Source organism: Herpailurus yagouaroundi, unplaced genomic scaffold, assembly GCF_014898765.1.
Source record: "Herpailurus yagouaroundi ecotype Mexico unplaced genomic scaffold, PumYag 160, whole genome shotgun sequence".
Classification (NCBI taxonomy): domain Eukaryota; kingdom Metazoa; phylum Chordata; class Mammalia; order Carnivora; family Felidae; genus Herpailurus; species Herpailurus yagouaroundi.
This window is the reverse complement of record NW_024412401.1, coordinates 49,972,155-50,040,214: the sequence shown is the minus strand read 5'-3', so window position 1 is coordinate 50,040,214 and position 68,060 is coordinate 49,972,155. Positions and strand designations below refer to the sequence as shown.

Genomic DNA, 68,060 nt, shown 5'->3' with positions numbered 1-68,060 from the left:
CACGGGAGGTCAGGCAGGAACGGAAAGCCCTCTGCAAACTGTTAAGTGCCGTGCTGTGTGCAGGCACAGCCATTGGGGGGGGGGGGGGAATGCGCGGCGGGGGGGCGCCGGGCTTGCCTTGGGGGCCCATCGGGGGGCCCCCCGGGCCGGGCCCCCCCCCCCCCCCCGGGGGGGGGGGGGGGGGGGAATGCGCGGCGGGGAGGCGCCGGCCTTGCTCTGGCTTCCCATCGGGGCTCACCCCGGTCCGGCCCCCCACCCCCCTCCCGGTCCGCTCTCCCTCCCTCCTTCCCCCCTCCCTGCCCTCGCGGAGCGCTGGCTCCCGGCATGCTGCGCGCTGCTGACAGCCTTATAAATAGTCGCCTTTGCGGGCGGCCGGCGAGGACGGGCAGGGCACCACTGGCCCCGGCGCCCGCCGCACCCCTCCCCCAGGTCAGTGTGTGCCCGTGTGCATGTCTGGGCGCGCGGGGGGCGCCTCTGCGGGGCGTGGGGAAGCCGCGCGCGCCCGGGGGGGGGGGCGCCAGCCTGTGTGTGTCGGGGCATCCTTGGGGTTTGTGCGGCTGTGTGTTTGTGTCGGTGGTTATGATCTGTGTGTATTTTGGCCTGTCTGTTCTCCCCAGGCTCTGCTCTGGGTGTTTGTGCCACCCTGCGTGTGCCCCTGCGGGGGGATGTGTGTTGCCGTCCTTCCTAGCCTCCTAGACAGTCGCCCCTTTGTCCCGGCTGGCACTCCTGGGGCTGGGGCTCCAGGTCCCTGCCCTTGGCACGTCCCAGCTGGGGCCCGGGGAAGGGGGCTGTGGCCTGACTCCCTGCCCCGGAGGACCTGGCAGGGGCAGCCTTTGTGATTGGAGGAGCTGTCCTGCCATGTCATTTTGAGCGCTGGGGGGGGGGGGGGCCGGGAAGACCCCCGGATGATTGGTGAGGGCTCTAAGGGAGCCCTAGGGCCACCTTTTCTGAGCACTGCTCAGATACCCACTCAGGACTCTCCAGCAGGAGCAGGTCACGGCCTGGGGATACAGGCCCAGAGAGGGGACACCAGGTGCCCAAGGTCACACAGCTGAGCGATGAGCCCTTAGGTCGCTGTCCCCCCAGGCCCCTGTTCCCCAGGCCCCTCAGCAGACCACCCAGTCATGAGAGGAGTTGCTGCAGCCTGGATCGGGGGCCTTATAAGGTCTGGGTGCTGAGCCTGTAACCCAATTCCGTCCTGGACCCCTGGCCTCTGTGATGCCTCCTCACGACTCAAGTTATTTTGGACGAAGGAAGTGGCAGGTGCCAGCAGGACAGAGGGGCTTAGGTTACTGGGAAGAGGCAGGGCAAGGTGGGTTGGAGGCCACTCCTCAGGGTCACTGCAGGCTCTCCCTGGCCTGGGGACCCTCCTCCTCCCTTGCCAGCTGCTGCGGGCCATTGGCAGCGTCTGCCCTTCCCTAAGCACACTCAGCAGGAAAAAGGCTATAACTCATGGCCCATGAGTGGTAGGACGGCCAATAAACCTGCTGAAAGACCTACTGGGTGCCAGGCCTAAAGCAGCAGAAAATGCAACCCTGAGTTTGACCCCAGCCTGGCTCTGGAGCAAGTTTCTCCTTCTCTCCGAGCCTCAAATCCATTCCAAGACAGCTGGGAGGTGGAGTGAGGCCCCCAGCCCTATGCTCAGCCTGGGGCCAGGGCCGGTCTGGTGGGGCACACAGGCCTGCAGTTCCACAGAGAGGTCCGATACCGTGTGGTATGTGCTACGCTGGGGGCATTCAAAGGAGGCACCTGCCAGTGTGGGAGCGGAGGACGGAGTCCAGGAAGACTCCCTGAAGGAGGTGACACCTGAACTGGGTCCTAAACAATAGCACCTGGGGAGAGGCATCCAGGCATCAGGTGCAACAGTAGCTGGGCCTGGAGGTGGGACGCAGTCATGGTGGGTGAGGAAGCTCCAAGCGGTTCAAGCGGTGGCTGTGAAGGCTGCAGAGGGTGGGGGTGGGGTGGGGGCCAGGTTACTGAGTCCTGTCAGCCATGTTAGGGGCCCAGGCTTTATCTTTGGAGCCAAGGAGCCACAAGTGGAAGGGTTTTAAGCAGGTGAGCGATGTGGTCTGATGCTTATCACAGAAAATCCTGCGGACTGCCTCGTGGGATACGGGGAGACCCACGGGAGGCTGGGGCAGTGGCCAGGTGCCCTGCTTGGAACAAGGAAATGGTGTTGAGGACACAGACTGCAGAGAGGATCGGGAGCAAGAGGGTTGGGATGTGGGTGTGCAGGGTGGAAGTCGGGTGTGAGAGAAGACAGGGCCTCTGGCTGGGTAATAGGGCACGGAGCTGGGGACGTGGGAAGGTCTTGGGGCCTGTCCAGGGGCTGTAGACTCACAGGGCTGGGGAGGGAGGCCGGGGCTGCCTCGGCAGAGGCAGGGGTCCTGGGAACCTGGAGCCAAAGTGAGAGCGAGGAGTAAAGGGCCTGGGGTTGCGGGCATGCCAGGCGGGAGGAATGCTGTGGCAGGCGTCAAAGGTCAAGGCAAGAGTGGCTGTGATGGTAGCTGGTAGCCTTGGAGAGGGCCGGCGGGGGGGTGGGGTGGGGAACGGAGGCCAGAGGTGTGTAGGTGGTAACTGTAGGTGGGAGGGGACGTTGAAGCAGAGTGGGGTCCCCAGAGGGGTCGGGGTGGACTCACATGCTGAGGAACACGGTCCTCGAGGGGGTGAGGGGGCAGGGGCCATGTGGGGGGTGGTGAGAGCCGGGGATCCCCCATGACAGCTGTACAGGGCTGTGTCCCCCATGAGCAGCTCCTACAGCTTCCTCCCCCTCGGGCCTCCGTGATGTCCCTTTGAGCGTCCTTGTCCAAACCCCACCCCAGGTGAGATGTATTGCAGCTCAAGTCCCCCCTCTCTGGCCTCCACAAGTCTTTCCTCCTGGCCCCGGGGGAGCATCACCAAGGTGTTGGGCAGACGCCTGTTTTCTGGGACTCACAAAGGGAGCGGCCCAGCAGGTGCTGATGTCACTGTTTCCGTCCCTCAGCACCGCCCTCACCACCCGGCTCCTCCAGCGGGAAAAGGTGGACAGGAGGGGGCTGCCGCCCTTTTGTTACAGGTGAGGCAGCGGACACACACGGAGGAAAGGTGACTTTCCCGAGGTCACCCAACCTGCCGGGGGCCTTCGCTGCCCGGTGCCGCTGGGAGCATCAGGGCCTGGGGCACACCGTGGGGCTGGGCAGGAGCAGAGGCAGGATGGAGGAGAGCCCCCCTCACCGGCCCCACCTGTGCCCTTGTCTTGCAGAGCGCTGACTCGGCTCCCCAGACCTCAGCAGGATGGAAGGTAGTGAGTCTCTTCTTTGCTGCTCATTGCCTGGGCCTCAGTGTGCCCATCTGTTAAGGGGGCGTGCTTTCAGGAGACATTCTGGGAAGGGTTGGGGGAGGTTCTGGGGCTGCCAGAGGGGCCCGTCTGGGAGCCTCCGACATCCTCCTCAGGCATCTCACGGGATGCGCCAGCTCCAGGATTAATTTCAGAAGCGATGAGGCCTCCTTGAGGCTCCTGAGGGCCCCACAGCTCACCTCCTACACTGGTATTTATAGAGCTGAATCCCTGCCTCTTTCTAGAAAGGGTGGGCGCTAGCAAGGGGAGGCTAGCCCTGGGGAGAGGCCCCAGGTGTGTAAATGCCAAGCCTAACAAGGACGAGGCAGCGCCCAACGCCTCTGTGGGACTCAGTCTCCCCGTTGTCCAGAGAGGGTGGGTCTTGAGGATGTCTGGGGCCCTCCCGGCTGCTATGGGCTGGGACCTGGAGGGAGACATGGGGCCAGCAGGGAGCCTGGCAGGCCCGCCTCCTGGCGGCATCATGGCCCCATCCTTGGCGTTGTGCCTCAGCCTGGGTGGCCCTTAAAGGAGCCCGCTGCTGCCGCCCGAGCCGGCGGTCACCCTGCCACCCCTCGGGCTCCGAACAGCAGCTGCCGCCGGGCTGTGGCCTCCCCCACCTCCAGGTGGTAGCCGGCCCACGGCAGGCAGCTGATGGGAGCCCTCGGGAGAAGTTGTTCTACAGATAACTCCTCTGGGTTTCCAGCCTCGGGGCCAGAGGGCCCCTGGGAGCTGCCAGGCCTTCGTCAGTGGGGAGGGACAGAGAGCCAGAGAGGGCCGGGGACTCCTTTCCTAAGGTTACGCAGTGAGGACCTTCTTCTCCCCTGAGAAGAGGGGAAGGCCGGGCCGCCTGGGAAGAGGGCCCAGCTTCCGGTTCTGGGTCTGGCGCCCTTGGAGCAGGCCTCAGTTTCCCTCCGTCTGGTGAGGCTGTGGTCCTGCTGAGTTCTAAGGGCAGGGCTGAGGCGGGAGCATCAGCGCACCTCCCACTCTGGGCAAGGGTTCTTTGTGCCCAACGCAGCCGGCTTCCCTGGCAACCGTCTCCGGGGCAACGTATGTTGTGGTTGCCGACTCCACGTTTGAACCGCCCAGGCCCAGGGAAGGCGGGCGATGGGCAGGCCTGGGGTCTGGGAGGCAAAGGGTAGGGGACACAGCAGAACGGGAACCATGGGGGCCTGCTGCGTGAGAAACCTCCACAACACGGAAGACTGTAAGGCCAGAGGTGACCCGCCCTTGCCCAGCCGCCCACAGGGAGGGGCTGCGAGGGTGGGCGTCCGAGCCCCTCAGAGGCTCCAGGCTTTAGAGGGCCGGGCCCAGGCCTGTCCCTCCCGAGGTGCTGTTTGCCAAGCGAGTGACTGAACTCTGCTCCCCTCTTCTCCCCCACAGAGAAGCTGAAGAAAACCAAGATCATCTTTGTGGTGGGTGAGTCCAAGGCAGGCGGGGAAGGCGGCCAGCAGGGAGGCTCTTTGCAGGCGTCGGTGGGAGCCTGGGCCTGGGGTGGCACCCCGGGGCGCTGCCCCTTCTCTGCGGGGTGACCCTATCCCTGCGGCGGCCCCATTTCCTGGGGCTTCTGAACGGGTGGGCGCTTGCAGGAGGGCCCGGCTCGGGGAAGGGCACCCAGTGTGAGAAGATTGTCCAGAAGTACGGCTACACCCACCTCTCCACCGGGGACCTCCTGCGGGCCGAGGTCAGCTCGGGCTCGGCCAGGGGCAAGATGCTGTCGGAAATCATGGAGAAGGGGCAGCTGGTGCCACTGGTGAGTGGGCCCGGTGGGGTGGGGGGTGACGGTGGCCCTGAGTGGGCTCCAGCCAGCAGAGCCCATGACACTCTGCCTTGACCTTCCCTGGCTCCAAACACTCCTGGCTTTGGTCCTCATGGCCCTCAGCAGAAAATTCCTTCTAGAAGCTCCCAGAGCCTCTAGGACCCTGCCCTGCTGACCCCTTTAGCCTCACTCCACCCACTCAACCCCCCTCTCCCCAGCTCTCCGCCCTCCAGCTGCCCTGGCCTTTCTGTCCCGTCCAACTCATTATATTCCTTCCTGCCTGGAATGTTCTTTCCTCCTCAGCTTTCAGACCCTCCTGGCTCCACAGATTTGGGCTCAGACCCCCTAATTTTATCACTCCTTCTCTGCCCATTCAACCTGTGCCATGTTTGGAAATTGGTGAACCGGCCTCACCACACTGAGCTTCTTGAGAAAGGCCTGCTTTGTTCACAGTGGTGTCCTCAGAGCCCTGGACGGGAGCTGGCGGGGAACAGGGGCTCCATCGATATTATTGAATGAATGAACGAATGGGTGAATGAATGATTTAATCAGCCAGTCAAGCCTTCACATTCAAAGGAAGCTTCCTGGAGAGAGAGGCTTGTTGGGAACTTCTTTATTAGGGCAGAGGCCTAGAAGAAGGCGGAGGGAGAGGGGCTCATGACCCCTCCATCTTTTCCGGTGCCCCCAGGAGACAGTGTTGGACATGCTCCGAGATGCCATGGTGGCCAAGGTAGATACTTCCAAAGGCTTCCTGATCGATGGCTACCCTCGGGAAGTACAGCAGGGAGAGGAGTTTGAGCGGAAGGTAAGTGCAACTTGGTGGGTGCACTTGGGAGCTGTGATGTGTGCAAAATGGGAAGACACAGTTGGCAGCTGCCTTAAGGAGCAGAATGGAGATTAGAGAGAATGTACCCTCCAAAAGTGGGGCTTGGCACCTTAGGAACACAGAGGGCCAGGGAGTGGGAGGGACAGGGCTGGAAGGCTCCAGCTGGCATGGGGAGAAGAGAATCTACGGGGCAGGGCAACCAGGATGATGTGGGAGAGGCGATTCAGGCCTGGCTGGAGGCCTCCAGTGCCAGGGAGGGGAGTCCAGTCTCCTTCCGTGGGCCGCGGGGAGTCTGTGCAAGGCCTAGAAAAAGTAGGCCTTGAGGATGACGGCCCCGAGTTGCCTGAACAGCTTCCCACCAGGAAAACAGGGTGGGGGCACCTCTCCCAGACATACGCACACAGGCCCCAAGCACATGCACGTGTGCGTGCACATACACAGCACAAAGCCACAGGCACATACACACATGCACACAGGCACGCATATGTGTGCACACACGTCTGGCAACGCACATACATGTACGTACATGGACACAGCTCACTGATACACAGGGATATACACATACGCACACACGTGGGCACACACACATACACCCACGCCTCCGGTGTCACAGGTCATACTAGGGAAACAGGGCTGCAAGCAAGTGCAAGGGTGGGGGCTGGGCTCAAGGAGGTTTTCTTGGCAGAGGGACTCCTCCCTGGCCTTGTGGGGAGGACCAGGCATCCCGACAGGCTGGGGCAGGACCAGACCCCCAACCCCCACTTCCCAAGCCTGTGATGCTGGGGCCACCTTTGGGCTTCCATAACTTTGAGCCTCCTCCAGTGGAAGGAGATTGGATTTCCTGACCTTGAAGTGCCCGCAGGACCTCAAGAAAGTGTCTACCCTGCTCTGGGCCTCGGTTGCCCTGTCTTTGAAATGGAAGCGGGCTGGGCTTCCTTCAGACTGGGAGGCCATGGACCCTGTGGTCAGGTGCTAGGCAGCCTCAAGGCACGTCCTGTCATGACCCACCCATACCAGCTGTGTGACGTCACCTCTGACCCTCAGGGCCACATCTAGAAAATGAGATTACTAAAAGTCTCCTTCCTTCCTGGGGCTGTTGGGGGCGCCACTGTGGGTGGTGGGCTCAGCGCAAGGGCCCAGCCCTGCCATGGGCTCCGGGGGTCCTGGCAACACGTCTTCTCGGATCTGGACACCAGGGGGCATCAGGGCCTCACCGAAGGAGGACAGGTCGGCCTCCTTCCTTGCCCTTCCCAGCTTATTCCAACAACAGTGACGTTATTCAGAACCCCCCCCCCCCCCCGAGCTCGGCAGCCCGTCACCCCTCAGTCAAGTCCTGTCCAGCCCTGCTGTGTCAGACAGATGCCTTGATGTCCTTAGGGGCTCCTGGACTGGCAGGGGAGAGGGACACTGAGTGAATCACCAGAGGCCTGCTGAGACGTTCTGGGCAGAGAAGTAAAGGGGACTCCAGGGTGTGCCCCAGAGGGCTGGGGACGGTGGGCGGGGTGGGGGGGCGTGGGTCGCATCTGGGCAGACTGCCCCAGAGGAAGGAGATTTTAGCTCAAATCTGAAGACAAGTACTTGGGATTGAGGATGAGGGTTCTTGGCATGAGCGAAGGCCTGGCTTGGGAGGAGGTTGACGGGAGCCTAGACTTCAGAGAATCGGTGTGACTGAAGCCAGGAGGGCAAGGGAGTGGGAAACACAAGGTGAGGAAGGCGGGAGGCCCTCTCTGAGGGCACTGGAGAGCTATGGGAGAGGTTGGAGCAGAGGAGTAGTTTTAGGAAGGTCCTTTAGGCTGCCCTGGGGAAGGGCTTGATGGTCTGATCTGAGTGGGTCTCAGGTGAGGCCTCGGGCATGGGAGGATGGGGAGGAGATGGCCCCGGGGACGGGAATGGGGCCCCTGTGACTACCGCCCCACCCGCAGATCGGACAGCCCACGCTGCTGCTGTATGTGGACGCAGGCCCTGAGACCATGACCCAGCGGCTCCTGAAGCGCGGAGAGACCAGCGGGCGTGTGGATGACAATGAGGAGACCATCAAGAAGCGACTAGAGACCTACTACAAGGCCACGGAACCTGTCATCGCCTTTTATGAGAAACGTGGCATCGTACGCAAGGTGCGCCCCCTGCAGGCCGCGGGTAGCCCCAGGAATCTGGAGTTTTGCCTGGGTTGGCCAAAATCCCCGTGACCCTGGGCCAGCCCTCCATTCCGGGCCTTGGTTTCCCCGCTGGCTCCGTGATGGGCTGCTGTCCCCTGTGGCTGGGCTCAGAGAGTCAGGCCACACCTCTGGGGGAAGTGAGCCCCTGCCCCAATGAGGCCCGCATGGTCCTCCCCAGCATCTCTGCCCTCCCGGCCGTCTCCCTGCAGGTCAATGCCGAAGGCTCCGTGGACAATGTCTTCTCCCAAGTCTGCACCCACCTGGATGCCCTCAAGTAGCAGCACTGGAGCCCCTTCCCCTGCTGCCCGCCGCCCCCCCACCCCCACCCCGTGCTGACCTGAGGCTGTCCTGGCCTGAGCTCAACGCCTCCACCCTGCCCGGCTGGAGCACAGACAGAGGAAGCCACTTTATCCTGTTTTCATGGACAGCCAAGCACTAAAGGAATTTCCAAGGACATTCGGTTTTATTCCTTTTTCTTTGCTTTCACTGGAGTTGATCCACGTGATGTGGCCTCCAGCAGCCCCTCACCCTCCCAGTCCTCCTCAAGCCCCTCCCCCCGCCTCTGCCAGCTGCCCTCCCCTAGTACCAGGGGAAGGAAGACCCAGGGCCCTTCCTCACCCAGGGCATGCTGGGTCTGGGGGTCCTGGGTGACTGAGGCAGGATCCTTGCTCTCAGGGACTTGTGGTCAGGCAGAGCTGGGCCTTGGACTGCGTTCCTCTGAACCCTTGCTGTGCGGCCTTGGCCCTGACCCCTCATGTCTCTGAGCATGTTTTCTATGCTGAACCCCACTGGGGCCTGTGTGCAGTAGGCAGTGAGGTTATAGGCTGTGGGGGGCTTCCTGGGCAGTGGGGGTGGCACATGTCAGCTGGCTGGGGGGGCAGTAATTGGCCTCCTGCGTGTAAGAAGTTCTGAGCGTCCGGAAAGGGCATCGAGATGGAAGGGTCCGCGGCACCTCCCTGAGGAGGCGAGACACGGAGGGCCTCCCACCGGTGCCTCCCCGGACGGGTCACAGCCTGCCCTTTCTGAGCCCGTTTCCAAATCTGAGTTAGGGTCCGTGCCCCCTGCACCCCTCCCCTCCCAAGGGTAGGACGAGAACACGCTGAACGGGGGTGTGGGAGAGAGTCACCGGGGCCTGCGGGAGCCGAGACCAGAGCGGCCTTGGGGATGGTGCAGGGCTGGGGTGCTTCGGGGACGCCCCAGAAATCCCTGGGGGAGAAGCACCTTCCCTTTTCTGTTCTTTCACTCTGTGACCTCCTCACCGAGGAAGGCTCAACTTGGTGCTCACGTGTCCTTAACACCTGTCCTCGTCCCCGCCGACTCCCTTTAGAGCCAAGAGAACCTTCAGCGGGCCACACCTGGCTGGACCGAAACGCGACGTGGGGCTGACTGGGCCCAAGGTGTGTCCCCTTTTATTTATGGCAAGCGTGGCTGGTCTCCCTTCTGCATTAGTTATTTAAACTTTCCTTCAAAATAAACATATTTAAGTTACGAAAGGTGAGTCTATTGAAAGAGTAACAGCACAAGTAGAGCCAGCACAGGGGAGGTAGGAGAAGGCAGGCGTCGTGGGGGGATGAGCCTTCTGGCCCCGGGTGGGTGCGGGAGGGCAGGTCTCTGCTGCTGGCCTCTGTTCCCCGTGCCAGCTGGGGTGTGCGGGGGGGCCTCGATCTCTCTGTGACCTCCCACCTCCGGCAGCGGGCACATCCGTCCAAGCGGGCTAACACGCGCCCACGCACCTAGCGCAGGGCTGCGGGGATCAACGGGGGAGAGATGCGGAGACAACACGCCGAAAACGAGCGGCGAAACACACGCCAAAGATGACGAGGCGCTACGGAGATCACCTGACAGAAGCCTCTTCGTCATCTGTGTTTTTTTCTAGTTACTGCACTGTCACTCCAGGTGTGTCCCAGGTGAATGGCAATCTAGGCTGACCCCAACTACTGTTCACCGCGGAATCACTTTATGCGCTTAAAACAAGAAGCGGCTTGAAAAAACACGGAAATGTAAAAGCTCCAGTGACCGTCACCCGGTCCCTGCTACCACAGACACTCCCTTTGAGGGTGTCCTCTGTGCGTGTTTTCCAGAGCACCGGGCTGTGCTGGCAAGACAGGCTCATAAGCCGCCACCTGCTGGGATGTGCCCCCCCCCCCCCCCGCCACCTCCAGCGCCAGGAGGGGGCCCGTGCTCACAAAACTGAGATCAGTTTTCAGCAGCTGAGTGCACAGGGGTCCTCTGGTGGCAGCGGGTTCCTTGAGCTGGAGCTCTGGAGCGGGGCCTTGAACATTCCTAGGAGCTCTCTTCACTGTAAGAGAGGGCACGGAAGGGTAGAGGGAACAGCTCTGCCGAGTCACAGAGGCCTGTTGGATGGAATACGGGTGAGAAGGGGGTACAGTAGCAAGAGACAAGCCCGGAGGGGCCAGATTTGCAGGGCCTTGAATGCCGACCCAAACATCTAGTCTCTCCTCTAGGGGCAATGGGAGTCTCAGAAAGAGGATTTTTGTTTTGTTTTGTTTTGTTTTCAATGTTTATTTCTGAGAGAGAGAGAGCGTGAGCAGGAGAGGGGCAGAGAGAGAGGGAGACACAGAATCGGAAGCAGGCTCCAGGCTCTGAGCTGTCAGCACAGAGCCCGACGCGAGGCTCGAACCCACAAACCGTGAGATCATGACCTGAGCCGAAGTCAGACACTCAACCGACTGAGTCACCCGGGGGGGGCCCCATTAGTGAAAAATTGTAAACAAATTGAAAATTGGAGGAAATAATACAGTGAACACCAACGTACAGTAATTGTTATCATTTCCCTATATTTCCTCATTACTGTTTTACTTTTGACAACGTATTTACAGTAAATTACAAATGAGAAAAATTCTACCCCTAAAGTATGACTCTAAAAAGCAAGGACATCTTCCTACCTGACCACAACTCAGAGCTTCAATAACACTAAGTTAACACTAATATCATAATATATAATAGTCCACATGCAACTTGCCCCAAAGGTCCCCAAAACGCATCTTTGTTGAAATCAGGGTGCAACCCAGGACCCCACGCCGCATTCGGGTGCGATATTTGTCAGGCCTCTGTCAACCAGGATGGCCCTGCTCTGGTGATGACACAGGCCTGTGGCGGGACCAGTTGTCCTGCAGAAAACTCCTTCCAGATTCACCCTTTGCTTCCTTCTGGTGTCGTCTCACCTTCCCTATCCCCTAAATTTCTTGGAAATTGGAAGTTAGTTGTAAAGGCCTCATAGATTCAGGCTCAGCCTCGGAGACAAGAACACCTAAGGGATGAGGCCCAGGAAGGACTTTAACCCCGGGGAGGGGAGGGGAGGGGATGGTGGGGGCGCCTGGCTGGCTCCGTCGGCTAAGCGTCTCTTGATTTGGGCTCAGGTCATGACCTCGTGGTTCATGAGATCGGGCCCCATGTCGGGCTCTGTGCTGACAGGGGCAGAGCCCGCTGGGGATTCTCTCTCTCCCTCTCCCTCAAAATAAATAAACAAACACTAAAAACAACAACAACAGGCAGGGGACCAGAACTGCGTGCACCCAGGCTTCCTGTGCAAGCAAATCTCCCGGGTCTGGTTAAAAAGCTGATTCTGCTTCAGCAGGGCAGGTCTGGGCAGCGAGGCTCAGCTCCTGGTCCGTGGCCCACACTTTGGGTAGCTCAGGGAGAACCTGCTCAGCGGAGGCCTGGACCCTGGGGGTGGGGAGGAGAGAGAGTCTCTGGGGTCAGGGAGCACGAGTGCTCATCCACTAGCGTGGGCTGGGAGGTGGGTGTGGCACTGGATCCAGACAGGAGACAGTCCCGCTGTCACACTCTTCACGTCTCTAGGGACGCTCCAGGCAACAGCTTTGTCCCAAAGTGCCGGAACATTATGACCAGCCAGAGACCTCAGGGTCTCAGAGAGAGAGTGCTCTGCGGGGGTGGTGGCCTCAGATGCCCCCCCCGGCTGGACTGCGCCCCTAAGTCTTGGCCTCAAGGGCCCTGAGGGCCTGGCCGGAGGCGCTGAAGTGGAGAGGAAGGAAGCGGGGAGCAGAGGAGGCCAAGGCTGCGGCCTCCCAGTCTCGAGAGGGGCCTCGAGTAAACAGGAAGGCCTGGCGGCTCCACAGTGGGGGGGCTTTGCAGGGGTGGGAGGCCAGAGCCCTACTGCACATGTGCAGCCTGTGACCACGGGGCTTCCTCGTTGGGGAAGCTGACCCAGAGAGGCGGTGTGACTTGTCCCAAGCCACACAGCAAAGCAGAGGCACAGGGCTAGACCCTCACCTGCCCCTCCTGCTTCTTCCCTCTTCCTAGGGTTCTGGTTCAGGGTCTCCTGCCTGTGGTGCCCTCCATGGTTCATGGGGTGCTGGGTGAGTCTCTCCCCTTCGTGGGCCTCAGCTTCTCTTTCTATGAACCCTGAGCCCTATAACTTAGAGGTTCTAGGATCCTGGCCCGGTAGAATTCTTTCGCCTCCTAGGTGGTCCTCGTGGGCTCTTCAGACTTCGGGGAGTGGGTTTCATCAGAAAAGCCAACCTGTACTTGGGGAGTGACAGGGAGACTCTGAGGGACTTCTCTCTTCTGGAACACAGCAGCGTCTGGCGGGACCACTGACCCTTGTGACCACCACGTACCCTTGGGGGGGTCATTCCCCCCTCATCAGAGACCCTGTCCTTGGGCTCAGAATGCTTCCAGCACCCACCCCCTGGCACCTGAGGATCACAACGTATGCACAGCCCGTTCATTTATTCCCATCAGTACTTAGCCAAATACCTCCCATGGGCCGGGCACTATTGGAAGTGATGGGCGTTTGGTAGCGAACAGAGCAAGGCCCTCGCCCTCATGGAACTTGTGTTCTCGAGAGGGAGACGGACAAAGTAAATACCGTATAGTGTGTCAGATGGAGACCAGTTGCTGACGTGAGGAGGGGGCTATTTTAAAGGCAACAGTTGCAGAAGTCCTCACTGACTGTGCGACATTCGATCTGTGGTTTAAGAATGAGGAGCGAGCGCCCTGGGCTTATCTAGGGGAACAGTGTTTCAGAGAGAGGGAATGGCAAGTGCAAAGGCCCTGAGGTGGGCATGTGCTTGGCGCATTCAAGGAACAGCACGGGAGGCCAGGGCGGCTGAGTGTGGGGGGCCAGGGGGAGAAGAGCAGAAGATGAGGTTGGAGAGGGGACGGGGAAGCCTCGCTGGCCATTTGAGGGGGCGGAGCAGAAGGGCTGGAATCTGACTTCACTTTAACAGCCTCCCTTTACTGTGTGCAGAATGGCCTAGGGTAAGCCGTGGGGGCGGGTGGGGGGGCAGGGAGCTCCATGAGGTGACGACAATATTCCAAGAGGTTCTGGTCCTGACCGGGGCAGTAGCTGTGGGGTAGTGGGAACCCCCCAAACACTGGGAATTTGGGAGCGCCGCCACCAAGGTTTGCTTGTAGGTTGGACAAGAGGTGTGAGAGTCAAGGTTCACCTCAAAGCTTGAGCAATGAGAGGGGGGCGGAATCGTCACGTTCTGAAGATGGAGACACAGAGGCAGGAGCGCTTGGCAGAGAATCAGCAGAACGTGGTTTTGGACACGGGAAGTCTGAGCTGCTTAATCACAATCCAGGAGCCTGGAGCCTCGTGGGGGGGGGGGGGGGGGGGGAGCGTGGTGGCGGGAAATAGAAAGCTGGGAGCCATCAGTATATAGATGGTACTTAAAGCCATTTGTCTGGATGAGGGCGCCCAGAACAGCCCTTCTCAAGCTTAATGTGCACATGAGTGCCCTGGAGGTCTCGATAAAATGCAGGTTCTGAGTCAGCAGGTCTGGGTCAGGGCCAGAGAGAAGCTCTCAGGAGATATTAGGGCCGCACTTGACAGGCGGGGATCTAAGGCATCATCTTTTATGGCCAAGACCTGCTGGTGGATAATGAAACCAACAGAGTGGCTTGTGATCAGTGTTTCAAAGAAAACGAGACAAGATGGACGCGTATCATAAGGGCATATACATATGTTCACAAAACGCTGGAATTGTTTGAGTCCGAGTCCCAGGATTTGTGTGGGGACACAACATCATGGTCCCCAAGGTTTGAGAAAACCTGACCCTGAAGTGAGGGTAAACAGAGAAGGGAAAAGGCCGAGTAAGGATGAGGAGGAACCAGCAAAGAGGCAGATAAGGCGACCAGGGAGATGGGAAGAACACCAGGATGGAATGTTCTAGAAGCTAAGGGAGGAACTACAGGCCCAGATTTGCTTTGCCCCAGCCCTGGTGTCATGTGCACTTGAGTCTCCGTCTCCTCCATTGTAAAATGGAGACGTGGGGCGCCTGGGTGGCACAGTCGGTTAAGCGTCCGACTTCAGCCAGGTCACGATCTCGCGGTCCGTGAGTTCGAGCCCCGCGTCGGGCTCTGGGCTGATGGCTCAGAGCCTGGAGCCTGTTTCCGATTCTGTGTCTCCCTCTCTCTCTGCCCCTCCCCCGTTCATGCTCTGTCTCTCTCTGTCCCAAAAATAAATAAATGTTGAAAAAAAAAATTTTAAATGGAGACGTGACAGTCTCAGCCTGTTAGGTGGCAGTAGGTTGGCACTTGGTCCAGGGCCGGGCAAGCTTTGTTCATGGGGGAGCGATTGCGCTTCTTGTCCCGGGCTTCAAGCTTCTCCAGGCCGGCAGGCTGCCATCCCCTTGTGCAGACGAAGAAACTGAGACCCAGAGCATAGAAAAGTCTTGCCCGAGGCCACCGGAGACCGAGTCTGCACACCCTGACCCCAGTCCCGTGCTCTCTTTCCTGTGCACCCACTTTCTCCCTTGTCCTTGCGGGTTTGGCCCGGGTGTTCCAACAGCCCCTGGCTCCTGGCCGATGCTGGAGACAGACAGCCGCCTGGGGGGGGTCCCTGGGGATTGCCTAAAATTCCTCCTGTGGCTGGTGGCCAAGGCAGACGTGCTGATCCCTTCCTGCAGCTCTGGCCTTCCCAGCCAGCCAGGAGGAGGAAGCAGCAGAATTTGTGCACCTGCCCATTGTAGGGTTGAGGCACAGGGGCCTGGCCATTGGCCACATGTCTGTTTGGCGTGTGGCTAGGCGGCACCTGAACGCATTTGTGTCAGTCAGAGCCCCAGCAGGAAACAGATGGCACGCTCCAATGGGATAATTTGAGAATTTAATGGAGGGTCTGTTTACGCAGGTGTAGACAGGGTGTAGGGAAACCACGAGGGACAGGGCAGAACCCAGGGCTGGCAGCAGTGTGGGCCATGACCACCCTCGGCCTGGAGAGGGCCTGGTCAACGCTGTGGCCTTCAGCGGAGTGATCCAGCAGGGAAAAAGTCCGAGGAATGAATCCCACCCGCCCGGCCCCCTCCGCCTTCCTCTCTGTGATCTGTGCAGGGCTGAGGGGAACAGGAGGCAGCAGATGTGTCCGTCGAGATGGAGAACACATCTGGGGGCAAACGGAGGATGGCTAACCCAAGGTCTGTCCCCAGGTGTGAGACCATATGACCGTCAAGCTTTCCAGGGACAGGCAACCCAGATTGAGGACTGGCTTCTTCCACTGAGGAACAGGAAGCAAGGCCCGCCTCTTTGTACCTCAATTTCCCTATGCCTCCCAGCCCCCACCCCTGCCTTATCTTTCTGAATACGTCAGGCTTTCAATAAATATATCTGAAGGCCCAAAGTGTCCTGGGCTCTGTGCCGGGGACACAGCAGTGCAGAGGCATCAAAATTCCCCCACAAGGGGCTTCTAGTCAAGCGCAGAGACTTAGACAACACAATCCCACACAGACTAGGGCGTGGTGGGGAGGCCCAGGGTGCTGTGGGAACTTCAGGGTGATCTCCTCGCCACAGCTGGGGGTCCCGATCTCCTCCTTCCTCCACGAGGTCTCTGGGGCCAGGGCTCTAGGCCCTTCCATAACCGCCTATAGGTTTTTCTGTCCCTGGAAGTTTCCTGTAAGTTCTTCCTTGTGTCAGCCTGCAGCCTCTCCTGCTTTCTAGAGAATCCAGTGGGTCTTGTGTATAAAGTGGGTGGAGATGGGTTGTGTAGCGTAGGGAGGAAGTGAGAAGGAGGAAGGTTTGGGGAGAGCCTCCCCTGGGGTCCTTGCTACGGCCTGGGATGGCCATCGCCCTGTGACACCCACAGCCACAGCGACATCTGTCTTCTCCACATTCAGCGAAGGAGGAGGTGAGCTTGGAGCCCGGCAGTCCCGAGGTCTCCACTTTCCAGCTGGGGGTCAGGCAGACTTCAGGGAGCCTTGGGTTCCTCTTCCGTAAATGGTTTGATGTCACGGGCCTCCAGGGGTGGCTGTGAGGATTCAGAGCTGATAAGGTGACCGCCTAGGGCGGAGCCTGGTGCCCTGGGGAGTTCAGCCCCTGGGGCTGGATTAACTAACTGTCCCTGGGGTACAGACTCCTTTTCCGAGGGCCTGGGGAAACCTCGCCGCCACCTTTGGCCTTGTGGTGCCCACCTCCCCATCTCCGCACCCGCCGGGACAGGCAGAGGAGTAGTCGCTCTCGGGGTGGCCCCATCTTCCCCATCACAGCCTTCCTGCCTGCTGGGCACGGATGGGTCCCCCATGACCCCACACCTATGCGTCACCAGAAACGGGCCGGGCAGCTGCAGGGGTCTGACAGCAAACCTTCCCCCTATCCCCACCCAAGGAGCCACGCCCACACTCCCCACGCCCCTGTGTCAGTTCCTGCAGAGACAACCACACTCCTGCTCTCTCCCTCCAGAGGCCCCCAGGGCTCCTGCCTTCTCCTCCCTCCCGGGGCCTCCATTTCTCCATCTGTGACCCAGGACAAGTATAAACAGAAAGGCCTCCTGGCCCCATCCCTTCTGTGGGTCGTGCCAGCACACCCCACAATTTGTCTTCTCAAAGCCGGTACCTTCTGCTCCAGAACCCTCCATGACTCCCCCTACCCTTCAGGATCAAGTCCTGGCCTTCAAGCACCCCCCCCCCCACCGCCCCCCTCAGAGCCTGCCTCTCCAGGCTTCCTGTCCCAACCACACTCCCTGCTTGTCCCGCAAGTTGTCCAACCACCTCCTGCCTCTGTGCCCCTCTCTGCCATGGGTCCCCTGCCCCATGTACCCTCTTTACCCATTTCTTCTACACCCTCCCCCCTACTCCCCCAGTCCTTCAAAGGCCAGGCAGCTCAGGCTTTCTTTGAGCTCCCTTGGCCTGACCCTAGGGGCTACCTGTGAATAAAACCATGGGGAGCACACAGTTGGCGTTTACTATTTGCAAGATGAACAAGGGACTGCTCTGGGGATGGTCTCCCAGGCTCAGGGAGCACCGATGGGGGAGCACTTCCTGAGTCAGGCCCAGGCTCAGCGCTGTAGTGCCCTGACCTCCCAAAATCTCACAGCAGGCTGGTGAGGAAGGCACAGCTGTGTCCACTTTACAAACAGGGTAAAGGCTGTGGAGACTTGCTCAAGGCCTCGTAGCTCAGAGGAAGGAGAGCAGGTTTTGAATCCAGGACCATCTGACTTCAGAAAGGACATTACAGGGGCACCTGGGTGGCTCAGTCAGTTAAGCGTCCAACTTCGGCTCAGGTCACGATCTCGCGGTCTGTGAGTTCGAGCCCTGCATAGGGCTGTGTGCTGACAGCTCGGAGCCTGGAGCCTGCTTCAGATTCTGTATCTCCCTCTCTCTCTGCTCCTCCCCTGTTCACGCGCTCTGTGTGTGTGTGTGTGTCAAAAATAAATAAACTTAAAAAGAAAGGACATTACAGAGGGTCCCTCTTTCGTTTGGGGCTATCTCTTGTCCCTGGAGGATTTTCCACCCGTGGAAGGGGGCAGACCCAATGTACCCCTGCCCTCCTTGGGCCCTGAGACCTCAGCCCCAGCTGCCACTTGGGAGAGTGTTCCTTCCCTATCCTGGGCCTCAGTTTCCCTGCCTGCAAAACAGGGAATGACGAGCCAGTGTCAGGCTTGTATGTAAGGCACTTTTGGTGCTGAGTGACACCTGTGTGAATCCCACCTCCACCATCTTCTCGGGCCAGTTATCTCACCACATCAGGCCTCTGTTTCCTCATCTGCAAAATGGGAACAACAGAGTTCATGAGACTAGGAGCTCCAGCTGAGCCTCCTTGGCCAGGGCCCGGCCCCGGAAAGGTCTCCTGGGTAGGCTGTCAGGGTGATTATTTTCATCTGCTGGCTGGGGGCTGCCGGAGGCGCCCCACCAGCCCTGGAGAGGGTGGGATGGGGGAGCAGGGTGTGTGGGGGAGACAAGCCTGGAGCCTGGGCCCTCCCACCCCACTGCCTCCTCCCCCCTGCCTCAGGGCCCCCCACCCAGCGACACAGCCCGTGGCACTTCCTCTCCCCGCCTGGCAGGCCGCCTGGCCCGGCCCCTTCTCTAAGGAAGCGCATTTCCTGCCTCCCCGGGCCAGGCTGGATGAGTCGGGAGCTCCCCACCGCTGCCGCTCATACCCTTGCTCCTATCTGCACCCCCGGGCCAGGGCTGTGTCGCAGCTGCCGTCCACGGGAGCCCAGCACCCCCTCCCCGTTCATTCTTCAGCCAGCGACCCCCGGCCCTGCTCCCCTGTGCCCACTTCTCCTGACCCCTCGGCCGCCACCTCAGAAGGCTGGAGCAGGGACGCCACCGCTCCGGCCGCCTGTTCCCCTTGGGTCCCCGCTCGCGCCCACGCCGGCCCCCACGCCCGCCTGCAGCCCTGCCCCTGGACACCGGATAAGGCCCGGCGCACAGACCCCCAGCTGGACAGCATGGACCGCGGCACGCTTCCCCACGTTGTCGCCTTGCTGCTGGCCGTCTGCAGCCTCAGACCGACAAGTAGGTGTCTAGGGACCCCGGGTGGGGAGACTTGGCCCCAAGTGTTCCCGGCCTCTGGCCTGGTCCCAAGCTCATGCCCAGTGGGGCCGTCCGAGGGGGTTTGGACAGCCCCAGATGGACACCATAGGGTGACAAACCATCCTGGTTTGGCAAGACGACGAACATTCAGCCCTGAAAGTCTCAAACACGGATGAGTTATTTACCTTTACCTTAACCTTGGCCTCTAGCCTCCAGCTATGTCCAGTTTCTCCCCAAGAAGCCCAGGTCCCAGAATGCTTGCTGTGCAGCCCTGGGAGAGTCTCCTGCCCTCTCTGAGCCTAAGTTCCTGTCTGAAGAACCTGTGGAAAGGAGGGCGTGTGGATTCCCAGCACTAGGGCACTTGGTTCGCATCTCGTGTGGTTGCTTCCTCGCGGTGTGATGTTGGGGGACTGCGAAGTGGGGGTGGGAATAGAACTCCTCCTGGGCTGTGGCGATGGTCGGTGGTGAGGCCAGTCTTGTAGAGAGAGTTCTCGGGAAGGCTGGAGGGTCCTGTGTTGTTTACTGTGGCTGTATGATTAGCTTTAAATTCCTGCCCCTCGCCTCTCCGGGGCCTGTGAGTGGCTCCCAGAATGCTCTTGAACTTAGCACTCTCCCTCTGCCTCTACTTACCCCCGCCTCCTTGAAATGCTGCCGGGTGGGGGCACGACCCCGGACTAGGGGTTTTGTGGGAGTTCCTCAGCCTGGGGGTTTTCCAGGTGGTCTTGGCTCTTGGCCTTCTGAAACTGACCAGATGAGTGGCCGTGAGAAGCTGGGGGCTCCCAACCCCTCATCCCACTCATGTGGGCCTCTCTGTGCCCGCCTAAAACCAGGGGACAGCTCCTATGGGCACCCCTTCACCCATGGTGCATCTAGGAACTCCCTAGAAGATCTGGGGGTGTGGTGGGGAGAACATGAGGGAAGAGCACAGCAGTGACCCCCCTCCCCACCTGATTCCACCTGTGGCATTTTAAACCCCCTAACCCCTACCACTGCCTCACTGATCACAGAAAACTGTCTCAGACATTAAGTGACCTAGCATGAATTTGACCTCGGGCTTGTGGCTCCTAACCACGTGTACTAAGCAAGCTCCCCCCCTCCACCCATGTAGCTCCTAGCAACCCTGCAAGATGGCCGCCTTTATCTCCCCATTTTACAGGAGAGGAAGTAGAGGCTGTGACCTGCCAAGTTCACACAGCCCAGACAGAAGCCTACCCGAGCTGCGCAACGGTCCCCAGGCTGCCCTGTCTTTCTCCCGCCTCCCCCACATTTCTAGCTTGATAACACTCTCTTCTTTGTAATCATCCGAGAAAGATCCATGTAGGCTCTGGTTGTACTGGATGGAAGGCAGGGGTGTGCTGGAAAATAATTAACAACAGGGGCGGAGGGTGTGGGGGATAGCATTCTGTCAATGTTCAGGGTGTAAATATTCCCACGTGGCTGAATTCAAGCTCCCAACTCCCCAAACTTGAAGTTAGGATGCGAGGTCCAGAAGTGCCTTTGTCTGGCACGCCAAAGATGGGACAGACAGAGATAACCTCAAGAGCGAGGATCGAGTGAAATGGAGTAAAATAAGTAGGAAGTAATGAGTTTTGCTATTTGTTACCATTTAAAATGCATAATTTATTTGTAAGCTTTATAACGTTTACTTTTTTTAAGATTTTATTTTTTTAATTTTTATTTTTTGAGAGAGCGTGCTCACACGAGGTGGGGGGGGGGCAGCAGGGGGAGGGAGAGAGAGAGTCAGTCTTAAACACTCTCTATGTTCAGCGAGGATCCCAACTCGAGGCTTAATCCCATGACTTCAGGTTCATGATCTGAGCCAAAATTAAGAGTCAGACGCTTAACTGACTGAGCCACCCAGGCGCCCCTAAGATTTTATTTTTATTTATTGTTATTTTTAAAGTTTATTTATGTTGAGAGAGGGAGAGGGTGCGTGCACAAGCAGGAGAGGAACAGAGAGAGGGAGAGAGAGAATCCTAAGCAGGCTCCAGGATGTCAGCACGGAACCTGATGTGGGGCTCGATCTCACAAATCGTGAGATCGTGACCGGAGTCAAAATCAAGAGTCAAGATGCTTAACTGGCTGAGCTGCCCAGGCACCACTATTTATTTATTTTTAAGTTTATTTGTTTATTTTGAGAGAGACAGAGACCGTGCGAGTGGGGGAGGGGCAGAGAGGGGGGAGCAGAGAATCCCAACCCCAAGAATCTGACCTGGGGCCCAAACTGGGCTCAAACCTACAACCCCGAGATCAAGATTCACATGCTCCCTCAACTGAGCCAGCCAGGCACCCCAAAATTTAATTTTTAATAATGGCTGTGTTTAACAGCCAGTTGGAAAAACGGATGACTTATATCATTCTGCTCCTGTGAACAGGTACCAGCACCCTGCTGGTGATCACAGGGCTCAAGGACATTCCAAACCATCCAGCTCAACTCATTTACCATCTGTGGCCCATGGAAGGCAGATGGTGGGCCTGGGTTAAGGTGTAGAACCCAGATCTCCACGCTGGGGATGGGGTGGGAGTGACCCTCACATCCTCAATCAGGCCAGAGAGGGTAAAAATGGGTCCAAAACGAGTCCAAGAATGGGTCCAGCCTTCTGGAAACACAGCTTGGCGGAATCTCTCAAAACCGTAATTTGTGTAACAGCTCAGCCTTCAGCTCTAGGGAGCTGTTTGCCCAACTCCATAAAGATTTGTCCAACTCCAAAATAAACCGTATGGTCCACAGGTACCTGGAACAAAAACCCAACTGGAAACCACCCAAATGTCCATCAGCTTGGGTCCTATCCAATGAATTTTTTTTTTGTTTTTTTGTTTTTTTTCTATCAAATGAATTATTATGCAGTGCAATACCATGCAGCCAAAACCAAGAAAAAGCTAAATCTATACACTGTTGTGGACAGATGTCTGGGACGCAGCATTAGATGTTCAAATGGCCATGACTCCATCTCTGTAAGAATAAAACAGTAATGGGGCGCCTGGCTGGCTCAGTCGGTGGAACGTGCGACTCTTGATTTCAGGGTTGTGAGTGTAAAGATGACTTAAAAATAAAATCTTAAAAAAAACAGTAATAACGCACAGTATGCATGGATAAAATTCCAACATCCCTGCTCTCCAGCACAAGGTTTCTCTAGGCAATTAATTGTCTTACAGACAAGAGTTGGATGCTTGGGGCACCTGGGTGGTTCAGTTGGTTAAGCGTCCGGACTCTTGAGTTCGGCTCAGCTCATGATCTCACAGTTCGTGAGATCGAGCCCCGTGTCAGGCTTTGTGCTGACGGTGCAGCGCCTGCTTGGGATTCTCTCTCTCCCTCTCTCTCTCTCTGCCCCTCTCCCACTCATGCTCTCTCTCTCTGTCTCAAAAATAAGTAAACATTAAAAAAAAAAAAAAAAAGAATTGGATGCTTAACTGACTGAGCTCCCCAGGTGCCCCATCATGTAGGTTTTTAAAGAGCAATTTAGTTATATATTCACTTCGGGCTCCTCCTTAAAGAAAATAGATAACGGGAAAAAAATCACTTCCCGAGTTCTTTTATTAATGTAGGCGTTGTTAACATGCTGGTGGGTTGCTTACTAGTTTTTGTCTAGCTTGTTAAGGTAATTTTCATGCAAACGAATCAACATGTGGGAGTCTTGGTTACACTTCTTATGCCCCAGAAGATTTCTTTTTTTTTTTTTTTTCCAACGTTTATTTATTTTGGGGACAGAGAGAGACAGAGCATGAACGGGGGAGGGGCAGAGAGAGAGGGAGACACAGAATCGGAAGCAGGCTCCAGGCTCTGAGCCATCAGCCCAGAGCCCGACGCGGGGCTCGAACTCACAGACCGCGAGATCGTGACCTGGCTGAAGTCGGACGCTTAACCGACTGCGCCACCCAGGCGCCCCCCCCAGAAGGTTTCTATGTTGTCATGTAGACTCCATAACCACCCCATCGTGTTTCCAGAATGTTCTTCCCCTTAAATGTGCCATCCCGTCGTTTGGTGAATCTCATTGCTGAATATTTAGGTGGTTTCCCCTTGGAGGCTGGTTATAAATACCACCGCCGCGCACGTTTTTGGTACATGCACCTCTTCCTGTATTTTGGAGTATTTCACTTGGATAGAGTCCCAGAGGCGAGGATGCTGGGATTCGAGGCCCATGTTGGGTGGCTGGGATCAAAGAGTGTTTCCGAAGTGTGGACAAGCCTACACTGAGGGTTGGGACAGAGATGGGACTTGGAGCCCTGTGCTGCCTACCACCTGTGCGGGGATCTGGGGTTCTCTGGAGAGGGGGCTAGTGACGCAGGACAGAGACCACAAATATCCATCCCTTAGAGCCTGCACTCCAGCGCACTTTCCCATTTGCCGGGAGGCAAAAGAGGAGATGTGTGAGCCAGGTGTCAGAGGATGAGACCCTGGGGACATGACCGTGGAGATTCTCTGTCATCTCAGCCAGACAGACAGTGACACTAAGATCCAGCTCCGGCCCCAGCTTTGGGACATCAGCCCCGGAGCCTGAAGAGGACCATCATCTGGGGTGGAGCTGACTTGATCCCTGGGACAGGGATAGGGGTGAAGGGACAAATGTGACTGCTGACATTGACTCAACGCTCACTCTGTGCCAGGCGCTGAACCATGCCTGATCTGTCCCATCAGACTCAAACTTCCCCAAAGCCCAAAGAAGCAGACACTCCTGTCGGCCCCATTTGACAGCGGACGAGACTGGGGAACAGGCAGGCGGAGAGATCTGCTCATGCGGACCGCCCAGAAATGAGCAGCTGGAGCTTGAGCCTTGGGTCTAACCACTGTGCGCTACTGCCTGAGAGGAGGGGAGATTTGGTTCCCTTCCTGGCCTTACACTGACCCATCCAGCGAGAGTGTAACTGGATCGGTCCCGTCACAAAAGGGCTCTGAGAGTTGAACAGAAGTCGACCAAGAGGTCAAGTAAGGGAAGACCCTTGGTCTGGGAAAGAGCACGGCTGATGCAGGGAATGAGGTGTATTTGGAGAAAAAGCTCACGTCTCCCCAGTGGGCATAAATAATCATGAGAGCAGTTGCCCGGTCTTGAGCAACCCCGCGCATCAGGAGCCCGCTTAGCGGGCAGGCGTCCTCTGACCAACTTTCTCAGCAAGTGGATGAGGAGGGTGTCGTGCTTACCGTCATCCCCATTGTGAAGATAGTAACACCGAGGCACGGAAAGGAAGCTGGGAGCTGGCAGAATCGGGACCTGAACGTTGGCATGTATCCCATCCCTGCCCTTGTCAATTCCGTGATAGGTTGTGGAGTGTGGACTTGACCCTGAGGGCGTTGAGCCACGGGAGAGACTGGAGAAGGGAGAAGGGAGCGTTGGGGCGTCACTGGGGGGTGGCTGGGCTGGAAGCTGGGGAATCCGTGAGGCTGTAATTGGACCCTGAAAGGAGCAAAGGGTGGATGGGTGACTGAGGAAGAGGAAAAGCCTGTCAATAAGGCTCTGCCCCAGTATTATGAAATAATCACAGCTAGTGTGTTCAGAGTGCTTACGGGGCACCAGGCTCTTCACACGGCTGGGAAGTGGGTGCTGAGCGCGCGAGCCGGATCGCCCGGGGTACAAATACAGGGCTCTGACCCTTAATAGCTGGGCCACCTCGGGCAAACTCTTGCACCTTGCGGATCTCATCTCCCCGTGCGTCCTGTGGTTACAATAACGGTACCCGCCTGTAGGCCTGCTGCAAGGATCCAACGAATGAACTCCTGGGCAGCCTCGAAATGGTTCCTGGCTCTCAGTAAGCACGGTGAAAGCTGTTTTGCAACCGGGGAAACCGAGGCTCAGAGAAGTTAGGCCTTCGCTCAAGGTGACCATCTTTTTTAAGGGGTAGAGCTGGGGTCTGACCCAGGCTGTCTGACTCTGGAGTTGCTTTTCTCGACCATTATTATTCTCTGTGGCCTTTCAAGGTGCCGGGGTGGCCATCTGGAAAGCGCCGAGGTGGCTCTATGCTCATGGGTGGGGCGGAGGAGGAAGGGGACAGAGGTGGGAAAGTGGCTCCTGGGTCTCTCGCTCAGGCCGGGTCACCCAGGCCCCTAGTGGCGCCTCCTCCGAGCCGGGTCCCGGGAGGCCCTGGCGTTTCCCTTGGTGCCAGGGGATTGTTTTCAGCTCTGTCTGGGCCCGCCTCCGGCTCCGGGAGACAGGCCCGGGCGTCATACTCCCGCCTGTCTCCCCATTCTCGTCTGCGGGGTGGGGGAGCCAGGATTCGAAAAGGCCCCAAAATAAATGGACCTCTTATCTGATCTCCCAGCCTGGCCCGTTATCTGATCATTACATAATGGCCAGGCCTGTGGCCTCTCCCGCTGACGGCATGGAGGAGGTGGCCCCGGGTGGCCCGGCAATCCAGGAGGAACTGGGGTTCCTGGAAGTCTGGGGAGGGGGCAGGGAAAGTCCCAAGGAAAGGAGGAAGGCACCGCGTTAATCTGCAGGCCAGACCCCAGGTCACTGTGGGGAGAGGTGGGTCCAAGGCCCAGCCTGGTTAGCCATGTGCCGTGTGATCTGCTCACGTCCTGCCTCTCCGGGCCTCAGTCTTCCCAACTGTATAGGAAGGGTTTGGACCAAGTCTGTGTTTGCTGACAGGCAGTGGGAGAGAGAGAGCACTGAGGGGCACTGAGGGGCCTAGTGGGCCACCAGGGGGTGGGACAGCAGGAGGTGGGGTCAGCCCTCCCATCTGCTGGGGAGAGGGGGTCTGCTGGCCTGAGGCACCAGTGACCTCCCTGTCAGAGGTCCCTCACCTGCAGACTGCCCTTTCCACCTCACCCCAACCTCCTCATGCAGTTCGTTCTTCTCCAGTGACGGAAGTCACTCAAATAACTGTAACCAAAAGAAATGCCACATGCCCTGTCTCATAACCTCTACGGGTTATGTGGGTTCTAATTATCGTTCCACAGACGAGGAAAATGAGATCCAAAGCGGTGAAATCGTTACCAAAGCCACATAGCCAGTAAGCCCGGGCCGGAGATTCAAACCCAGGTCGGCCTGGCTCCAGGGACCTTGCCTTCAATCAAAATGTCATATGACGCTTGCATTCTGATTCTTGCACACAAGACAGGGCCAGGGCAAGGATGTATAAGGTTGGGCCCCCATAGCAGCCAAACGTCCTCGTCCTGAACTTCTCCTTCTCAACGTGCTGCCGGTGGATGGTGTTGCCGTGACCAGGGACGGCCATCTTGAGTCCTTCTCTTCCCCCTGGGGGTCCTGAGCCCAGCAAGGCTGGCTTAGACAAAGACGGTCCAATAGCCTGGGATTCGGAAGAAGCCTCCCTAGCCCCCCTCCTCTGAGCTGGCGACGGCTGGACGTGCGGCCAGTCCCTCCGCGCCCATCTTTGATCTCCAAGAAAACAGGAAATGAGCGCGACAAGATGGAGACACAAACTTCCAAACAGTCTCCCCTTCTCTGTCCTCCTTCCCTCCTCCGGAGCCCCCCCTTCCCCGGCACATTCCTTAGGACGAGGTGTAGGGGCCTCATTTCCTCTTCCTCCTCTGCTGGGTCAGGGTGAAATTCCATTCCCTTCCCTCAGGACCTGCGTTTCCGGGCGGCCCAGCGGCAGGCTCTGCGGCCCAGGCCTACTTCCCAGGGCCGCCCTCTGAACCTGGGCCGCCCTTCTGGCTCCCTCTGTCCCTCAGGGCCAGGAGACTCTCAACCCTCCTTGCCTCGTTCCTCCCAGCCTCCTTGAGGCACGGGAGGGAAGGTTTTCCTCTCCTGATCTCGGGCCTCGTCTCCCTTTGGAGCGAGCCAGCCTGGAGGCTTGCGTGCGTGCATGCGTGAGCCCTTCCGCGTAGCAAGGGTCGCCTGATGTAGCAAACGAACATGTAGGAGGCTCAGTGAAATTTGAATTTCAGGTAAACAATGAAAAAAATTTTAGTGTAAATATGTCCCAGGGTGCCTTGGGTGGCTCAGTCGGTTAAGCGTCCAAGTCTTGATTTCGGCTCAGGTCATGATCTCATGGTTCGTGAGTTCAAGCCCTGTATCGGGCTCTGTGCTGACAGCGCAGAGCCTGCTTGGGATTCTGTCTCCCTCTCTCTCTGACCCTCCCCTACTCACTCTCTGTCTCGAAAATAGATAAATAAACATGAAAAAAAATAATATATGTCCCATTTTATTATATTTAGGATACGCTTATACTTCTAAAAATTAATCATTTTTTAGTCAACTTTAACTGGGCATCCTGCATTTTCTCCGTCAACCCAACCCCCAGTAGCACTGTGAGCTCAGGCAAGAGACTTTTCCTTTCTGAGCCTTAGTTTCTCCATCTGTGGAATGGATATAATGATATCCACCTCGTAGGGTAGCTGCGAGAAGGTAATAAAGCCCTCAGCCGGTGCCAAGCACCCAGTAGGCATTCAGAGAGTGGGAACATTGTCACCACCTTATTCTTATCTGGGGCTCTCCCTGGCTGTGCTTCCCCAACAGGTCTTGCAGAAACTGTCCATTGTGACCTACAGCCTGTGGATGCCGAGGTGACATACGTCACGAGTCGGGTTCCCGAGGGCTGCGTGGCTCAGGTCCCCAATGCTCCCCTTCAAGTCCACATTCTCTTCCTGGAGTCCTCAAGGGTAAGCGCCTGCTGGCAGGGCTGGGTGGGGCCCCAAAGAAAGGCCTGGGGCCAAGGGGATGAGGGGAGCCTTCCTTGTGGCTGTCCCTGGAGCAGTGGGTCACATCCTCACCAGGGCCCCTGCCAGGAGGGACACGTGGGCATCTCACAGGGTCGGTAAGGGATGACATTTCTGGGGCCAGCATCACAGAGGTCTGCTGGATGCCACAAGACCCAGGTGGGAAGGGGGGTTTGGCCACTGAGTGGAGAAGAGCCACGTGAGCAGTGAGACGAACCAGGTGAGCCACCCCCTGTGCACCTGCAACGGTGAGGATCTTGACGCTTCTCGGTGGACTGAGCTCCCCTCCAGGCAGCTTGGGCTTTGAGAAGGGCTTTCCCTCCGTGGAGTCCAAATCCCCCTCCCTGGAATGTCCCTCACTGAACATCTATGACCTGGCCAGGCAGCCCACAGAGATTGGACGGCCGGTGATGCCACCTTGGAGACCAGCGTCCCTCCTGAGACCCCTCCTGAGGTCCAGCGTTAGCTGAAGTCCCTCCCAATGATAATAACACACCGACCGAATGCTTATTACGCACTAAATTCTGTGCCAGACTCTGTGTGAGGCTTCCTGTGTGCTAGGTACTGTTAGAGACCTACTAAGAGCCAGGACCTGAGTTCAACATCTTATGTATGTTAAGCCTCCCAAGGGCCCATCTGTCAGAGTCTGTTATTACCCCCACGTTTCAGAGGAGGAAACAGGCCTGGAGAGGCAAAGCAACATGCCCCAGGCCACAGTTCACACTAGATTCTGGGAGCCCCCACGCTAGGCTGTCACCTGGCTCCCCAGTTGGGTGTGTGTTCAGTGGGCATCTGGCCTGCCTGGGCCGGTAGCCACACCTGGCTGATGTGGCCTCAGGTCCTGAAAGCGATTTAGTGGTGTCAGCTCAGTGAACTTGTGGCCAAGCTGCCCCTGAAACTGTTAAGTTGCCCTGCATTTGTGTGGTGATAAGAGGGTGCCCAGACCACCAATATCGGGGGGGGCCTGCTCCCCACCGCCCTGCCTGCCACTGGGACTGCGGGCCTCGATAATCCCCAAGCCAAGATAGCGCCAAGCACATGTTATGGGGTTTTCGTAGCCATTGTAATTTTTTTCAAGTTTGGTGATGATATGGAAAATAAGATTGCCCTCTAGAAGTTCGTTTTGTTTGTTCTGATGATCAGGTCTCTGTACCTCCTCTGGGTGACTGGGCTCCCCCAACCCTAATCTTTCAACGAGGGGCCAGAGTCAGAGAAAAGCCCCCTGCCAAGTGCCCGGGTCTATGGGAAACAGATGTGTAGACAGTCAGCCAGGATCCGGGTGATTGGTGCTTTCTTGGGGAGGGCAGAGCAGGACAGGGATACTCCAACTGCTGTGGGATTAGGTAGGGCTTCCTGGAGGAAGCAACAACACGAAGGATGGTCAGGAGCTCATGGAACGAAGGAGGCGTTAGGGAAGAGCAGAGCACAGAGTGAATGCACAGGCAGGTAAGGACCGTGGTTAGGGTCCAAATGTGGTTGGCCGTGGCGGGAACTTGCTGTCCACCTTTGGGGCAGGGATGGGGGCGGGGGTGAGAAGGCCCTGTCACCATATTAAGGAGTTTGGTCTTTATCCCGTGGGCAGTGACAGTCATCGGAGGGTTTTTAGGGGTACGGTAGAATGCCAGGGTCACTCGTGCCGTCCTAGAGCTCACGGCAACAGAATCTCCCGTCACCCTCTGCCTCTTCCAGAAAACTCAGTCCCTGGGGCATCTGGCTTTTAATCCGAGAAGCCATGCTGCAAGCCCCAAGACTGCCAGGCATGTCTGTCTGAGGGGGTGGTGGAGACAGCTGGGGCTCAGGAGACTGGCGCTCCAGCCTTGGATGTCACTGACCAGCACCCCACACGGTGCCTGGACTGCAGAGGGGGCCCCTTCTCCCCACTCTCCAACACACACACCTATTTCTTACATGTTTGTGTCTTTCTTTTTGAGAGAGAGATAGAGAGACAGAATCCCAAGCAGGCTCCACGCTGTCAGCGCAGAGCCCGACGTGGGGCTCGAACTCACGAACTGTGAGATCGTGACCTGAGTCAAAACTGAAAGTCAGATGCTTAACTGACTGAACCACCCAGGAGCCCCTCACACATATTTCTTGGGCTCAGGGACTCACCGAAGAATCACAGAGTGTCAGGATCTGGCCCAGGGCCGGACAGATACCAAATAACAGCTGAGTGAATGAATGATTGAATGAATGAATGAATGAATGAATGCACGCACTGCTGTGTGACCTTGATGCAACCGTGAAGCACGCAGGTTCTGAAACCGGTCTTCAGGTTGAACTTCGGCTTCACAGCTCAGGGCAGCACGGCCTTGGGCTACCTCTCTAAGGCCTTGGTTTTCCATGGGAAATACGGGGCCCATAACAGCACCTCCGGGGGTGGTGAGAATCCAGCGGGGTGGGGCAGGCAAATATTGAGTGCAGGCCTGCCCAGTAGCACTGCTTGTTGTTATCATGTCTCCTCTCTGGCCTCCGTGTCTCACCTGTAAAAGTCTTGCCGGGTATGCTATGGTTTCCAGAATATCGTCCCATCAGGCAACTAATTTGATCCCCAAAGGTTATTGCTACCAGGTGGCTGAGGTAGGGGCGGTGAATCCCACCAGACCCCATGCTGTGACCCAGAAGGCCCCTTTCTCCCTGGGGAGGCCCCAGGGATCGGGTCCTTGATAGCCCCCCCTCCCCACCACCCGACAACCAGCCATCGACAGGTGCCTGCTCTGTGCCCAGCCAGCGTTGGGCATTGATGGTGCAGAGAGAAAGCAGACGTGACCCCTGCCATCGAGCCAATCCCAAGCCAGGAGAGGCAGAGGTGGGCATCAGCACCCCGGGTGTTGAGTAATGGGATCGGCCACGAGGGGCACGTGGGGCTGTGGAGGGAAAGGGGCATTAGTGAAAGGCTCCTGGCGTCTAGCCAGACAGAGAGGGGGGTGAAGGGCATTGCAGGCAGAGGGCCCCACAGGAGCAAAGGCCTAGAGGCCAGAAACATGAGCTGGCGGGGGGCTGGGGGGGGGTGGCGGCTATCTCAGCAACCAGCCCGAGCCCTCCCGACCTGTGGCCGCCTTCTTCAAACCCTGGCACGCAGAAACGGCTGTCCCGTCCACCCCTGCGCGGCGTCTGAATCCTCAGACTTCCTGCGGGTGGACAGCCGATGAGCTGAGGGAGCCAAGCGGCTCGGGGAAGAGAGGTCTGCGGCAGACAGACAAGGGGGCCACTGGGCAGGGGCTCTATCTCACCGGGTCCCCGAAGGGCAGGCCGGAGCCTGGATTCCGGGAGGGGGCCCGGGGTCACATCCTGACCCGCGGAGACAGGAAACCGGCCTGGTGTCTCAGCGATTCCCGTCAGACCGACTTCACCGATCTGTCCTCCTAACAAACCCCAGGCAAGCCAGGCAGAGCTGGGGCAGCCGCTGATTCACCCTACTTCTGGGCAAACCCGTGGCCAAAGACACCCCACCCACCCCCAAGCAGACGGAACCTGCTGGGCCCTTGCACTGACTCATTCCTGACCAGAGGGGCAGGCAAGGCTGCTCAGGCAGGGAGAGAGAGAGAATGAGAGCGGGAGGGGCCCTGGGCTACCATCCTGAGAGGCTGTGAAGGGCCGTGGAGGGCAGTGTCACTCTCAGACTCGGGGGCAATGGGGACCCCCTGTTCAGGCCCCACAATTAATGGCTCTTCTCTGACCCTCTTCCAGTTGTGCTCCTCCCCCGGGATAGGGTAGCTGCAGGTCAAAGGGACGTGGAGCCTGTACCCGTCCCCCGAGTCCGTGCTCTGGGTACCCGGACTCCAAAATTCCCTGTCCTGTGTGTGCTGAGCCCCCTCCTGAGGCTGCATGGGGCTCTTTCCCGTCCCACCCTCCAGCGGGGGCACTGCGTGACTAGTAGAAGCCCCTCCAGACCTAAAGGATGGGCACAGTGGCTGTGTGTAGGGGGTGGCCATGGCAGAGCTTGGGCATTCGGGCTGCGTTGCCCACATCCGTACTCGTGAAGAGAAGGAGGTAAAAAGAAAGGAGGGCGGGCTGGAAGCCAGGGGCTCCCATTTGTAGTCGTAACCCAGGCCTTACAGATATTAGGGGCAAGTTTGGTGGAAAGGCACAGAATGGGCAGCAGCCAAACAGGCTGAGTGGGGATAGATAGTCTGCTTGCTCACTGTTGTGTCCCCAGTGTCAAGTTCAGGGTCAGACTGGAAGTAAATATTGGATGGATGGATGGATGGATGGATGGATGGGTGGTTGGATGGATGGGTGGGTGGATGGATAATGGAAAGAAGGAAGGAAGGAGAAATGTACATGCACGTGAACATTTGTTGACTGACCATCCCAAGGCGTTCGTGGTGCCACTTGCTGTCCATCTCTGGTTGTTTAGGGGTGTTTGCCAAGCTCCTGGAGGAGAGAGTTGTGCCCCTTCAAGAGCCCAGAAGCCCCAGGCTGGGCCCAGCACTGGCCTCTCAGATTGGCAAATGGAACTGGGGAGGTGGGGAGAACATAGGCTGACCAGGGGCCCTCAGCGTCGGAAAGTAGTAGGTCCCTCCTGGGGGGGGGGTCTGGAAACCCCCTCTGTGTCCACCTGGCTAGAGACTATGACGCTGGGCCGCCCGCCCCCACCCAAGATGGCAGGATGAAATCCAGCGGCCACACAATACTAGAACATCGCTGAGCCCCACTCCTCACTACACAGAGGGGAAGAGCGAGGCCCAGAGAGGGGATGCCACAGTGAGACGTAGCCAAGGCTATTCCAGCTAACTGCCGCCCACCTCTAATGCCAACCTCCCCAGCCCCAACCCATGGCACTCGGGATGGGCGGGCCAGGAGGAGAAGGCAGGTAATGAAAGCCATCCGCTGCTGCGTATTTAGCTAGGCACTGGCCAGCACACTCTGGAAGCAGAATCTCACTGAGCCCTCAACCAGTCTGTGAAGCGGGCGTTATCGTTCAGCCGATTTCCCAGATCGGGAAATCGAGCCCCAGAGAAGAAGAGTGACTGCCCAGGGTCACAGGTGAACGACTGAGCCTACGTTTGAAATCAGACCAGTCTGGCTTTGACCCCCCCCTTCCCCTGCCAGCCCGCTTGTACGTATCATCTGAGTCTGCTGGGCTGGACAGAGGGACGGCTGGCTCCAATCTGGCCGGCTCCAGTCTGGCCCTAGGAGGGTGGGGGCTGCAGGCAGCCCCAAGGCTCCACTCCTAGAAGAATTGCTGGAAGCAACTTTCTATAAGTGGCTACTAGTGTTCAGGGCCTCCTCACCGAAATCCCCCCTTCCCGCCACCAACCGCTGGGCCAACAATGGCATCTGTGCGACACTGGTACAAAAATAGAAACTCGGTCTCCCGCCCACCCACTCGGGGAAGGGGCGGGGGTTGGCCCGGTTCGGAGCTGGGAGTGAGGGGCTGGCCGGCCTGCCCACTTCCACGAGGCTCCCCCGAATTCCCAGGATGTCATTCAGAAGACGGGGAACCTGGAGGTGGGGGGCAAGGCAGACCCCTTTCCTTTGCCTCTGGGCTCTGGGCTGGGAAGGAAGAGGGAAGTCCGTGTGCGTATGAGGGACTGCAGGGATGAGTCAGGGTCACGGGATGGAAATGTTTGCTGTGGAAACCCAACCGGTTTTTTCTGGGAACCAGCTGACTTCGGCCAGGTCCGGGAGCTCCGAGACCCCAGGGAGCCCAGCTTTCCCGACTCCCTGAGTTTCCACGCCGCTCACTCGCTGTGTGGCCCTGGCCCGTGGCTCCCCCTCTTTGTGTCTCAGTCCCCAACCGTACAAGGAGGGACGTGGTGGTAACTGAGTGGTGGGTGGAGAGCTGAGTGTTTCGTGACAAATGTCCCGAAGTGTCAGTCTCTTAATGCCCTCACCCTTGGCGTGACCCGACGCTGACCTCCACTTCTCTTTTTTCACTTCCTTTATCCAGAACCCTACCTGGTATTTGTTCCCAACCCCGTCCTACCAAGTGGGGAGACTGAGGTACAGGGGAGCAGGTACAGTTGCCAAGCAGCGGCAAGAATGAGGGTTCCCAGGGCTCTTTCCTGCCAGCTCCGAGGGTGCCCTCCCAGCTTTTCTGTCGCCTGCCCAGCTCTCGGGCCGTGGATGCCCGGCAAGGGGCAGAGGACAGATCTCATCCCTGCGGATGAGCGTCTCCAAATCACGGGGCCCATCTCTTCGCTGTGTGCGGCCCCAAAGGTCATTCCCTCGGGTGAGGACAGACAGATGGGGCTAGACAGTGGTGTTGTACCCGGAAAATGGGAGAATAAATACCCGATTCTGCTTCACAAGAGCACATGTCGCCTGCTCAGTACAGGGCCAGGCACAGGTTAAGTTGAACCACGTGAAATTACCGATAGTCAGTTGCTTTGTCAACCGTTTCGTCTAGGTCAAGTTTGCCCGTTTAGAGGGTACAGTTGAACGGCGTTCAGTAGCCACACAGAGCTGTGCAAACAGATGTGATCACACACGCATTCAGGGTAAGGAGGCGAGGGCAGGTCCGTTCTCAGAGATTCTGGCAGGTCGGCTGTACCGCGGAGGTGGGTCTCCCTTTGCTCCGGTTAATTTCAAGCAGTCTGCTAATTATACCTCAATTTTTATTTTTTTATTTTTTAGTTTTTTTCTTCTTTTTTTTTATTTTTTATTTTTTAATTTTTTTTAACGTTTATTTATTTTTGAGACAGAGAGAGACAGAGCATGAACGGGGGAGGGGCAGAGAGAGAGGGAGACACAGAATCCGAAACAGGGTCCAGGCTCCGAGCAGTCAGCCCAGAGCCCGACGCGGGGCTCGAACTCATGGACCGCGAGATCGTGACCTGAGCCGAAGTCGGCCGCTCAACCGACTGATCCACCCAGGCGCCCCTATGCTTCAATTTTTAAATTAATTAATTAAACAACAATTTCAGATAGAGATCACAATCCCGGAACAAAATGTCAGTTCTGACATTTAGATTTGTATTTCATAGTTTCCCCAAATCTATTAAACCCAGCGTTTAACTTTTAAGGTGTTTAGAATGTATACCTATTTTTTTTAAGTTTTATTTAAGTAATCGCCACATCCAAAGTGAGGCTTGAATTCGCAGCCCTGAGATCAAGAGTCTCATTCTCCACTAAGCCAGGCACCCCTAGGGTGCATAAATATTTTACGAAATTGATTTTAAAAGATATCTCAAAAACCAAAATGTTATAAACCCTTTAGAAAACGCTAATTAAACGAGGGGTGCCTGGGTGGCTCATTCGGCGAAGCATCTGACTCTTGGTTTCGGCTCAGGTCATGATCTCATGGTTCAAGTCCGATCTCACAAGTCCAAGCCCCTCATGGGGCTCTGTGCGGACAGCGTGGAGTCTGCTTGGGATTCTCTCTCTCTCCCTCTCTCTCCGCCCCTCCCCTGCGCGCGCTCGCTCGCTCTCTCTCTCTCTCTCAATAAATCAACTATAAAAGAAAACACAAATCGAAAATGTGATCTTATAAAATATAAATTAGAAATATATATTGCTGTATAAATTTGCACAAAAGTCGTGATTCAAAGATAGCCAACCTCAGTAGCTCACTAAAATGGAAGAGCTACTTGTGAAACGTTGAAAATGAAATCACATTGTTCGCTCTTTTGTTTTAAAGAGCAAAGTCACAAACAAAGAGTGACTATGGTGTAATTATTGACTGACGGAAATACTTCTGGGCAGATTTTTCCAGTGGCTGCAGCGCGCTCTCTGGCTCTGTGACATCAGCTGGGGAAATGGCCAGGAGATAATTGGAAGTGAAATCTAAAACTTTCCACTGATGTCTTCATCTTGAAATACCACTCTCCCTTTTGAGAAGTATGAGGAGGTTTAAGGGGTTAGGTTTTATCTCCGTGTAGAGACTGCCCGCTTTGGAGAGCGTCTGGAGCTCATTTTCCAGTGAAGTGTTTCCATCCGTCTATGTCCTCGTGAGTCCGTGGTGGGGCCCCTGAGGCACGTCCCCGCCTCGGTTTCAGCAGCCACCTGTTCACTGGCTCAGAAAGTCTTTGGGCAGGGCTGAGGGTGCTGTTCTTTCAATAGAAGCTTTGCCTTGGGGATCACCGTGTCCTTTTTCTTCTTGGGAATAAGGAGGTACAGAAAAATGTGGGGCCATACAGTGAGAGGCGAGGCCTGTCCGAGTGCGTATCCTAGCTCCGTATTTAGTGCTGTGTGATCCTGGGCAAGTGACTTTACCTCTCTGTGCATTTCCTCATCTATTAAGTGAGAACCATGCTGCCTACCGCTTCAGGTTGTGAGTAGAAAAGTCCGTATGCAAAACACTTAGCACAGTCCTGGCACGTAGTAAGCACCACGTAAGTGTTAAGCGTTGTTGTTGTTGTGGATGCGGTTGTGGTTACGAAAGCATTCTAACTGCATACACCACGGGAGATTAAAACTTTTCATGCAGTAGGTACCTCTCAAGACAAATGATTTCAACTTCCTCGTCTTCTAGCAAAAGGATGGCGTTCCAGCCACAAAAATACGGGCATTTTAGTGCTCCAAGATAGTAAGGCAAACAGGAACACCGCAAGCTGGGAAGGGGCGGGTGCCTCAACGTTGCTGCCTAGGAACAGAGAAGGGGCACAGGGCGCTGTCTAAGTCACACAGATGCTTGCAGGCCTGGTACACAGCAGGCGCTCAATAGAAACAACCACCTTTGATCTACTGGATACAGTTCGGGCTTATTGCCTTTTTAAAAATCTATTTGCATTTGATGAGACTAATCGCCTTCGTTCACTCAGCAAATATTACCTGAGCATCTCCCGAAGGCCGGGCGCGGCTCTGGGCGCTGGGAGACAGGGGCAGCCCAGTGGGGCAGGGAGAGGGGAGGGGAAGCTGACAGTGAGTCTTTGCTACAGGCTGAGCGAGCCTGACTGCTGCGTGTGTCCCTCTTCTGCCCCCACCCTAGGAGGTGTCAGAGCTGGAGCTGACAATCCAGAAGTCCACGCAAAATGGCACGTGGCCCCGAGAGGTGCTCCTGGTCCTCAGCGCGAACAAGAACGTGCTCCTGCGGCTACAGGCCCCAGGAATCCCACTCAACCTGGCCTTCGTGAGTGTGTTACCCCCAACCTGGGCGGAGGCCCCTGCTGTCCGTCTCTGTGGGCCGGGCTCCCCTGCCCCAGCAGCCCCGCTTCTCCTTTTCATTCTGACGTTACTCACCGGGGCCCTGCCTGGCGAATCCCATGGGGCCCTGATGAGAGAGCCCAAAAGGCGGCAGGGTCTGGGGTAAAGATTCCAAACCCGGACGTGGGAGTCAGGGTGACGGGCAACCCCGGCCAACTCCAGTCTTCTTGCATCACCTCTGTTGTCCCTTCTGTCCGGCGGCAGAATCGGATTCAGTGACATCCCGTAAAGTAATCTGGTCACTGTCTTTGACGAAGTTACAAGATCTGCTTGAAAACATTTATGTACAAAGGAAAAGGAAACCTGACAATGTGTTAATAGTGGTTACGGCTGGGAAGTGGGATCGAGAGAGGTATTTATTTGTTCTTTACGCTTTGTTGAATTTGCAACATTTGCTCTCATGGACGTGGCCTACACTGGAGAAAAAAAATATGTTTTAAAAACTCAGGTTTTAAGTGTCAGGCACACCCACCAGAGAGGAGGTCAACTGGCTGGGACCCACAGCAAGGGGGGGGGGTCAGGGCTGGAGGAGGTGGGGTGGCCTGTGGGCACTGCCTCCCCTACTGGAAGGCCCTGGGAGGTGGCCCCCAGATGGGAGCAGCTGCTGTTTACAGCCAAAGAAAGCGGGAGGGCAGGGGTGGGGGGTGAACAGCAAAGATAACAAGGGGGAGAGAGACACAGAAAGAAAAATGGAACGAGGCAGAGGAAGCATGTTGTGGGAGGGACAGACAGACGCTCAGAGAAACCACAGAGAGAGGAGGAGGAGGGGAGCTGGGAACCCAGACAGACCCAGATCCAGGGCTGCCTGGGAGACAGGCCCAGAGACGAGAGCGGTTGGGGGTGGGGTGAAGCAGCCAGGCTGGCCCCAGGCACCGGAGGGAGAGGGTCAGCCTGAAAGCCCCGGGGAGCCATGGACCCCGGTCAGGAGGGCAGAGCCCGAACAGCCCCGTGTAGTACTTCCCTCTGTTCCCCGTGGGGTAAATCAAGGCCCCGTGGAGAGCCAGGCCTGCCAGGACTCCTCCTCCCCGCCTTGACTTGCAGCGCCCCCCCCCCCCTTCCCCTTCCCGTTCCTGGGCCCTGCAGGCGGGGCCCTGGGTGACGCAGGGAACACGAAAATGCACCCGCCTGGCAGGAAGGTCGCAGTAGTGGCTGGCTCCAGCCAGGCCGGGCCTTCCTCCCTGGAACTAAGAATACTCGGGATGGGGGTGGGGCACTGTCGGAGCTGCTGGCGTCCCAGCCACAGCTACCTGAGCGGGTGGAGGGACTCCACCAGAGGGGCCGCAGCAGGGTTTGGGGCTCGGGCCTCTGGGTCTGACCCAGCACCAGGCAATTGACAAACGCCTTGCCCTTTAATCCCTGTTACATGCCCATTTTACAGATGATGACCCTGAGAGTCAGACTGGGTAAAAGTCCCTCCTCTCCAGCTCTAAACCACTGCCCCAGCCCTTCTATCATGGGGGCTGGGATCCTCACCGGGTGCTCATCACTTTGTTCCCTCGTTTAAGTCCTGCTCCGTTCTAGGTGGACCATTCTGTGGTGTCTTGCCTACCCCCCGCTGTCAGGCAGTCCCCCTTAGTATCTAGCCTGAAGCCCTTAAGGTGGTATTGTTCCAGAGCGATGCGCCTGGCTTTGAAGATGGAATGCAAAGGAACTCCTGAGTCTGGGGCCCCTCTGAATCCTTTTGGCTTCAACAGAACACTTCTTCCAGGAAGTCTTCCCTGCTTCTTTCCCCTGGCCCACCAGGGTCTCACCTGAGGCATGGGCAGTAGAGCAGTGAGGTGCTAGACGCCTCCAGATTCCCATCCCTGTCCCTCCAGAGACCTGTCTTGCTCCCTTGCGTCTATTAAATAACATCCTCCGTCTACCGTTGTTTCAAATGACTTGAGGCATGACTGGCTTCTGGGCGGTAAGATCCCCCAGGGCAGGGACAATCCCTTAGTCTCTCATTCATTCATTCATTCATTTACTCGTTTGTTTCTTCTTTCCTTCCTTGCTCCCTTCCCTCGGCACAAGGAGCACCTGCTATGTGCTGGGTATCTGGGTAAATCTGACACGTCAGGATCCCCGGTGCTGGGCCCAGGGCCCGGGCACAAAGTCGGATTAATGTTACCCAGTGCCTACTATGTGTCTGGCACCATGCGGGGGTGGGCGAGGCAGACACTGTGCCTCACAGACCCTAGCCACATAACGTCACAAGGGTAGGTTGAATGAGTAACACTATGGAAGGCGGGGGAGGTGGTGTTTGAATGAACAGGTGAATGAACACAGATGCGTGTCCATCCAGCACCCCAGGTATGGGAGGGAGACGGGACAGATCTGGTTCTGGGTAGGGGGCTAATTAGGGGGCTTCAGATCTATCAGCCTCGGGATTCTCAGCCCTGCCTCCTCCAGTTAACCAACTGGCTGCCTCCCCAAGTTACCTCCCAACCTCCTGAATGGAACAGAGGGGGCTCAGGCCCAGGAACAGCACTCTGAGCCTCCACATGTCTTCCCAGGACCCCAAGATGGTCATCTTCCAAGGGCACCCAGGAATCAACACCACAAAGCTGCCACCCCTCACCACCAAGAGTCAGCTCCTCAACTGGGCAGATACAAAGGGCCCCATCGCATCTGTGGCTGAGCTGAACGACCCTGAAAGCATCCTCCTCCGTCTGGACCAAGGTCAGCTTCCCCCAGCAGCCTCTTTGGACTCAGGACTCAGCTCTGGAAAAAAAAAATGTGAATTCCTCTGACCCGTTCCTCAGACGTGGACACTGAGGCTCCAAACTGGGATGTGATTTGCCCCAGGTCACATAGAGCAAGTCAGTGCTCTAAGGGGACAGTAATTTTTGACCTAGAAAGCAGCACGTTTACATTGTTTATTGTGCACCTACTATGTGTTCAGTCCTATGCTAGGCATCTGGGGAGTCTGGGCAGACGGACCCAGATCCTGCCATCCTGCAGCCAACACCATGGTGGGGAGATGATAATAAACACGTCCACAGATGAATACATTCCATAATTTCAGGTCATGGTAAATGCCGTAAGAAAGAAGAAAGTTAAAAAAAAAAAAGAAAGAAGAAAGTGAGGTGATGCGCTGGTCATTGCTGGGCTGCACCCCTAACATGAGCCATGGGTTCATGCCTTTATTACCCCTGTGTTGACAGATGAGGCAACGGGCCAGGGGATTTGCCCCAGGTCACCTGGCAGTAAGTGGTGGAGGGGAGACTTGAACTCCGGTCCTCCCAGGCACCCCACTTCCTTGCTGCTCGACCCTGCCCACCCCACTTTTACTGTGTAGCGGTGCCAGGCTGCTCCAGAGAGGAACTGAGGTGAGCTTGTCCCCACAGCCCCAGGGTCACCGTCCTCCTGCAGTCTGGAACCCCTCATGGACATGGGCCACACGCTCGAATGGAAGCCGCTCTCTCCGGCTTCTGTCCGGGGCTGTCGTTTGGAAGGTGTGCCTGGCCACAAGGAAGCACACATCGTGAGGGTCCTGCCAGGCACCGAGGACAGGTAAGCGTGCCTGACCCCGCCCCAGGCCCCGCCCGCATCAAGCCCCACCCCTGGCTAGGTAACAGTATTGTTTCTGCCACCTTATCTCTGGGCCCCGCCCCTTATGGACCTGAGCCCCACCCACTTCCACGCCCATCCCGCGGACCTACAGAGACCAGGCGAAAGCCCTCAATCGCTGCCCACCAGACCCCAGGTCTGGTCCCCTCCTGGCCAGTCTCCATCAGGTCCCCCCCAACCCCACATTCCTGCCCTGCGCTGACGCCGGGGTCTGTCTCCCTGTAGGCCCCGGACAGTGACCGTGAAGGTGGAACTGCGTTGTGCCTCGGGGGATCCGGACGCTGTGCTTATCCTGCAAGGGCCCCCCTATGTGTCCTGGCTCATCGACGCCAACCACAACATGCAGATCTGGGTGAGTCTTGTTCTGCGACCCAGACAGCCCTGCGCGGGCCTCGCAAGGGCTCTCCAAAGAGGGAGCCCAAACTCCCCGCATTAGCACCCCAGCCCTGAGCCTTCACACATCCACCTTCTTCCTCTGTGCGCTATCTGTTCTTCCTTCAGACCTCCACCCAGATGGCACCTCCTCCGTGAAGCTTTCCATCATCCCTTCGGGAGGCCCCTACCCCAGCCCACAGGGTCAGGGAAGTTTCCTGGAGAAGTGAACCCCAAGCTGATGTGAAGGACAAACAGCAGCCAGGAGATGAGGGGAGGTAGCCCAGGCAGAGAGGAAACCGTAGGAGCAAAGGAGGGTGGCACTGAGGCCTGCCATAACCCTGGCTGGCCTGCGGCGCCCCTGCCAGGCTGCCCCCTGACTGCGGCTGTGGCTCCCTGCTCTCTTGTTAGACCACTGGGGAATACTCCTTCAAGATCTTTCCAGAGAAGAACATCCGCGGCTTCGTGCTCCCTGACACACCCCAAGGCCTGCTGGGGGAGGCCCGGAGACTCAACGCCAGCGTGGTGGCATCGTTCGTGGAGCTCCCGCTGGCCAGTGTCGTCTCGCTGCAGGCCCGCAGCTGCAGTGAGCACCCTCCTCCCTTCCCTCGCCCTCTCCCTGGATCAGTGGCCCCGGGACAGCGAAAGTGCCCCTGGCCGCTGTGTGAACGCGGCCGCTGCGTCAGCCCAGGGGAGCCCTGTCTTCCTGTCCCCTGTCTTCCTTGTGCCCCGCCTGAGGACTGAGCGGCTAGTTACCGAAGCGCTTGGTGCCTGGCGCACAGGGAGCGCTGACTGCCTGCCGGCCTCTGCTGCCCTGCAGGTGGTGAGCTGCAGACCTCTCCGGCACCTGTCCAGACCACCCCTCCCAAGGAGAGCTGCAACCAGGAGCTGCTCCTGTCCCTGATCCAGCCCAAGTGCTCCGAAGGCGTCATGACTCTGGTACTCAAGAAAGATCTCATCTCGGTAAGGGCATCCCCACCCCCCAGCCCCAGGGAGCAGAGATGGTCGTTCCTTTAGGCCAAGAATCTTGGGGGTCCTGTGCGCCTGGGTGGCTCAGTAGGCTAAGCGTCTGACTTCGGCGCAGGTCACGATCTCGTGGTTCTTGGGTTCGAGCCCCGCGTCGGGCTCTGTGCTGACAGCTTAGAGCCTGGCGCCTGCTTCGGATTCTGTGTCTCCTTCTCTCTCTGCCCCTCCCCCGCTCATTCTCTCTCTCTCTCTCTCTCTCTCTCTCTCTCTCTCTCTCTCTCTGTCTCTCTCTCTCTCTCTCTCTCTCTCTCTCTCTCTCTCTCTCTCAAAAACAAAACGTTGGGGGGGCGCCTGGGTGGCGCAGTCGGTTAAGCGTCCGACTTCAGCCAGGTCACGATCTCGCGCTCCGTGAGTTCGAGCCCCGCGTCGGGCTCTGGGCTGATGGCTCGGAGCCTGGAGCCTGTTTCCGATTCTGTGTCTCCCTCTCTCTCTGCCCCTCCCCCGTTCATGCTCTGTCTCTCTCTGTCCCCAAAATAAATAAACGTTGAAAAAAAAAAATTAAAAAAAAAAAAAAAAAAAAAAACGTTGGCAGATAGTAGTTAGTCATCATTAATTAATCCTAAATGCAGGTTGAGTTGAGGGGTCATTTAACGGAATATTTTAAACAACATAATCTCCACCAGATTGAAGAACAAGGCACTTACTATAAAAATAACACTGGATTTTTTTTTTTTTTAATGTGAAAAACCAGAAAAGAAAATCGCCGTCTTCCTGCCCAAAGACAGTGGCTACCAATATTTTAGTGTGTTTCTCAAACATGTTCTCTGTGGATTTCTTACATGGTGAAATCCTGTCCAATGCACTTGTCTGTCTCCTGCTATATTCACTTCATGTATTTTTAGAACTTTGACGAATGTACTTAATATCACTTTAATGAGCGCATATTCCATCATATTGACACGACATAATTAACCCTTCCTCCCTTGTCAGACATTTAGATTGCTTCCAGTTGTGCAACGTTATAAATGTGCAGAAAATATTGTGCATTCTTTACATAGGGTTATTTCCTTGGGATAGATTTCCACATTAGTGAGATTTCTGGGTCAAAATGATTGAATATTCTGTTAAGTTTTGATACATGTTGCCAACCTACTTTCCAAAAGAGTCTAGTTTTCACTGCTGATTTAGGGGAGCACTTTGACTCTCTCTCCAGACAATGATTTAAGGAAAAAACAAAAACCAAAAAAACAAAAAAAAAAAAACAAAAACAAAAAAAACACCTTTGCCAGAGCACCTGGCTGGCTCTGTTGGTGAGGCATGTGATTCTTGATCTTGGGGTCGTGAGTTGAAGCCCCACGCTGGGCATAGGGCTTCCTTAAATAATAAAAATAAAATAGAATTTTAAAAATTCCAAAAACCTTTGCCAACGAGAGGTGGGACATGGTGTTCTTGTTTCAATTTTTAATTCTTTGATTAGTAGTATGGGCGTGGCTCCATGTGACCTAAAGCGCTTTATCAAGGTAGCTCAGTATTTTTCTTGATGATGTTTATATAAGCATTTTACATTTAAAAAGGGGAGGGGGGGCTTTGTCCATTATTCTTACTTGAAATAACCTTGTTCTAAATTTTGGCTACAGTGATTTTTGTGTCTTTGGACATTTTAAAGTTTTGGGTTTTTTTTTTTTTTTTTAAAGTTTATTTTGAGAGAGTGCAAGCAGGGTAGGGGCAGAGAGAGGGAAGAGAATCCCAAGCAGGCTCTGTGCCGTAAGTGCAGAGCCCAATGTGGGGCTCAAACTCACAAACCGCGAGATCATGACCTGAGCCGAGACCATGACCTGAGCCAAAATCAAGCTTAATCACCTGAGCCCCCAGGCGCCCCTGTTTTTGGACATTTAAAAACACTGGGCCATCCTAGCTGCCCATCTTCCCCTGTGGGATTTCTTCCAGCCTGAGGCAGGAAATCTTTGCCGGGGCCTCGACAAATCACCCATGTTCTCAGGGATTTTGACAGTGGCACTTAAATCTGTAGTTAGGTCCATGTGGAAATTTGGGGGGGGGGGGCTGTGGGGTTCAGGGGCAATACGAATCGCCACCTGTCTGCTGCCCTGCTCTTCTCCCCCTCTGCCTCTATCTGGCTGGCATTACTGCTGCCCAGCCCAAGGGGTCTGGATGAGTACACTGTAATCCATCAATCTTTGGAACGTTACATGACAATTCAAAAGAATGTGCTAGATCTAGAAATATAGAGAAATATATATTATGATTTACATCACACTTACCAAACTAAGCTGCAGGGTGGACAGTATGATGCCATTTGTCAAAAATACAAAAAACCAAAAAAAAAACCCCACCTGCACATTTTCTGAGTACAGCATCCATGTAGAAGAAAATACAAAGAAAAGGGTCTGAACAGAATTACCCCAACACAGAGCGTCCTACCCTCTCATTGATTTATGAAATGTGGTCAGCGTGCAGAATTTGAATTCCTGGCCTATGGGTCACTGCGGCTTGACCCAGAGTCATTTTTATTTGGTGGGCTATTATCTCCTAAGGTGGCTCTGGGCATCTGGGGGGCAGTAGCAGTCAGGAGTGGCATTCTGGAGGAGTAGATGTGAGTTAGTTGGATTCGGGTGCTCACTCAACTCTGAGACTCCGAGATTCTTTGATCCTACGAGTGTGACTGAAAAATTCTAAGATTGGTTCTTCTAAGAGAGAAGGTGGCGAATGGTGGTCCTCTGTGTTTCTATAAATAAAGTGTTACTACCACACAGCCCATTCATTCACCTGTTTCTATAGCTGCTTTCAGGCTACGATGTCAAAGTTTGGTAATTACAACAGTGAGCACATGGCCCACGGAATCTGTTTATTATCTGGCCCTTTCTTTATAGGAAGAATTTGCCAACCCCACGTCTAAGAGTCTAGGGTTCTGAGACTGGGTTATGCTGGTGGGATTACACGCCCCTGGGCTGTGGGCAATGATTTTATGTAGAACTCAAATTAATGTTTTAAATTTTAATAGTGCTCCATTTATTTGAACTATATATATTAGAAGAAAAACAAATAGTAAATCAAGTTCATGATGTCATAGATGTACTTAGGACAAGGCTAGGTACAAAAGTGAGTGTAGTTCTTTTTTTTCTTTTTTTCTTTTTTAATGTTTATCTACTTTGAGAGAGTGCATGAGTAGGGGAGGGGCAGGGAGAGAGGGAGAGAGAGTCCCAAGCAGGCTCCACGCTCAGCACAGAGCCCGATACAGGGCTCGATCCCACAACCCTGGGATCATGACCTGAGCCAAAATCAAGAGTCAGATGCTTAACTGAGCCCCAGGAAAAGTCTTAAGACTTAAATGGTGTGGTGTAAGATCTAACAAAAACGAAGACGGGAGAAGCTGATTTGGGAGCCTTGGGTTATGTCAGTCCTTGGTGCTGGGGGTATGACGGGCAGGCCCCAGAGCCCCAGGCCTCCTGACGGTGCCCCCCTACTCCAATCCTGGCCCAGACTCTGAGGTGCACCATCACAAGCCTGACCTTCTGGGACCCCAGCTGCCAGGCTGAGGACAGAGATGAACAGTTTGTCCTGCGCAGCACCTACTCCAGCTGTGGCACGGAAGTGACAGACAATGTGGTCAGTAATGAGGTAAGAACTAGGATGGGCAGGAAAGGTATCTGGGCCAGCTTAGCTGGTGCCTCCTTGACCTTCCAGGTTGAAGGGCCTTTGGGAGAGTGTGGTGTGGTGCTCAGTAGAAGACAAACTTAGCCATCGGTTGCCTCAGTCTTCCCATCCATTAAATGGGTGGTTTGGGTGGGAAAGTACCCTCTGGGGTACGTTGTGGCTCTGACCTTGGCTCTTTTCCTGCAGGTGGTCATCAACCTCTTGTCAAGTTCATCACCGCAACGGGTGAGATGGATGGTTACCATGCTAACCCATCTGGTTCAGGGTCCTGGCGCCCCTTCCTGGCCTGGGAGGGAGAAGGCTTCAGAAAACTCAGGCCCCGATCCTGGCAAGCCATGTTATCTTGAGTGTACCTCAGTCTCCCCCAGTACTGTTTGGGGTTACATTCTCAGCCTCTCCGGTCGGAGGATTCTAGTACATACTGGCTGTGTGGCCTTGTGCAAATCCACTAAGCTTTCTGGGCCCAGAAGTTATGTCTGTAAACAGGGGCGTAAGAAAGGATCCCCCCCCCACGGGGGTGCCTGTGAACAGTCACCAAGCAGACACATGGAAAACCATTCACACAGGCCTGGCACAGGGCAAGTTCTTGATAAATATTAGCTTTGTTTTTTGTTTTTTTAAAGGGGACAATCAGGGTCAGGCAGCAACTTGGGACCATGGCTCCTACTCCCACCCCCACCCGCACCCCTTCCTTACCTTCCTAAGCTGGGTGCCTCCCAGACTGACCATCCCCCGCTCCTGTCTCCCGCAGAAAAAGGTGCACTGCATCAACATGGAGGGCCTCTCCTTCCAGCTGGGCCTGTATCTCAGCCCGCACTTCCTCCAGGCCTCCAACACCATCGAGCTGGGGCAACAAGGCTTTGTGCAGGTACCGGCCTTGACCTCTCCGCCTGCCCACTCCCGGGATCCTTAGAACCTTCCTTTCCACCATTAGTACAGAGAAGGTGTGCGAGGAGGCAGCCAGCACGGTGCGTGGGGGAGGGGGAGACACTGGGTGGAAGGTCTTCTCCTCCTCGTTTGCTCCAGGCAGACCCAGGGCTGTCCTTATCGCTGGGGTGGAGCTCCAGAACGAATCTAGCTTATTCCACGAGAGCAAGGGTGAGTAACTGACCATGCCTCATCACTCTCACCTCCCCCTGCAGGTGAGCATGTCCCCATCGATCCCTGAGCTCGTGCTCCAGCTGGACAGCTGCCAACTGGATTTGGGGCCTGACGCGGACACCGTGGAGCTCATCCAGAGCCAGGTAGCCAAGGGCAGCTGTGTAAGCCTGCTGTCCCCGGGCCCTGGTGGTGACATGCGCTTCAGCTTCCTCCTCCGTGGCTACATGGTGCCCACACCCACGACTGGCACCCTCAGCTGCACCATAACCCTGCGCCCGAGGACTTGGTCCCTGGTGAGTGGAGCCTGAGCCAAGCTCAGCTTCAAGGGTGGCTTCGGGCCCGGGATTTCCAGGAAGGGATGTGACAGCCCATGTTATGGGAGCAGCTGGCAAGGGGCAGAACCAGACTGGCGTGTGGCTTCTGGCTACCAAGGGTACTCTTTGTGCCACCCTGCTGCCGTCTGATGGCTTTGCTGTATCTCGGACATTAGTAGGATTTGCTGCTGCCCCCATCCATCCTTCCTTCCATCCATCCATCCTTCCTTCCATCCATCCATCCTTCCTTCCATCCATCCTTCCTTCCATCCATCCTTCCTTCCATCCATCCATCCTTCCTTCCATCCATCCATCCTTCCTTTCTTCGGCCATTTTTCTTCCCTTCGTCTTTCCACCATCCATCCTTCCAACAACCACTCATTCTTCCTTTCTTCCATCCATGCATCCTTCCAGCACCCATCTATGTTCATCCATCCTGCCTTCCACCATCCCAGCCAGACAGCAGCCTCCTACCATCCCACCCGGTCATCCATCAATCTGCCCACCCAGACGTAGCCCTCTTTCCATGTGGTACAGTCACCGATGCCACTACATTAAACAAACCTCAGCAAAGAGGGGTTAAGACAAAGGACACAAAATTCTGATTTTCTCTTTCACCGTCCAGTGGGGATCCCCGTTCTCAGGCACACAGCTCTGGACACACACACGCCCAGGCCCTGGCACACAGAAGGATCTCCAGGATTAGAAACCTCTCTGGTTGTATGAAGCTAGGAAAGCCTCTGAGCCACTCCTGAGTGGGCCTCTCCACCCTAGACTCAGTGGGCATGGGCCTCTGGGCTGACCTGGCTCATTTCTCCCAGGTGTTGACAAGTGTCACAGATGCAGGCCAGAGTGACCCCACAATCCTCATGGGAGTCAGGAGCCTCCCAGGGAACATCCCAGTAGCAGCAAAGGGCCATCCACCCTCCCTCAGTACGGATCTCCCAGGACTTACCCAAAGGCTCCCAGCTAGAAAGTGGTGGGATGGAATCCACAGCCAAGGCCCCAGGGTGCGTTGTGACAGGCCAGGATCACAGAGCCAGGGAACAAGCCCTGAAGCTGCCTCCTGCAGGCTGCGCCATTCATTCACCACTCTCTCTTCCTCCTCCAGGAAGTCCACAGGACTATTTCTATGCGTCTGAACATCGTCAGCCCTGGCCTGCCTGGTGAGTCCCTCTAGGGTTCCGGGGGGCTGAGGCCAGAGTAGGGCCTGCTGGATGGCCCAGAGGGGTATGACACAGACATGCAGAGAGGACCCCAGAAAGAGCAGCCCTGGGAGGAGGGCAGAAGGGTCCCCAGAAGCCTAGAGTAGGATCCACGCCGCATCTTCTAGATAGAAAGTCTTTGCTCTTGACTACCCTGTGGACCAGATCCCAGGCATTTAGATCTTCCAAATGTCCATGGTTGCTAGCTGACCTTGCTGGGTGTGTGTGTGTGGTGGGGGATCCTAGAATCAAATGAGGCAGAAGGCACATTGGGATGGGGCTGGCCCCCCCATGTGGAGGATGCGCCTTCAGCCCAGCACGCTCCAGGCTCCTTATTAATTCCCTTTGGGCCCAGGCCCCCACCAGGCAGAGGAGGTCACTGACACTGGGGACAGAGGTCGGGGGGGGGGGCACCTGCTTCCTTGCCACCCCACCTGGGCCAGGATGGAGCCCCCAACCCCAGCCCATACCAAGAGAGCAGGCCTAATTACCCCACTGCATAGATGGGAGCTTAAAGGTCCAAGAGGAGGCCCATAGTCACACAGGAGGCCAGAGTGTCGATGGAACGAGGCTTGGGAAAACCCAAGAACAGAGTGCCCTGGCCCATCACGACCGTAGTACGGGGCTCAGAGAGGCGCAGGGATTGACCCAAGGTCCCACAGTAGGGTGGGGCAGGCTCTGCACTCCCAGGCCTCACTCACTCTTGGCTCAGATTATACCATCTGTTCTCCCTAAAAACGCATCTCCATCAGCCCTGGAAGGCAGAGGCATGGACCAAAGGCCTGGCTGGGCCCTCTGGGTGAACGGTCAGAACAACCATGGCTTAGTGCCAGGCATGAGTATGATGAATCCATTTGCTAGATGAGGAGACTGAGGTTCAGAGAAGTCAGAGTCAGTGGCAGAGCTGGGGCTGACCTCCCCACCTCCCCAAATCTGTGCTCCTGGCCGCACAACAGGGTAGGGGGCCAGGGAGGAGGCCACAGTGCTGATTGCGGCCACCCTTCCCTTGCGCGCATAGACAAAGGCCTCGTCCTGCCCGCCGTGCTGGGCATCACCTTTGGCGCCTTCCTTATCGGGGCCCTGCTCACCGCTGCACTCTGGTACATCTACTCGCACACGCGTGAGTATCCCAGGCCCCCGCCATGAGTGCTCAGGACCCCTCTACCACCATCACCTGGGGGAGCCCGGGGAAGCCTCTGGGGGAGCGGGGAGCCCCGGCCGGGGCCCTGACCTCCGCCCCTGCCCCCAGGTCCCCCCGGCAAGCGGGAGCCCGTGGTGGCGGTGGCCGCCCCGGCCTCCTCAGAAAGCAGTAGCACCAACCACAGCATCGGGAGCACCCAGAGCACCCCCTGCTCCACCAGCAGCATGGCGTAGTGCCCCGCCTGGAGACCTGGGGGCCCCCGAGCCAGCCCTCGCCCAGCAAGAGAGACTGAGCAGCCACCAGCTGGGAACCACTGGCCGTGAACTTATCCCGGGACCCCAACCGCTGCACTCGACCAAGGATGGACCATGCCCTCTGCACCCACCCCTCCTGCCTCCCTCTCAGAGGCCTGCTGCCAGAGGGGGCACCAGCTTGGAACACCTTGGGGTCCCCCCACCCCACCGAACCTTCAAACCCAGTGGGCCTGGAGTACGGCCGCCCAGGACCACGGAGAGACAGACCACTGCCCTATAAGTCCACACTGTTGTAGAAACCAAGTCCCTGTAATTTTTAACCCGGATCCAGCACTTGGCGACCTGGGCTGGGTGGGAGGGGAGAAACAGACTCACCTAGGCCAGCTCAGAGCCACCCGGACCTGCTCCCAGCGGCCTCCACACCTGGACTGGCACTACACTGGCAAGGAAACGAGAAGCCTAGGGGTACCCAGCCTGGGAACGGGGGAGCCTAGCTCCTCCCTGCAACTGTCACACGGAGACCCCCAAGGCAGGCAGGCATTAGATGGGGAGTGGCCCAACTGTCTGGCCTGGACCCACCCCCTGTATACTCACCACCAATAAATTAGACCATGAAATGAGTGCTGGGCTGGGCGAAGGGGTGGGAAACCTACAACGGGTGGGGAGGGCACAGCTCTGGGTTCAAATCCTGCACCTGCCACGTGACTGGCTGTGGGACTAAAGGGCGCATCCCATGGCTTTCAGCCAGCCACGGCTCCCTCATCTGTAACAAGGGCTCTGTGGGGAGGTCTGCGGCCGACGGACATCAGTCCAGTGTTCTCATTTCAGACAGCCCAGCGTGGGCTCCTACACAATCCAGTTCCGGTACCCCCCGTAGGCCCCTATTTATGTGCTGAGGGAACTAGAAATCAAGAGGCAAACGTTTGCCATTTCTTTTTTTAAAAAAGTTAAAGGCTTTAATTGTCTCCAGCCATCCTCTGCCCCTAGGGGGCCCCAGGCGGGAGCCGTCTCTTTCCCAGAAGGCCACTAGGAGGAGGAAATCTATCAACCAGCACCCAGCAGGACCCTAGGCCTGGCCTAAGAAGCTAAGCCTGAGCCAGGAAGCAGGCAGGGTGGGAGGGGAGGTGGGCTGCGTGGTCTAGGCCTAACCACGATGGCGGGACAACCAGGAAGCCCTCTGGCTCTCTCAGCCGGGAGGAAGAAGAGGCCAGAGGCACCCTAGGCTCAGAGACAGAGGATGGCCCATCTCAGCCTCCCACCTCCAGCCCTCTATCTTGCTGCCTAAAGCCTGGGTCCCTGGGCCAGTCTAGACCATCAGAAAAGCAAGAAACAAAAGGCACCTAACGTAGCAGTTCGTGGAGAGATGCATGGCAGGTGTGGGAGGCCCCCACTTCCACCCCCACTGCCTGGGCTACTGGGACAGGGCTGGCTCCAGCAGCTTCAGGACGCCGCCCACCAGGTGCAGGCTGCCGGTGACCAGCACGTGGATGGCAGCAGCCTCACGGAGCACGCCGGCCCCGCTGCCTGCCACAGGGTGGGCGAAGAGGCCCTGCGGGGGACTGGGTGGCTGAAAGACAGGGTCCCGGCCTTGACTGATCCACAGCAAGGCATGGGAGATGCAGCTGAAGACGAGGGAGCTGGTGCTACGGGGCTCGGGCGGGTGGGGAGCCAGCAGCGAGGATGTGGGCTCACCAGGCTCCGGGCCGGCCTGCTCCTCGTCCAGGCGGCTCCAGTGCTGTTGGTGTGCAAGGCAGCGGAGCAACACCTGGTCCAGGGTCACCATGAAGTTCTGCTGGTCTGGATGGGCGACAGGGGACACCTGCTGTGCGCGCCTGCTTAACGCCAGGCCCTGTACACGCATCCCGGGTCCTCGCGCCGGGCAATGCTATGAGGAAACTAAGGTGCAGAAGGGTTCCGTGTCTTGCCCACTGTCCCAGAGCCGGGAGGAAGCAGGGCCAGGCGGTTTAGCTTCAAAGCTGGGGCTTCTGCCCCCCGAGCACATCTCCCCACCCTCGTCTCGTTGCCTTTATCTGCAAAGCAGCGTCCATCACGTGGGCCGGCATAAGTAGGAATGCACATCCCTGAACTCTCCCCGGCAGTCGGATGCTGGGGATCTGTATTTTTTTATGCTGTTCTAATTTTTTTTGAACGTGACCCACCGTACTCACCTAGGTGGATACTGTCTGTCTGAAACAGAATCCTCATAAAACAGTACCTACTCTTTGTACAGGAGGCACAGGCATGTTCTACTTCGTTAAAACAAAGTGTCGCTTTGACACCCACTAAATTGATTTTCAAACCACCAGTGGGTTGCAACGTGCATTTTGAAAACGGTTCTCCCCAGTAATTCTTTTGTCGGTACTATGGCCACAATATCCAAAATGTATCCAAATCTAGCTCCTACCCCGGACCTCCAATTCAGAAGCCCCCACTGTCACCAACAGAGGAGTCCACCTAAGGGCCTTAAGCAGTGCAATGCCCCCCCCCCCCCCCGCCCACTCTCTGGGACCATCCTGTCACCTCTTACCTGCATTGCCAACAGTTGAGACCTCTGTCAGGTTAGGGCAGAAAACAGCATAATCAAACTGACAGGGCTAGAAGGCCGAGAGGAAAAACTTGGTGTCAGAGCCCTGAGAGAGGGCCCCGCCCCCAGGCCCCCACACGTCCCCATCCCTGGAGATGCCCTCACCCCGGCTGAACTGGTGTCATGCTGTATGAACCCAGCCATAGCACTTCCGCGGCCCATCTATCTCAATATACCCTGCAGGCCGGTGGCCTGGGCAGCAAGACCCCACTGTACAGACAGGGAAACAGAGGCAGGGCGGGGGGTACTTGCTTAAGATCACCCAGCTACTGAGCACGTCTCAAGTCCAGGATGGGGAAAGGCTTTGTCTGCACAACAGGTGAACAGCTTCAGCCTCCTGGTCTGTGAAACAGGAAGTGATCCCTAGGAACCACTTCAGCCCTGACAGCCGAGGGCGGCCTCAGTTTCCCTGAGCAGAGCAGGGCCCCTACCTGCTCTATAACCTGGAAACTCCTTAAACCAAAGTCAATAAGCACGTCACCTTGGTAGCACCCCCGTTTTCTGGAAAGGCAAACTGAATGAAGCCCAGTGAAATGCCACTTTTGTCCAGAGTCACATGCTAATGTCTGAAGAGCCACGACCAGTGAGTCCACGGCTTACGCCTCAGGCTACTACCTAGTCCCTCCTCTAACCCTGGGCATGAGCCTGACCCGGGAGGACGACGACAGTGACCTGGGACTAGACTTGGCTACGAACGTGTGGGTGCTTTTACGTTTGATCCTCAGTTCGGTTCGCGGGAGCCTCATTTTATAGTTGAAGAAACAGAGGCTCAGGGATGAAGGCACCCCTGGGGACGCGACAGCCAGAAGGTGGGCTAGTCGGCCTGCCGCCCAACCCCCGGCTGGCCCCTCACCTGCAGCAGCTTCAGCAGTGCTGCGGGATCCCGGTCTCCGGTGGAGTTGAAAAGCAGGACAAGCACCTCAGAGCCGCTGGGAGAGGGGAGAGGAGGCAGGTCGGAGACACGTACCTCCCAGGCTTCTTCGCGGGCCCCACCCCATCCTTCCTCCAGAAACCACTCCACTTCCCCCGCAGATCCAGTCCCAGCAGGGTCCCCAGTCCCGCCCCTCTGTCCCCTCTACTGGCCCAGTCTTGACCCTGACCCTGTCCCTGAGGCCCCCCCCCCCCCCCGGGCCCGCCCCCGCCCGAAGCTCACCGACTCGGCCTCTGGCGGCGGTGCAGCGCCTGGTGGAACCAGCGCACGCAGGCCTGCATGCTGCTGGCGGTGTGCGCGCCATCCAGGTACCAGGTGAGGGGCCCGCGCCGCAGCACCTGCGTCCGGCCCAGCCACTCCGTGTCCCGAAGCCCTGGAGGGGGCAAGGCAGCCGTCTCCCACCCTAGTCCTGCACACACCAACCCGCCCGCAGGGCCGCCGCCGCTCAGAGGGGGGGGTCAGCTGATGAGCCAAGAAGCTTCTTAGCAGCGTTAGGTGCCAGGCACCTCTTGGTGCCTGCCTCCTCTAACGGAATCTTCCAGGCAGACCTGAGAGGGGACTACCATATATTAGTCCCCTATTACATGGAGGCAGAGAGCCCTAACCCATTGAACAAGCGTGCTAGGATGTGAGGTACCTAGCTGTGGGACTGTCATGGCCCTGATATGGGGCCCGGCACACAGTGGGCACACTGGAATCACCTGCTAACAGGGTTTGGCGGCTGTGAGCGCCTACTATGTGCTGCAAGTCTTGGTGGGGGGGGAAGCAAGAAGCCAGACAAGGTCACCATTCAAGAACCTCATGGTCTTACGGGAATGAAGACGAGAAGGACACTAACAGCAGGTGCCTCTGGCAGGGCACTACATCCCAAACCCACCAGGCCCTGGCCTCAGCCCCCCACTCATGCCACCTCACAGCGGGTCCCATCATCACCTCATTTGGCAGGTGGGAAAACTGAGGCTCGGAGTCCATGAACTCAAAGTCAGGGAAGCTTACTGACTTCAGAGTCCTTTGTCCTGGGCACCACCTCCGATTGCCCCCATCTCTCAAAACAGCAAACTCGAACAGACATCTGAAGGGGCCTGGCTGGGCGGGCAGGTCCAACTCACCATGCCGCATGTGGGTCGTGGGCTGGAACACGGGCGCCAGGGGCATCTGCCGCAAGAGACTGGGCCTGGACACCTTCAGCTCCCCGATGCCTGAGGAGCGGGGGAGGGGGGAGGGGGGAGGGCCTGCTGCGTGGGACTGCGTGTGCACAGGACCTTCAGAGGCAGTCTCCACCTGTCCCCTACCCGCGAGCCCGCCCGTCCAGCCACTGCCTGCCCACTTACCCCGGTAGTCCTTTTGCTGTAGCCAGCAGCGAGCCAGCTGCAAGGCCAAGGCGGCATTGGACCGCTGGTGCTCTCCCTCCAGGCCCAGGGTCAGCGGCGGCCCCCCTTCCTCCAGGGCTTCCAGTGGTGGGCACAGATAGAGAGGACACTGCCAAGGAGATGGCCGACCGCTGCTCAGGGGGTGCTGCTGCAGCTGCCTCGGCCAGAAGCTCCTCTCCTTGACGGTGTCAGCCCATCTTTCCCCATCCACCAGAACCCACCAAGCCCTGTTCCTTGGAAAACCAAGATGTGCTCCAGCTGGACGAGCAGCTGCCCCTCACTGCACAGACGGGCAGACTGAGGCCCAAAAGGATAACGTGCCTCCCCAGTCAGCTGCCAGCCCTGCCCCAGTGCCTCCGGACTCACTGAGATCTGCTGGGCCCGGTCCCTCAGCACTGCCAGGGGACCGTCAGGCTGGAGCACGGTGAAGGCGGGGACGCCACGCTGCGGAGGAGAGGGAGTGGGTGAGACGAGCTGCTGAGGGGCCTCTATCCCCGGGCAGCTCACTCAGCCTCTGTCTGTAGGGCCAATGGGAACCCCTCGAGGGGACACTATGGCCAGAGGCAGGGCTCTTGCTACAGTCACACACAAAGCCCCACTGACGCCCAAGACCTTATCCCGAGTCAGGACACAGATTACCCTGCCCCAGCCCCGCTTTCCTGAGCCTGGAGGGCCAGGCCCAGATCGTCCATGTGCCTCCCCTCCCCAGGGCTGCCTGGTCACCTTGAAGATGCCCCCTTTCTGCCACGCGATCTCCTCCACTGTGTCCCCCAGAATGCTGGTGTGGTCGATGCCAAGAGAGGAAATGCCACACACCACAGGCTTCCTGCAGAAGACAGGGGGGGCCGTGACCGTGTCGCCCCGGCCCTGGGCTCACGGCCACCGTCCTCCTCCCCAAGCAGCTGCCCTCACCTGATGATGTTGGTGCAGTCGTAAGCGCCACCAATGCCCACCTCCACCACTGCCAGGTCCACCTACAAAGGACCAGACGGCATGTCAGGGACCCGGGGCATCCGGCCTGCTGGGATTCCCCTCAGACACAGGACTCTGGGGGGTGGGCACGTACCTTCTCTTGGAGGAAGACGTGGAAGGCCATGAGCGTGAGGAAGCGGAAGTAGGTGGGCATGGAGACATAGCTGCTGCTGTCCTGTGGACGAGAACACGTCGGCCTGGGGCCCTGCCACCTCTGCTCTGGGGAGATGGGGTCCCGGGACACACGGCACCCTCCGGGGCTCCCCAGCACCCCTGCCCTGCCCACCCACCAGCCCTCCTGCATGGGCACCTTGGTCTCCTCCAGCCGGTGGTAGAGGGGCCAGAAGTGCTTGGTGAAGAGCTCAGGGCTTATGGGCTGCCCGTTGATGCGGATCCGCTCCCGCACCTGCACCAGGTGGGGAGAGCTGCCGGGACACCTGTAGTCGTCAGGACTCCCTTCCCGAGCCCCTCAGACCCGTCCGTCTTCAGAGACCCAACTCTGACCATGTCACTGCCCTGCCGATAGCCCTTCTAGGATTTCCCTCTGCCCTGCAGAGTCCCAGGCTCCTCACCCAGCCTCCCAGGCCCTGGTGGGGCTGATGCCACTGGCCTGTGTGTCACCTCTCCCACATCCCAACAGTTCCCTGTGCCCCAGCCCCTCTGGCCTATTTTGAGTTCCTCCAGCCCAGCCCACCCACCCTCCCCACCACCCGGCTCACTCCACAGGCCTTGACTGAGATGGTGCCTCCTCCAGAAAAGGAGAAAGGACCCCTCCACCCGGCTGATCAGGGATGTGCTCCAGGCTCCAACAGCTCCCCGTGCTCTACCCACCACACACCCATCAGTCACTCTGCTGACATCTGCCCCCGCAATGTCGTCTTCCAGCCCTCAAGGGCAAGGCCCATCTGGGTGGTCAGGCTGCATCCCCAGGCCAGCCCACGAGGCTACGGGGGCCAAAGTCAAAGGCCGGGGTTTGTAGCCCAAAAATTGTTTTAGAAGAGAGACTGTCAGCCCATATTTGAATTCTGCAAGCCTCTCTCACATTCTGAGTCCTTCTCTGTATTTCTTTATTCTGAACAAAGAACTGTGAAAAGAAGCCGCTTACAGAAAGTCACTTGATGGAACCGGTAAAATAAAAGGAAGCAAAAATCTTAAGTGCCCCCAACCCAAGGAGCAAATTCTGAGCAACTGCGCATCACATTAACCTGCTTTTCAGGTGACCAGCTAAGGAGGGGCAGGTGCAGCCCAGGGAGGAGGGACCCATATCTAGGCCACACCCCATCCTCAGGTGTGAGTTTGGGTGCCTGAGTGCAACCATGAGGAGGTGCTACGTCAAAAGCAAATAGCAGCTGAGGCAGGCCGGGCAGAAGGGAATCCTTGCCTCGGACTTCACAAACCATCTCATCGTTTATACCCTTCCAAGCTAGGTTTTCTGCTCCTTACTGCAAAGACGTCTGAATTGATAAAGATTTCTCTGTGATTTAAAAGCTGTACACGGAGGGGCACCTGGGTGGCTCAGTCGGTTAAGCGTCCGACTTCGGCTCAGGTCATGATCTCATGGTTCATGAGCTCGAGCCCCGCGTGGGGCTCTGTGCTGACAGCTCAGAGCCTGGAGCCTGCTTCAGATTCTGTGCCTCCCTGGCTCTCTCTGCCCCCCCCCCACGTCATGCTCTGTCTCTCAAAAATAAATATTGAAAAAAAATATTTTAATAAATAAAATAAAAACTGTACATGAAATTTAAGTTAATAAAAAGATGCCTGATGAAGCTACATATTTAGCTTACATATTCAAGTCCCTGCCCCTCCCCCAAATTTGTTTCACAACGAAAATTAAAAGACTGCCACAAACTTGGACAATATGTTAAACTGAGGTCACTAATGCTAATGGGATGCTTACTGAACAAATCCACACTGGGCAGAGAGACAGGAAGCTGAGCTCCTGCTAGCTGGTTCCATAGCCGCCCCCCCCCCACCCCCCCACCGCCGAGAGCTAAGGGATCCCAAATTTCGCCACACCTCAGTACCTAAAGAATCCTGTCTTCAGGCCATAGCTTCGGAGAATACGTTCAGTAAAGGCACAAGTGGAACCCTAGAAAGAAAAGGTCTTGTTTGGGCAGGCTGGACGCTACCACCCCATCAAGTAGATAGCCGACCCCTGAGTCCCATCCCTCACCTTCCCCTTGGTCCCAGTGACGTGAATGATGTTCAGCTGGTCCAAGTCTTCCACCTGAGACATACAGACAACCATCTCAGCCACAAGACTCCTAGAAAGGGGATGGGGGTGGGGTAGGGGGCCGTCACAGGCCCTGCGCATCCTTACCTGCAGCCCACTCCGTGCCAAGTACAGCTTCATGGCTTCCAGCTGTGCCTGAGGGTCACCCCGCTGGCGCTTTACCTGCTCCAGATAGCCAGCATTGGTCTGCAGGGTGTTCAGTGCGCGCACAGCATCCTGGCAACCACAGTCCCCAGGCAGCAGGTTAAGACTCACCAGGGGTCCACAGAAACAGAGGAACCCCAGGGCATCAATGGCCAAGCCAGGGCACTAAGCCTACCAATAAGTGCCAGCCCTGTTGCCCCAGCCTAGAGGTTAGGCACGTGTGAGGGAGAAGTGGCATCTTTCCAGCTCTGGCAGCGATGGGAGCCTGAAGCTGATCGGCCCCACCCAGGAATGTCAGGCAAGGCGGGTTCCTTGGAACGGGAGAAGCCTTGCTTCCCGTTCCCAATTCGGGCTTCCGGATCCTCACTCCTTGCACGGGAGCCTTTGAGCTCATTCCCTCCAATGAGGGCCACTGCTATACTGGTCCCTAAACTGGAGGGGCGGGGGGGCGGGTGAGGGGAGTCAGGAGCAGAACCACAGAAGGCTGGGGTCTTAGAACTGGAGGAATTAGAACCAGGAATCCCTGGAGGCTTCCATGCCCAATCCTGAGGATTGGGGTTCCACATTCTGACCCAAAGAAGAGCTGCTTGAAGCAACCAGGTGGGGAAGAGAAGGAGCCTTAAGGAAGACAGGGTATGCGGGGGAGTCACCGGTCAGAAAGGTGGGTAGGTACAGCCTCAGGAGAGTCTACACTGGGGGTTAGAGTGGAGATGCTATTTATTTCCCCTTAGGGCTTCAATAACCGGTTGCAGGCTCCACACCCATTAAACTACCATCTGCCTGGCAGGCATCAGGTGTGATCTGTGGAAATCAACCCCTGCAACAGAGCCAGGTGGAAACTTTCCGCTTTCCAGATTCTTGCCTCCACCAATGCCACTGATTCCTGCCTGCCAGAGGTCCAATTCTAGGCACTCGGATCTTCATGCCCTGATTCCTGGAGACTCCAACCCCAGATCTAAACTCCTGGGTCACTTGGGACGCCTGACTGGCTCAGTCTAGAGAGCATGTGACTCTTCACCTCGGGGTCATGAGTTCGAGCCTCCCGTTAGGTGTAGAGTTTATTTAAATAAACAATTCAAAATAAATAAATAAACTCCTAGATCTCTCAAGTCTGAACTCCTAGAACCCTTTCTCCTCCCACCGCCCACCTGCTAGTTGGGACTCCGGAGACAATGGACCTCTTTCCCCTAGCAGTGGGAGCCCTTTCCCATTTTCTAAGGCGGGGACACTTCAGCCTCAGAATTCCCAGAACCCGCGGACCAGGCCCAACTTCCTGGTCCATGTCCCCACCCCCGGGCTCCAGACTGTCCCCGCCCCCGAGTCCCTCACAGCAGTGACTCAGGCCCGACCCACGTGTCGTCGTACGACCCCCCACCCCCTCCCCCGCCCGATACCTGATACCTGATACTCCATGCCGGGCTCCTGCGGGGCGGGCCACGCGCTCAACCCTCGCCGAGCCGCTACCCCGGTAGTTGCAACGCGCGCAGAAACCGCCGCCAGGAAAAGAGCGGGTCGCAGGTGGCGGCGTGCCTGCGACATAGTCCCGGTGCCCGCAGCCGCACTTTAGGCCGGGCCGGAGACGCCCCGCCCCGCCTCGCCTCGCCTCGCCTCGCCTCGCCCCCGCCGTTCGCCAATCAGCGCTGCCCAGGGAGTCCTCCAGGACCAATAAGAATCCGCAGGATGCCATACTTGTGAGGGGCAGGCGCCGGGGCTGGCCGGAGGGTTTCGCCCCTGTTTGTGAGGGGCACGCTTCCCAGGCTCCCTCTGCAAGCACTGAGAATCTCCAGGACCCGGCCACACCCCCCAAAACAGTCCCAGTCTGTAATCCTCAGCCTGGTGCTCTGCCAGAACCAGCTATGAGTCCGGATGGAAGACGGAGCTAGCTTACACTTGTGTGGAGGTCATTGAATTCGAGCCCCAAAATGTCGCAGTTTAAAGCAGAGACCGCAGGCTGCAGGTATTTGGCCCCTGCACTCCTGAATCTGACAGCCCGATTGCGAGGCAATAGACCAAACCCCAAGCTCCTACGCTATTGGGGCCCCTACCGTCCTTGGGCAGCCTGGGAAGGCGTCCTGGAAGAAGCGGCATCCTGGCAGAGGCCTGGGGATGAGGCCGAGTCCGCGAGGTAGCGGAGCTGGTCGGGGGAGAGGTTTCCAGGCGTAGGGAGGGAACGCCGTGTTGAAAAGCAAAGGACTGAAGAGGGAAGGGGAGCGGCTGGAGGAGGGCAGGGGTGGGGTGGGAACTAGCCCGAGGGAACTGCATTTCCACTGGGTCGGGCCCGGTTGCTCCGGAATGCCAGATCCAGCAGGATCTTGTAGCCTAAGGAATTTGGATTGAAATTGGACAATAAAATGGTTTTAAAGAAAGATGACAAGATCAGGTTTGCACTTTGGAAGATTTGTGTGGAGAGTGGGTAATCTGTCCTAGCTGTGGGTGAGGCGGATTTGTCCTGGACTTTTCAGAACTTTTTCCTGTCTACGACCTTCTTGGCCCCAACTGCTACCGTGGAAAAAGTAGCACGGAGATTCTCTTTTTATAGCTGAAAGGTCCCAGAAAGGTGTGTGGGTTTTGTTTTGGTTTTTTGGAGGTGGGGGATGGGGCCCTCTAGGGAAGTTCCCACAGACCAAAGACAATTTTAAACAACTGAAGGGATTTCAGCACCTCCCTCCCTCTTTCCGGCAGGCATTGGGGCTAAATATTTATCAGAGATTGTTTGATTTTGAAATAAACAAATAACTTGTTGGGAAGATTCTGCCATTGGCTGGACTTCTGCTTTTCACATCACTGCTGGGCGCCCCCTCCCTGGCTGGCCTCATGGGAAATAAAGAGGTGCTTTCGTTTCTTGGTCTTCTTCTCCTCTTCCTCTTCCTCCTCCTCCTTCTTCCTTTTCTTCTTCTTCATCAATGAAATGTTCTCTACGCTTATACATGTATATAATTTAACAACTGCATACAAACAATCATAAAGGAGCTTTAAATGTTTCTCCTTTGGGGCCCCTGGCTGGCTTAGTCTGTAGTGCGCGCAACTCTTGATCTTGGGGTTGCAAGTTTGAATCCCATGTTGGGTGTAGAGATTACTTAAAAAAAATCTTGGGGCGCCCGGGTGGCTCAACCTGTTGAGCCTCCGACTTTGGCTCAGGTCAGGATCTCACAATTCGTGGGTTTGAGCCCTACATCAGGCTGTGTGCTGGCAGCATGAAGCCTGCTTGGGATTCTCTCTCTCCTTCTCCCTCTGCCCCTCACCTGCTCACGTTCTCTCCTCTCAAAATAAATAAATAAACTTAAAAAAAAAAAAAACTTTTCCTGTTTTTATTTGATTTTTAAGTCCTAGGATTTTTTGGATGGATGCTACATCATCATATCACTCAAATAGTCAGGAGTACAAAAACTGTACGGTAAAAAGCTTCCCTCTCACGCCAGGTCTCCACATCCTAATTACCCTCTCCAAAAGCAACCAGTTAGGTTTCCTGTGATCTCTCCAGAGATCGGTTATACATTTGCAAGCAAATACAAATACAGATTTCCTATTTTATACTTGCAGAGAGCAGACTGTATACACAACTCTGCGTGGTACGTTTTCCACATGCCTTTACATCCTGGGCCTTATTTTGGACGGTGTCAGTACAGAAGAGTTGCCCCACTGGCTAATTTGTTTTTCTTGAAGCTGCCGCAGCACTTCTTGGTGTGCAAGCAAGTACTACTGTGGATTTGGCCCCCCGTCTCCTACTGATGGACGTTTAGGTTTCTAATATTTTGCCATCACAAGCAATGTTGCAATGGGTAACGTTTTACCCTCATCATTTCTTCCATGTGTGAGCACATCTGACGGATGAATTCCAAGAAGCGCAATGCAATTGCTGGGTCAAAGGTGATTGGCAACTGACACTACACACATTGCCACATTGTCTTCCAAAGGGGCGGGATTCATTTCTACCCCGGGGGCCCCACAGGGCGTGAGCCAGCCATTTCCTCACCAACACAGACCTTAGCCAACTTTGATCCGCGCCAACTGCATAGTTGGAAAAATGGATTCTCAAGCTAGTTGTTATTTGCATTTATTTCATTTGGAGGATGCTGAGCACTTTTTCTTATAATTAAAAACCATTTGTATGTAGGGGCTGCTAACCTCCTTTGTATCATTGCTTTTTATTTTCAAAGTCACAGATGTGCACAGAAGGAAACAGAAATGTGTCAAGGAGAAAATCAAAGGCATCTTCATCATACACCTGGAGAACAAATGTTGGCCTTTTGGTGCCAGCATGAAAACGTTCTTGCTCTCCAGAAAGAACAATAGAAACAAAGCCATTGTCTGGCCAGAAAAGGGGGGGGGGGGGCGTAAGGAAATTGGCAAGTGGGTGGGTGTCCACCCACTGGAGGCAGATTTGCAGGTGTGTGGGGTGGGGAGCAAGGGCAGAGGGATTCTGCTTGAACCCCTACCCTCCCAAAGGGAAAGGATGTCATTCATTCATTCATTCATTCACTCATTCATCTCTGTGCCAAACCCTGGGCTTGGTGCTGGAGACGCTGGGTTCAGGGGACAGATGACAGTCCTGTTTGCAGAGCGCCCTGTCCAAGGTGAGAAGACAGTAAAGAAGGAAACTCACAAAGGAAGATACGTATTTGCAAACCCTGATAACCCTGATCAGAGCCAAGCTCACTGCTGTAAGGGGCAGGAGACTGAGGCCCACAGAGGGACAGAGATAGCTTGGGGTCACACAGTAGGTCAGCAAAGGCCCCATGCTGGGCCCCAGGATGGACCTTCTAAACTCAGATCTGCCTGAGTCGCTGTCCCCTCTCTTGGCCCATCATCCCTCAAGATTAATGAAGCCCATAAAATCACTGTAGCCCGGCCTCTGCCCACCTCCCGCCTCTTCCATCATCGCAGAGTACCATCCCTGCAGCTGGCAAGGATTTTAGGAATTGGCCTTGGTGTTTTCCACCTCCAAGCTTTTGCTCACGTTTACCTTTGCCTGAAATACCTTTCCCCTACACCTTTCTCCTTTGCTTTTTTTTTTTTCAAGTTTTTATTTATTTTGAGAGACACCAGAGAGCACAAGCAGGGGAAAGGCAGAGAGAGAGGAAGAATCCCAAGCAGGATCTGTGCCGTGAGCGCAGAGCCCAATGCGGGGCTCAAACTCACCACTGTGAGATGACCTGAGCCAAGACTAAGAGTCAGATGCTCAACTGACTGAGCCACCCAGGTGCCCCTCTCCTTTGCTTTCTTTGAGTGGGTTGCTTTTAGCTAACGTTTATGAAACACCCCTGTACTTGACACTGCAATCTCTTTTCATGCTCTTGAAAATTGTGTGAATTAGAGATCGGTCCCATTTTACAGGTGGAGAAATGGAGGCTCACCTGTCTGGTGACCCTGGCTTCCTGTTGTCAATGCACTGTGTGGCCCTGGGCAGTTTGCTCCTCCTCTCTGATCCTGTCTGACTCTTGTCTCCTCCTTAGTAGGGTGAGAGCTGAAGCGAGCTGTGTCCCAGCCTGTAATTTCTGGGGAAATCTATGGGTGGGTGTTTCACTGAGGACAAGAGTCTCCAAAGGCCACCATACTCCCGAGAGCCTAGACTAGAGGGATCCAGCTGTCCCTTCCGAGGGACCAAGGGAGATTCAAACTCATTGGCAGGTTTGTGCAGAAGCCTGATAGCCACTCTGTGGTCTGACCCTCAGATAAACATAAGAACTCTTCCACCTCTGAATATCTATTTACATCCTGTGACCTACAAGAAAACACTTTCCTGCAATTTTGGGGGGGTGGGGGAGAAAACTTGCCTTAGACAGAATTCCATATCCTCAGGGGTGTGGCCATGCCAAATCCCCAGCCTGACTTTGGCTACTAAGGTGTTTGCGACTTCGGTTTATTGGGAGGGCACCTGGGCCTTAAAAATAGGCCTCCCTTCGATCCCACAATTCCACTTCTAAAAATGACCTTGTGGCAACAACTGGAACTGCGTCCAGAGCCCCACGTGCCATGTTGATCGCCCTCCATCCTGGGTGGCAGGTTACGAGGCGATGAGGCCCTTCTTCCCAAAACCCTGTGCTCTCTGGGCCTCCCTGACACCTCCCTCCCTGGTTCGGCGTCTTCCTTCTTGCTGGCTGCACCCTCCCCCTTCGGCATCTTCAGGTTGGAGGACCCGGGGCTCAGGCTTCTCTCTCCAGGGTCCCAGGTCTGGGATGATGTCTGACTGTCAAATGTCCCTCTTCATTGAGCTGCAGACACGAGCGGCCTCCTGACGTCTCCCCCAGGCTGGACCACGGGTGTCTTAAGCCGGTCCCGTCCCTAACACTTGTTCCCTTGTTTCCTCCCTGAAAGCAGCTGGAGCTTCCCAGCCTGGGACACAGCTTCACCATCCAGCCAGCGGCTCTCACCGTGGGTTTCCCTCTCCCTCTCCCTCACCCCCAAACCCCAGCCATCCACACACCTATCCTCTCTTACCCTACGGCCTCCCCAGCGGCCACTGCCTCCCCTCCAGGCCACCACCGCTGGTCTGCCCCATGGTCTCGATGCTGCTCGCTTGACCCCTACAAGCATTCTCTGTCATTTTTTTTTTTTTTTTTGAGAGAGAGAGAGGTGGGGGGTGCCCCAAGCAGGCTCTGCACTGTCGGCACGGAGCCCGACACAGGGCTCGAATTCACAAACCATGAGATCACGACCTGAGCTGAAATCGGGTCGGATGCTTCACTGACTAAGCCACCCAGGAGCCCTGCATCCTGTCATTTTTAAAGAACATCAGGGGCGCCTGGGTGGCTCAGTCGGTTGAGCATCCGACTTCGGCTCAGGTCATGATCTCGCGGTCTGTGAGTTCGAGCCTCGCGTCGGGCTCTGTGCTGACAGCTCGGAACCTGGAGCCTTGCTTCCGATTCTGTGTCTCCCTCTCTCTTTGCCCCTCCCCCCGCTCATGCTTTTTCTCTCTCTCTCTCTCTCTCTCTGTCAAAAATAAACAAACATTTAAAAAAACGAAGGAGAAAGAAAATCAGATCTCGTCTCTCTTCTGCTTAAACCCATCCAGTGGCTTCCCATTGCATTTAGGATGAAATCCAAGCTTTTGAACTACCCATTTCTTACCATCACCTGCAGCCCCCAGCCCTGCTGGCCTTCTCTGTGGTCCTCAGATACACCAGGCTCACACCCACCTCTGCAAAGGTCCACGTCCAGTGAGCCCTCAGCGTTAAAGGTATTCTTGTGACCCTCACAACAGCTTTTCGAGCACTGTGATGATTCTCATTATACAGATGGGAAACTGAGGCACAGACTGGTTACTCAGCCAGCCGAAGGTCACACAGAAAATGCAGGACAAAGCCTCAGGGCCTTTGCACTGGTGGTTCCCTCTGCCTAGAACATTCTTCCTCCAAAAGTTCCCACAATCCACTCTCCATCATCCCAGGTTTCTGCTCAAATGTCACCTTCTTGCCGCATTCTGCTCGCCATCTGTCCAGCAGTTGGGGACACTGAGGCCCAGTAAGGGGCCAGAACTGACCTGGGACTGGGCATGGCTTTACGGATGTTCTTGAGATATTCCTGGGGTCCCCACTCGTGGCCAAGAGGGGCCTTCCGAGAGCACCAGGTGTGTGCTGCGAGGCCATGCGGTGTGCCAGGCCACAGAGAGACTGGTTTCAGTCTGGCCTCCTCCCCAGGGGCCTGGGTGCTCTTTGAGCTGGCTGAGGCCTTCCCTGCTCAGACCTGACGGCAGCTGTTTTAGCGATTTTCAGAGTGGGAAAAGTGTGTGGAATTTTTTTTTTTTTCAACTGGTTATCTCTGCAACCGCGATTGTCTTCAGCACCTGCTCCCTGGGGTGTGAGATTTATGACTCTCCTCCTTGGCGGGTGCTGTGCCGAGCCCATTTGACAGGTGAGGAACTGAGGACCCGAAGTGCAGAATCACCTGCGAAACTCACCAGCTGGCAAGCAGCGCAACAAGGATTCAGCCCAGTCCCAGCGCCATTTGATTCCAGCTGCTGCTGATTTATTTTTTCAATTTTATTTATTTTTGAAATTTAAGGTAATCTCTACACCCCACGTGGGGCTCAAACTCACCATCCCGAGATCAAGAGTTGCTGAGCCAACCAGGCACCCCCAGAGGCTACTGCTTAGACTCTCTGATCAAGCTTGGGAATCCTGGCTTTTTTTTTTTTTTTTTTTTTTTTTTAACTTTAAGTAAACTCTACATGGGGCTCAAACTCATGACTCTGAGATCAAGAGTCGCATGCTCTCCTGACCGAGCCAGCCAGGAGCTCCTGTGACTTGATTTCCTTAAATAATAGTTAACATGAATTCTTTCTAGACATCAGCACTGTGCAGAGATCTTTATGCATGGACCCATTTCTCAGGGGAGGCAACAAAGGGCTAATAGGGAAAGTAGCTTAGTCATTCACAGGGGTCTGTAATGCCAGGCCCCAGATCCAGCCCTAGGCCACCCCTGGACCCTGCCCCCCACCTGCCCTGTGTTCTGTGAGGTGACCTGGTCATTTGATTAATGGGGCTCTAGCCTTGAGCTGACTCTTACTTTAGAAGGAGGCCCTACTGCCTCGAGATGCCATGCCGTGTGAAATGTCAATACCCCACAGCCCCGGGGGGGAGGGGAGCTGCCCTCAGTTCTCTCTCCCCACCCACACCATGTGACCCTGGGCAAGTCACGTCTCCTCCCTAGGGTCCTTGGCCTCTAAGGGAAGGGGGCCTAGATGACCTCTCAGGAGCTACTGCTCTCAAACCCTGGCATCTGGGGCCGCCCCTCCTCTGCTGCTGGGCAGGAGGTTCCATCGGTCGGGAGGGTCTGGGTAAGAGTGGCCTGGCCTGGTGTGCAGCCCCAGGGGACGCTGACTGATGGCAGCCCTGGCCGTTCCGGCCTGGAATTCAGACTCCCATCCTGAGAGGCTGGGACATCCTGGCTTGCTGTGTGCCCATTCAGCAGAGGAGGAAACTGAGGTTGGATGAGGCCAGGCAACTTGTCTAGTGCCTGTCAGGACATGAAATATGATCTCCCTTGGACTTCTGAAGCCCTAGCCAGGGTTCTCTGGGGCAGGGCTGGAAGGTGGGGGCTGTCCTGGGCCAGTCTCCTCCCTTCTCGGAACCCCATTTTCTCATCTGTAAAATGGGTGTCACGCCTCAGAGAGCTGGGATAAGGGACAATGAGGGGGTGCTGGGCCGGGAGCACAGAGCAAGTGCTCCACATGGGAACAGAGGTTAGAAATCTTTAACGGGCTAAGTCCTTAACTGCTCGGAACCACACCTTCCAGATCTAGAAAATGGAGACAACATGGGCACAGAGCCCAGCAGATGGTAAGCACTGGATGAGCTGAGCGTTACCATTATTACTATCATTATTGCAGTGGACAACCCTTCCTTACGGAGCAGTCCTGAGGCGAATCAGGTGAAATCCTGCCCGGAGCACAGGAAGACCCTTGAGGGGCCTCTGCACCACCCATGGCTGCCGTCAGTTATGCTCTGGAGACCCTCCCCTCTTCCTCAAGTCTCCCGACGGCCACAGTGGGCGGGGGCTTCTGTGGAGCCCCCAGCTGGGTTAAAAGGTGGAACTGAGGTCCACAGGGGGCCCCTGATCACCCCAAGCCTGTAGAACAAGGTTTATGGATAACAAGGTTTTCCCCTGGGGCTGTCACTGATGATGGCCTTGGGCCCCGAGAGATATTTACATACATTACACAAAAGAAAGAAATGGAAACTTAGAGAGGCAGGCCACTTGCCGGAGGTAAGCAAGCTCTCCTACCTGAAAGGAGGCAGTGTTAGCTGAGAAGAGACTCCCCGATGGGCCCGGCTGCTCCATTGGTTGCTTGCAAGCACGCCTTCTCAGCCACCGGTTAGGAGGCAGCCAGGGACCTGGTACCTTTCATCCCTGGGCTTCCCACACTCCATCGGGGCTGGACACAAAGTGACTCAAGGCTGGGGGCACTTCGGCCAAGCCTGCCCCGCCCGGGGTTCAGCTGGGCCACAGAAAGGAAGGGGAGTCGGGGGGAGGGGGGGTTCCCTCTCCCCACCCCATGACCCGCGCCTCCCCGTGTGCAGGGAGGAAGGTCTTACCTGATAGGTGCCTGCTCTCATCCTGGGATCTGTCCGGGGAGGGAGCTCTCTGATGAATCTCCCTAGTTAAAGAACAACCTAGCAAAGGTTAAAGGTGAGTGGGCGCGGGGGGGGGGGTGTTGCTGAGGGAAGGGGACACTTGGGAAACTTCCAGAACCTGGGCTGGGCTTCCTGCAGAGCAGAGCTGGCCTAATCTGGCCTCTTATCATCACAGCCCACCTCCCCTTACAGTTCAGGCCCTGCCAGGCTGGGATCCCCGCAGAGCAGGGGCAGGGAGCCCAGGCACCCTTGACCTGAGGAGTCAGAGCCTGCTGAGGGGGAGAGGCTGTGTTTCACCAAATCATCTGCTCAGAAAGGAGCCAGGACACGGACTGAGTTCCTGGCCTGCAGGGTGACACAGAGGGCCTGCCCAAAGTTGCTGGTGAAGGCCTTTCTCACGGATGCCACACGGCCTCTTCAACCACCTGTTTGTGTGGGCTGCCTCCCGGTGGTAGTTGAGACTCACAGATGCCAGGCACTTCTCTAGGTGCCTCAGGGTAATGCCCCGTAACGCCCTGCCCTCAGGGAGCTTCTATGCCAGACCACGCATCTCCCTCCACAGACAGGAGGACGTGTCCAGCGCACCAGGCTTTGAGGCTGGTTAGTCCAGGCCTCCTCTCTGGGGTGTTCTGTGTTTGGGGAGCTCAGAGCCAGCAGCTGCAAGGCCTGCTTTTTTTTAAGATATGGT

General features: G+C 56.5%; 3 protein-coding genes across 6 annotated transcripts; 2 read left to right on the top strand and 1 right to left on the bottom strand.

Moving 5' to 3' along the window:
- Positions 1–336: 336 nt before the first annotated feature.
- On the top strand, positions 337–9,542 carry AK1 (adenylate kinase 1). 3 transcript variants are annotated; one of them, XM_040482418.1, is made up of 8 exons: positions 413–429; positions 2,984–3,055; positions 3,242–3,280; positions 4,697–4,732; positions 4,903–5,066; positions 5,761–5,877; positions 7,821–8,012; positions 8,264–9,542. In XM_040482418.1, exons 3-8 carry the CDS (start codon positions 3,274–3,276, stop codon positions 8,330–8,332), a joined length of 585 nt encoding a protein of 194 aa, XP_040338352.1. In that variant the 5' UTR covers positions 413–429; positions 2,984–3,055; positions 3,242–3,273; the 3' UTR covers positions 8,333–9,542. The 3 variants fall into 3 exon arrangements, with proteins under 3 accessions (XP_040338350.1, XP_040338352.1, XP_040338349.1); XM_040482416.1 differs by lacking the exon at positions 2,984–3,055 and having other exon boundaries at positions 337–429; XM_040482415.1 differs by lacking the exons at positions 413–429; positions 2,984–3,055; positions 3,242–3,280 and adding an exon at positions 4,463–4,532.
- An 8,790-nt stretch (positions 9,543–18,332) lies between these two features.
- On the top strand, positions 18,333–49,686 carry ENG (endoglin). The gene is made up of 15 exons (XM_040482412.1): positions 18,333–18,769; positions 27,202–27,344; positions 36,274–36,414; positions 38,984–39,149; positions 39,818–39,983; positions 40,266–40,392; positions 40,824–40,998; positions 41,233–41,375; positions 44,877–45,014; positions 45,237–45,275; positions 45,802–45,918; positions 46,193–46,444; positions 47,577–47,631; positions 48,689–48,790; positions 48,920–49,686. The coding sequence occupies exons 1-15, from the start codon at positions 18,703–18,705 to the stop codon at positions 49,042–49,044; spliced, it is 1,956 nt and encodes a 651-aa protein (XP_040338346.1). The 5' UTR covers positions 18,333–18,702; the 3' UTR covers positions 49,045–49,686.
- A 298-nt stretch (positions 49,687–49,984) lies between these two features.
- On the bottom strand, positions 49,985–59,709 carry FPGS (folylpolyglutamate synthase). 2 transcript variants are annotated; one of them, XM_040482413.1, is made up of 15 exons: positions 58,701–59,709; positions 57,243–57,371; positions 57,096–57,149; positions 56,947–57,011; positions 55,233–55,347; positions 55,017–55,097; positions 54,863–54,924; positions 54,674–54,776; positions 54,317–54,394; positions 53,912–54,059; positions 53,690–53,779; positions 52,803–52,953; positions 52,503–52,578; positions 51,593–51,659; positions 49,985–50,862 (listed from the first exon to the last, which is right to left on the bottom strand). In XM_040482413.1, the coding sequence occupies exons 1-15, from the start codon at positions 58,836–58,838 to the stop codon at positions 50,477–50,479; spliced, it is 1,743 nt and encodes a 580-aa protein (XP_040338347.1). In that variant the 5' UTR covers positions 58,839–59,709; the 3' UTR covers positions 49,985–50,476. The 2 variants fall into 2 exon arrangements, with proteins under 2 accessions (XP_040338347.1, XP_040338348.1); XM_040482414.1 differs by lacking the exon at positions 57,243–57,371 and having other exon boundaries at positions 57,096–57,186; positions 58,701–58,769.
- Positions 59,710–68,060: the final 8,351 nt, after the last annotated feature.

Coding starts and splice junctions, on each gene's coding strand:
- AK1 (XM_040482415.1), top strand. CDS start 4,478: ATGGGGGCCTGCTGCGTGAGAAACCTCCACAACACGGAAGACTGTAAG. Junction 4,533..4,696: donor GGAAGACTGTAAGGCCAGAG/GTGACCCGCCCT, acceptor TCTCCCCCACAG/AGAAGCTGAAGAAAACCAAG. Junction 5,878..7,820: donor GAGAGGAGTTTGAGCGGAAG/GTAAGTGCAACT, acceptor CCCCACCCGCAG/ATCGGACAGCCCACGCTGCT.
- ENG (XM_040482412.1), top strand. CDS start 18,703: ATGGACCGCGGCACGCTTCCCCACGTTGTCGCCTTGCTGCTGGCCGTC. Junction 46,445..47,576: donor GCCCGAGGACTTGGTCCCTG/GTGAGTGGAGCC, acceptor TTCCTCCTCCAG/GAAGTCCACAGGACTATTTC. Junction 47,632..48,688: donor CGTCAGCCCTGGCCTGCCTG/GTGAGTCCCTCT, acceptor TTGCGCGCATAG/ACAAAGGCCTCGTCCTGCCC.
- FPGS (XM_040482413.1), bottom strand. CDS start 58,838: ATGTCGCAGGCACGCCGCCACCTGCGACCCGCTCTTTTCCTGGCGGCG. Junction 57,372..58,700: donor AGCCCGGCATGGAGTATCAG/GTATCAGGTATC, acceptor TGTGGTTGCCAG/GATGCTGTGCGCGCACTGAA. Junction 50,863..51,592: donor CTCAACTGTTGGCAATGCAG/GTAAGAGGTGAC, acceptor TCGCCCATCCAG/ACCAGCAGAACTTCATGGTG.